This window comes from Molossus molossus, unplaced genomic scaffold (assembly GCF_014108415.1).
Source record: "Molossus molossus isolate mMolMol1 unplaced genomic scaffold, mMolMol1.p scaffold_m16_p_29, whole genome shotgun sequence".
Lineage (NCBI taxonomy): Eukaryota > Metazoa > Chordata > Mammalia > Chiroptera > Molossidae > Molossus > Molossus molossus.
The window spans coordinates 390,610-462,068 of NW_023425365.1; the positions used below are offsets into that span (position 1 = coordinate 390,610).

The window sequence follows — 71,459 nt, forward strand, 5'->3', positions numbered from 1 at the left end:
AGGACATCAGCAGGGTCCTGTCCCTGATCTCAGCTGCCTCCAGGCCCAGCACATCCCACCCCGACACATGACCCAGGGAGTCCATTGCTAGTACTCAAACCAACACCGCTGTGTTCTTTCCAGGACAGACGCACTTCCCCATTTCTGCGCCAATTAATATTGGGATCAGGGGAAAATAACTTAGCTCTTTGCTCCAGGAAATGCTTGCTTGAAAGATAAGATTGTAAACCAACTATTAAAATAGCTTAGTATCAAAATTGTCATCTTATACCTTCTATAGTTGATTTTCAACTTTCTCTCTCTGTAGACTCCTACCCGAGTCCTAAACAGCGCCCAAGCCCACCAGCTCTCCCTTTGAAAAACTCCCTGAAACCCACGCGCATCCCCGAAGCTCTATGACCTCCTCCTCACACTCACCCGGGCACATCTGCCATGGTGGACCCTCCTTCGCTGCAGCAAGCCTGACACAACTAGCTCTGCCTGACCAGCAGGAGTTTGGGGAGTGGTTTTTCTAAGGAATTGGCAGCTGACATCTGAAGACTGGCCCTGTAAGAGATCCCTTCCCTTAACATAACATTACACAGGTATGAGCTTACCCATTTCGATTTCATGAATTTACATATTAAAATAGTTTTAAGCCCTGGCTGGTTGCTCAGTGGTTAGAGCATCAGCCAGCAGACCAATGAGTCACGGGTTTGATTCTGGTCAAGGGTATGTACCTCAGTTGTGGTTCATCCCTGGCCCTGGTCGGGTCATGTGGGAGGCAACCAGTTGATGTGGCTCTAGCACATCAATGTTTCTCTCTGTCTCTCTCTCTCTGTCTCCCTCCCTCCCACTCTGTCTAATGATAAATAGAAAAATAGCCTCGGGTGAGGAATAAACCAACAAATAAATAAATAATAAAATGGTTTTAACATTGATTGTAAACATCACATTACAGCAGTGATTTTCAACCTTTTTTATTGCATGGCACACAAACTAATTACTAAAATTCGGTGGCACACCAAAAATATGTTATATCTTTTGCTGACCTGTCAATGCGTATAATTTTGATTGATTTACAAATAATAATAATAATAATAGTAATTACCTACCCTTTTTGCTCAAACTGACTTTTTAAAAAATCAGGTGCATATACTTGTATATAAGAATTTCTTTGACCAAAATTAATTATGCAATGTGACCAATAAGAGGCAAATGTATTATATAACCTATATATTTATAGTTCAAGACAGGATGTTCACACTGGACAGCTACTGCTGTGTCGGCTGCTGTCATTTGTTAATTGGACAGACTAAGGGAGGAGAAGTCAGTGCCCCTCACTAAATAGTCAGGTACATATTGCATGCTTTAAAATTCTTGGGCCATATGGGTGAAAATCGATGTGTTAGAGTGATCACATGTCCTGTAGTCCCTCGGTTTGTCAAGGCCCTCCCAAGACGTGGAGGCTTAATTGAGAAAGATTTAAAAAAGGGTTGAGTCTTTCAAGTATGCTGGACTCTCTCTATATATTCATGGACCACAGCCAACTGCAGGCCAGTTTTCCCTCTGCAGGGAAATCCATTCTGCTCTATCTCCCTTGGATTGGCTACAGGCTGAGTCATGATGGGCAGGAGACCCAGAAAACTCTACACAGCCTCCTCAGTGTTAGCAGAATGCTCTCCTTAGTAGAAGGCTCGGCCAGGGAAATAGCTTTATAGCAGCATCTTCAGCAAAGAAAAACAAAAAGCTGTTTCTAGTGATCTTCGGTGAGCTGTGAGTGCTGGCATGGGCGTGTGTGAGCTGGTGTGTCTCAGTGTGCACACACACACATGCACACAGGGCCGGAGGAAATAACCAATTTATGAAAGTGTCCTGAAGTTACCAAAGTAGACAGGTGACCATTTAATGGCCACTAAAATGATTACAGCAAGATCATGTTTTTCTTTGACCAACGTGTAATTTGCTTTATTAAAATGATAAATCAATCGCTCATTCTCCCATAATGAAACAGAAATGTTGGCACTTGGAAACTCTTCTAATAATGGAAGACAGATTTAAGACAGCCATGACTTAATGATGGCCTGATACATGCCAAAATCTGCAAATATTCTCTTAAGTCGTCTAAGCCAGCGCTTCTCAAAGTTCATGTCCCTGAGGATCTCGTTAAAATGCAGATTCTGAGTCAGTAGGACTTGGGTGGCATCCAGGAGTTTTTTTTTTTCTTGGGCTGGAATTATACTGTCTCTTGATTATCATGGGAATTCCATGAATCTAAATGTCTTCAAAGTCATAGAACTGTCTACCAGCTGACTCAATTCTGCAAAATTATAAATACCAGGAAGAGAGAAAAAACACAATAGAGCCGAAAACTGCTCAGACTTAAAAGACTAAATAAAGAAACATAACAACCAGATGCTGTGTGAGGTCTTTGATCAGGCCCTACATTAGGAGAAACAAGCATGGGCAACACTAATGGCATGCATGGGAGAAATTTGAGTATGAACTCTACATTGGACAAAGGTGTTGCATCCATGCTGAAGTACCTGAGTGTGACGAGTCTGATGTTTACAGAGGAGAATGTCATTGCTGTACAATTCATGCTGAAATATTTAAGGACAGTGTCTACAACTCATGTCCCAGTGGTTGAGCACAGCACACACATGTGTAGGAGGAAATCAAATGTGGCATAGCATCAGTCCAGTTGAAGGGCACAGGATGTGCCTGTACTATTATTGCAACTGATCAGAAGATTTACAAGTTTTCAAAGTAAAAAATCAGTGTGTTAATTTCCTATGACTGCTCTGTGATGAATTACCACACGTGTATGGGCTTAATAGAATACACATTGATTCTCTTATAGTTCTGGAGGTCAGTTCAAACTAGGTTTAAGGGCTAAAATCAAGGTGTCTGCAGGACTGGTTCTTTCTGGAGACTCTAGGGGAGAGTCTGCCCTTCCCAGCATTCCTTGGTTCTCTGATCTTTCTTCCATCATCAAAGTGTGTCACTCCAGCCTCTGCTATGATCATCACATCTCCATTCTGCTTGTCACCCTCCTGCCTCCCTTTCAAAAGGAGCCTGGTGATGTCACTGGCCCCACCAGGAAAATGCATTCTCACCTCTCATCTTAAGATCCTTAATTTACTCACATCTGTGAAGTCCCTTTTACCATGTAAGGGTCACATAGTCACAGGCTCTGAGAATTAGGACGTGGACATTGAGGTGTGGGGCATTGTCCAGCCTACCATAGTTGGCAAATGAGCTTTAAAGCATATATAACAATATGTGTTGAACAGGATGAAAATCGCAATGCAATAGGTCAAGCTTTGTGGGATGCAGCTAGAGTGGTTCTTAGAGGGAAATGTATAGCATTAAATGCTTATATTAGTAAAAAAAAAGTAAGTCTATAATATATCACATCCTAAACTATTCATAATCATTTGAATTGAATCATATTTGTTCTTATTTGAATAAGAATGTACACTTGGTACTAGTAAGAGCTGATTTTAATCTGTTTCAAACTGTTGAGCTTATATACTTGTTAAATTTTTTGTCATAATAGTTTTTTAATGTTATATACAGATGACATATGCATCCAAAGAGTGCATTCTAAGATACTACTTATTTTACAGTTAAAAAGGACAATTTGAGACTTCTCAGATAGCAAAACGGACCAGAATTGAAACACAGCAGCAACTAAGAGGCCAACATTGAATTATTTAGCTACATCTTGCTTTTGCTGTGACTTTTTAATTTTTAACTATGTATAGATTCACAGGAAGTTGCAGTCATGCTCGGATGTTCCACACATGCTTCAGCCAGCCTCTCCCATCGTCCACAGCCACCGTACAATATCCAAACCGGGCCTGACACTGGCACCACCCATGTCAGTTACTCAGATTTGATGAGATATATGTACTCTGGTGTGTGTGCACACGGCTCTATGCAGTAGGTAGATTCACATGGCCGTCACCACCATCAGGATACTCAACTGAACCACGAGCCCTGGACTCCTTCATTCCACCCTTTATACTCCTGCTCCCTATGCCTATGCCTGACAACTACCAATCTCTTCTCCATCCCTCTGATTATGTCATTTTATGAATGTTCTAAAAAAGGAATTATACAGCATATAATTTTGAGATTGGCTTTCTTCTTCTTTTTTTTTTTCTGGAGTAGATTACCTTTCCTAGTTTATTTAATTATCTTTTTTAAATTAATTAATTTATTTTTTTGTTACAGATGTTTCTCCTTTTTTACCCCAATGGCACCCCTCTCCCCGTCCCAGGCTTTGTTGTCCATGTCTATTGGTTATGCGTACATGCATATAAGTTCTGTGGTTTATCTCTTCCCACCCCACCCCCCTCTTCTAAGGGATGTCAGTCTGTGCCCTACTTCCATGTTTCTGGGTCTACTGTATTCCTCAGACTGTTATGTTCAATATATTCCGTATATATGTGAGATCATGTGTTATTGTCTTTTTCTGCTTTGCTTATTACACTAAGGATAATACTTTCCAGGTCCCTCCATGTCATCTCAAAGGATAAGAGATCTTTCTTTCTTACAGCTGCATAGTACTCCATTGTGTATATGTACCACTGCTTTTTTATTAACTTGTCTACTGATGGACACGTGGGCTGTTTCCAGATCGTAGCTATTGTAAATAGTGCTGCTATGAACATGAGGGTACATATACTCTTCCTGATTGGTGTTTCAGGCTTCTTAGGGTATATTCCTAGAAGCAGGATCACTGGGTCAAATGGAAGTTCAATTTTAATTTTTTTGAGGTAACACCACACTGTTTTCCATAGCGGCTGCACCAGTCTGCATTCCCACCAGCAGTGTATTAGAGTCCCCTTTTCTCCACACCCTCGCCAACACTTGTTGTTTGATGATTTGTTGATGGCGGTCATTCTGACAGGTGTGAGGTGATACCTCATTGTTGTTTTAATTTGCATCTCTCTGATGATTAGTGATGTTGAGCATTTCTTCATATGTCTCTTGACCATTTGTATGTCCTGTTTGGAGAGGTGTCTATTCAACTCCTCTGCCCATTTTTTAATTGGGTTCTTTGTCTTCCTTTTGTTGAGTTGTATGAGTTATTATATATTGGAAATTAACCCCTTATCTGATATATCATTGGCAATGATGTTCTCCCATACAGTGAGTTGCCTTTCCATTTTGATTATTGTTTCTTTTGCTGTGCAGAAGCTTTTTAGTTTGATTTAGTCCCATGTGTTCATTTTTTCCCTTTGTTTCTGTTGCCTTAGGTGATGTATCAGTGAAAATTCTGCTCCGTATGATGTCTGAAATTCTGTTGCCTACATTTTCTTCTAGAATTTTTATGGATTCACAGGTCACATTTAAGTCTTTTATCCATTTTGAGTTTATTTTTGTGTATGGTGTAAGTTGATGGTCTAGTTTCATCTTTTTGCATGTAGCTGTCCAATTTTCCCAACACCATTTATTAAAGAGGCTGTCTTTACTCCACTATATGCTCTTGCCACCTTTGTCAAATATTAATTGAGCATATTGTCTTGGGTCCATTTCTGGGTTTTTAGTTCAGTTCCACTGGTCTATATGCCTGTTCTTGTGCCAGTACCAGGCTGTTTTGATTACAGTCGCTTTGTAGTATAAACTGATATCTGATATTGTGATCCCACCTACTTTGTCCTTCTTTTTCAAGATTGCTGTGGCTATTCGGGAACTTTTTTCGTTCCATATAAACTTTTGAAATATTTGTTCTAGTTCTGGGAAGTATGTCTTTAGTATTTTGATGGGCATTGCATTGAATCTGTAGATTGCTTTGGGTAGTATGGACATTTTAATGATGTTAATTCTTCCAATCCATGAACAAGGTATGTGCTTCCACGTTTTTATATCTTCCTCTATTTCTTTTTTCAATGCCCTGTAGTTTTCTTGAAATACGTCCTTTACTTCTTTGGTTAAGTTTATTGCTAGGTATCTTAATTTTTTTGCCATAATGGTAAATAGGATTGTTTTTCCAGTTTGTCTTTCTGAGAGTTCATCATTGGTGTATAAGAATGCCGTCGATTTCTTGACGTTAATTTTGTATCCTGCTACCTTTCCAAATTCATTTGTTAAGTCTAGTAGATATTTTATGGAGTCTTTAAGGTTTTCTATGTATAATATCATGTAATCTGCAAATAATGACAGTTTCACTTCCTCCTTTCCAATTTGGATCCCTTTTATTTTTTCTTCCTGTTTCATTGCTGGGGCTAAAACTTCCAGTACTATGTTAAATAAGAGTGGAGAAAGTGGACATCCCTGTCTTGTTCCTGTTCTTAATGGAAATGTTTTTAGTTTCTGCCCATTGAGTATGATGTTGGCTGTAGGTCTTTCATATATGACCTTTATTATGTCAAGATATGATCCCTCTATTCCCACATTGCTGAGCGTTTTTATCAGAAATGGATGCTGGATTTTGTCAAAAGCTTATTCAGCATCTATTGATATGATCATGTGGTTTTTATTCTTCATTTTGTGTATGTGGTGTATCACATTTATTGTTTTGTGAATATTGTACCAACCTTGCATCCCTGGAATGAATCCCACTTGGTCATGGTGAATAATTTTTTTTATGTATTGCTGGATTCGATTTGTTAGTATTTTGTTCAGGATTTTGGCGTCTATGTTCATCAGGAATATTGGCCTGTAGTTTTCTTTTTTTGTAGTGTCTTTTTCTGGTTTTGGAATTAGAATTATGCTGGCCTCATAGAACGTGTTTGGAAGTCTTCCTTCTTCTTGAATTTTTTGGAATAGTTTGAGGAGAATGGGTGTTAGTTCTCCTTTGAATGTTCGATAAAACTCCCCCGTGAAGCCATCTGGGCCTGGGCTTTTGTTTGCTGGGAGAGTCTTGATTACCTCTTCAATTTCCTCAGTTGTTATTGGTCTGTTCAAGTTTTCTATCTCTTCCCGATCCAGTTTTGGGAGACTGTGTGTTTCTAGAAATTTGTCCATTTCACTTAGATTGTCGAATTTGTTGCCATATAGTTGTTCATAGTAGCTGTTAACAATCTTTTGTATTTCTGTGGTGTCGGTTGTTACTTCTCCTCTTTCATTTCTGATTTTGTGCATTTGGGTTCTCTCTCTGTGTTTCTTGGTAAGTCTAGCTAAGTGTCCATCAATCTTGTTTATCTTTCGAAAAACCAGCTCTTTGTTTCATTGATCCTTTGAAATGTTTTTTTGGACTCTATGTCTTTTATTTCTGCTCTGATCTTTACTATTTCTTTCCTTCTACTTGCTCTGGGGTTTTCTTTTTCTTTGCTTTCTAATTCTTTAAAATGTGAAGTTAGACAGTCAATTAGAAATTTTTCTTGTTTCTTGAGGTAGGCCTGTAGTGTTATAAACTTCCCTCTCAGAACTGCTTTCATTGCATCCCATAGATTTTGTGTTGTTGTGTGTTCATTTTCATTGGTTTCCAGGAATTTTTTAATTTCTTCCTTGATCTCCTCGGTGACCCTTTCATTGTTTAATAACATGCTATTTAGCCTCCATGTGTTGAAATGTCTTTGCATGTTCTTGTTGCAATTGATTTCTAGTTTCATGCCATTGTGATCTGAGAAGATGCTTGATATGCTTTCAATTTTCTTGAACTTGTAGAGATTTAGTTTGTGTCCTATCATGTGGTCTATCTTTGAGAATGTCCCATGTGCTCTTGAGAAGAATGTGTATTCTGTAGTTTTGGGGTGTAATTCTCTGTAGATATCTATTAAATCCATTTGGTCTAGTGCTTCATTTAGAGTCTCTGTTTCCTTGCTACTTTTTTGTCTAGAGGATGTATCTAGTGCTGTCAACGGGGTGTTGAAGTCCCCTGCTATGATTGTATTGCTGTCAATTTCTCTTTGGAAGTCCTCCAGAAGATTTTTAATATATTTTGGTGCTCCTACATTGGGTGCATATATGTTATCTTCCTGTTGGATAGATCCTTTCAATATTATGTAGTGGCTTTGTTTGTCTCTAGTTATGGCCTTCATTTTAAAATCTATTTTATCAGATATGAGTATTGGTACCCCAGGTTTTTTTTTGCTTTCGGTTCGGTTGGAAGATTTTTCCATCCCTTCACTTTCAACCTATTGAGTCTTTTGTTGTGAGGTGGGTCTCTTGTAAACAACATATAGATGAGTCATGCTTTCTTATCCATCAGCTACTCTGTGTCTTTTTATGGGAGCATTCAATCCATTTACATTTAAGGTGATTATTGATATGTACTTATTTATTGCCATTTTTGTTTAGTGTGGTTCTATTTGTCTTCCCATTTCTCCTGCTAATTACAACAGTCCTTTTAATATTTCTTGCAGTGCTGGTTTGGTGTTAATGTATTCCCTTAGCCTTTTTTTGTCTGGGAAGCTATGTATTTGACCTTCCATTTTGAATGATAGCCTTGCTGGGTATAGTAGTCTTGGATTCAGATCCTTGTTTTTCATGACTTTGATTACTTCATGCTATTCCCTTCTGGTCTGTAGTGTTTCTTTTGAGAAGTCAGCTGAGGACCTTATGGGGTTTCCTTTGTAGGTAACCTGTTGCTTATCTCTTGCTGCTTTTAGGATTTCTCTTTGTCTTAATTTTTGGCAGTTTGATTACTATGTGTCTTGGTGTAGGCCTGTTTGGGTTCTTCTTACTTGGGACTCTCTGTGCTTCTTGAACCTGAATGCCTTCTTCCTTCACCAAATTAGGGAAGTTTTCTGTCACTATTTTTTTGAATATATTCTCTATCCCTTGTTCATTTTCTTCTTCTTCGGGGACTCCTATGATGCGAATATTATTCCATTTCCAGTTGTCCCACAGTTCTCTTAAGCTGTCTTCCTGTTTTTTAATCGTTTTTTCCTTTTGGTTTTCTGATTGGTTGATATTTCTACCCTGTCTTCTAATTCACTGATCCGGTCCTCAGCTTCCTCTACTCTGCTTTTTAAACCTTCCAATGTGTTTTTCATTTCTGATATGTCATTTTTTATCTTTTCTTGATGATTTTTAATTACAATTGGCTTATTTTCAGTGTCTCTATGTCCTTACTCATGCTGTTCAGCTTCCTCAAGATCATGGCTCTGAATTCTAGCTCTGTTAACATGCCTAATTGCTCCACATTGATCTCATCTTCGGTGGAGGTCTCTTGCTCTTTCATTTAGCTTCCGTTTCTGTGTTTCACCATTTTGGCTATCACAGTGGGCTTTGGAGCCTGTTGCGTTTTCCCTGTGGGTGTTGGTGTTCTGCTGTTTGTGGCTCCATCTCCTGGGTTTAGATGAGCGAGGGAGGTCCCATGTTAAACACCACTATCAAGTCTTACTTTTCTGGTTAGAGTTGCTAGCCCAGGAATGGTACTGTTATCATCTAGCTTTTTGCCTGGAGGCTAGCAGTCCAGGTTACTGGAAGAGTTTTCGGCTGTCAGTTGATTGAAAAACTCCCTCAGGTGCTCAGCATAAGGGGATTTGACGAGGGTGGGGCAGATGCTGGTTGTTAATGAGCTTCAATTAGCACTTCAGTGGCCCACAGGGTGGGGTTGGATCTCCGAGGGAGGGGCTGCTGCCTCTCCTCAGAGCCCTGGGAAGGAGCAATGTGGCCACCGTCCTGAGTGGCTGCACTCAGCTAAAGCTCTGAGCGCCCTCCAAACCCCGAGTGTCCCGACACAGTTCCAGTCCAGTCTGCCCTCCCTTTACCGGAGCCCAAGGTGAGTGGCTGTTGCTGTTTCAGCCTCTGTCCCGGCTGCGCTGTGGGGCCGCCTGGGAGTATGACCCGAGGGCGCCGCTTACAGCTGAGGCCGCTGCCGAGCTGCCGACCGTGGGCTCCCAGCCCCGTCTCGCGCCTTCGCGAGCCTACCGGGATGGAGTCAGTGTCCCTCGTTGTATGGTCCTCCAAGCTGCTTTTCTGTTGCTTTTTCCCGTCGATTTGTCTGTGTTATAGTTGTAGTTCCAGTTTGGTCCTGGGAGACGGTCTGTGCAGCTTCGTTCACTCGCTGCCACTTTGGAATCCTCCGAGATTGGCTGTCTTGACTCCATGTAATTTTTATGGTCCCTCCATACTGTTAATGTTTATATCCATAGTTTCTTTTTTTTTTTTTTTTTTTTATAATTTTATTTCTTTTTTTTTTTTAAGTCTAATCATGACTTTTATTTATTTATTTATTTATTTAATCCTCACCCGAGGACATTCTTTCATTTTTTCTTCAGATAGAGTGGGAGGGAGGGAGAGAGAGAAACATCGACGTGAAAGGTACACATCGAGTGGCTGCCACCCACATGACCCAACCAGGGCCGGGGACAAACTGCAACCGAGGTACATGCCCTTAGCGGGAACTGAACCCGGGTCTCTCTGGACCGCAGGCCAATGCTCTAACTGCTGAGCCAAACTGGCCAGGGCTATATCCATAGTTTCTTTATCATCATAGCTGAGAAGTGTTCCCTGGCCTAAACATACCACAGTTTGGGTAACCACTCACCCATGGACGGACATTCGGTAATTCCCTTGGTTGAGCTGTTACAAATAAAGTGGCTATGAATGTTCATGGACACATTTTGGCATAAGAATACATTTTTTCCCAGCCAGTGTGGCTCAGTGCCTGAGTGACGACCCTGCACCAAGAGGTCATGGGTTTGATTCCCGGTCAGGGCACATGCCCAGGTTGTGGGCCTGATCCCCAGTGGGGGGCGTGCAGGAGGCAGCCCGTCGATGTTCTCTCTCATCGGTGTTTCTATCTCTCTCCTTCTCCCTTTCTCTCTCTCTAAAATCAATAAGAAAAAAATATTAAGTAAATAAATAAATAAATAATTTTTTATTTCTCTGGCAGAAATGCCCAACAGAGCAACTGCTGGTTCTTAGGGTACGTCCACTTCATGTTCTTTGCATGTTAAGGGAAACGCTTCTTGTGAAGTGCTGGCACAATCCTTCACGAAGTCACTTCTGCAGGGCCATGCCAACCCAAAGCAGTGGGAACAAAGAGACACCTTGCAAGTTGGCACCTGTGCATGAGCACCCTGAGTACCACCTGTGTCCACAGACCTTCCTGAGAGATTCTCACCTTCCTCTGCAAGGTCTAGAATTATAGGGAATAAGAAAGACAGCAAAGGAGAAAGGACTTTCCTCCTGAAATCGGGGTTCTTGAGAACACCCTTTCAGAAAGGAGACCGAGAAGCCCATCAGGCCTGGACTGCTCAGCCTGAGTAAAATCTCTGGCCAGCCTTCCCTCCTGCTGGTGGCCATAGGTCCATGGAGGGCCCGCTGGTCACTGGCTCCTGGCTCCTAAAACAGGACCAAACTGGAGGTGGTCTGCAGTGGAAAAGCCCGGGTGTCGCAGACACAGGCAAAGGTGTGGGGCTCATCTGCGGTGCTGGGGCCCGGGAAGGAGCTTGGGGACCAATGTCAGGACCGTGGTGCCGCAGCCTCTGCAACGCTCCTGCAAAGCAGATGCTGAACTCTATTTTCGCTTTTCTACTTTTATTCTAAAAGTGAGAATTCTCTTAAGATGTCTTTCCGTTAGCGAAAGCAGGTACTAATTTAGGGATCTCCTAAAAGCAAAGAGGTTTAACATGAGTTTTCCAAAAGCAGGACACATCTGTTTCTATCCCTTTAAATTGGGCCAGGGGTTCACAGGCGATGTGGTCCAGAAGCTGCTGGAACCTCTCAGTCTTCAGTCCCCAGTTCCACCTCGGGCCACAGTCCCCCCGCCCCACCCAAGCCCTCCACTCTCCTTTCTGCTCACAGAGGGTCTCAGACCCCTTCTTTACTTCGGAACCCTTACGGTCTCTAACCTTTGCATCCTCCGCCCCGAGTCTACAAGGCGCCAGGAGTCTCTGATGCTAAGCTCACAAACTTCATTTCCTTCCATTTTCTATTTTTCATTTCCTTCGATTTCCTATTTTTCCTATATGTTGCTGTTCCTTTTACTATTTTTATTTACTACTATAAAATTTTATTTTATTTTATTTTATTTTATTGATTTTAATGAGAGAGAACATTGATTGGCCGCCTCCTGCACGCCCCTCACTGGGGATCCGGCCTACAACCTGGGCATGTGCCCTGACCGGGAATTGAACCAGCGACCTCTTGGTGCAGGGTCGAAGCTCAACCACTGAGCCACATCGGCCGGCAAGGGCAGATCATTTTGATGCATCTATTTACTTGCCCTTGCAGTGCAGGGGGCACCCATATAAAGAACATGGGCACTATTTCTCTGGTTCGTTGTGCTTTGGGGGCTTGTAGAGAAAAACTATGACCAAACACAATATATCCCGAATATAATTCTTCTTTTAATATCTGATTGGTTTCCAGTTTCCATTTTCCGCTCGCCTTGTTGTAGAGCAGCGGTTCTCAACCTGTGGGTCGTGACCCCTCTGGGGGTCAAATGATCCTTTCACAGGGGTCACCTAAGACCATCAGAAAACACATATTTCCAATGGTCTCAGGAACCGAGACAATGCTCCTCTGTCTCCAGGCGGGTCCGCCCACATGCAACACCAGGAACTGTATTAAAGGGTCGCGGTGTTAGGAAGTTTGAGAACCTCTGCTCTAGAGGGAGAAAGAGGCCAAAATGCAGTGATTGTCAGATTTGCTGGGGTTGCCATGGCCGCTAACGATATTCTTGACCCTGTGTAACAAAGCAGACATGCAAACAATTTCAAATGCAGGCTACAATGATATGTCCCTGTGGAACCGGACAACTGGGAGGCTGAGTGTGTCTCTTTTCCTGCAGGTGATCTAGAGTCCCTCTTCTACCTCCAGCGAATCACCATGGCAACAGCTTCGTATATGCAGAATCCACTATCAAGTAGTAGCGAGTCCTCAGTGCTGCTCCAGGTTGGCTGCTCCCATGGCCCCATTAAAACCGGCTATTCCACCTTTCCCTCCTTGGCTGGTGCTTTTATGAGCGGGGATAAAAATACCTCCCCTCCGTGTCCTCACGGGGCTATCTCTGTCTTCAAAAGCGTGCTCAACTGCACCCCCTTCGGCCAGCCTCTCTGATAAGACTATAACCCACCCGGCCGGTGTGGCTCAGTGGCTGAGTGTCGACCCATGCACTGAGAGGTCACAGGTTCAATTCCTGGTCAGGACACATGCCCAGGTTGTGGGCCAAATTCCCAGGGGGGGGGGGGGGCATTCAGGAGGCGGCCCATCGATGTTCTCTCTCATCGATGTTTCTCTCTCTCTCTCTCTCCCCTTTCCTTTCTCTCTCTAAAATCAATAAAGAAAAAAGACTGTAACCCTATATCTTTGTCTAAATCCATAGCCAAGTAGATATGACACAAAACAGAAAATAACTCACAAAAAATAAATGATCAATGTGTACCAAGATGGCAGGTGAGGTTGCTAGGCAGACACCCCCGTCCCCTGGTGGAACATGGTCTCATCTCCCATGCTGAGCAGAGAGGTGTTTGCGTCCTCCTGTGAATGCATGTTCTCAGCAGAAACTGTGAATCTGCTCAGAAGGAGCAGTTTCCCTTTCCCAGCGTCTCCTCGCTGCTTTTGGGTGCAGCCCTCAGCACAGCTGGAGGCCGGAGCAGCCCACGGGAGGAGGAGCCCACCAGCCCTCTATGCCCGCTATTTCCTCCCTACTGGCTCCTTCTCTGTAGGAACATGGACGAGCTCTATTTCCTGGGTCCCTGCCGTGTGAGTGGAAACACGACTCATGCTGGCCAATGAGCTGCGGGCAGAAAGAACTGTCGCCTATACTCCAGAGCAGCCAATTTCCTACCCCCTCGGAGCTGCCTCCCTTGGTCCCGGATGCACGGCTTTCAGGTGTGGCTGCACTCATGTCTGATCCTGGCAGAAGCCTGCCCACGCTCAGGGACAGACGGCAGGCAGCAGGATGAGACACCAGCCTTGCGGTCAAAGGCACTGACCTTATGGGGCTGATTGTTGCAGCCATGGAACACGGCCTACCTGACCAGTGCAGTTCTTCAGACGAAGGCAGACGTACTTCCTGACTGTTCGTGGACACTAAGCAAAGAGCTGATTTAGCCCAGTGGGCAGAGGAGAGGCCAGAAGAGGAAAGTTATTCCCGTCACACTCGATGTTGAGAGCAACTCTAAGTAATAGTAATAGGTCCATGAGATGGGCTGTCAGGGCCTAGACTACAAAGCCTTGTGACCCAGGGGTGCCCCTGAACCCAGTGACCCTTAGCCAGGGGCCTATTTCTTCTGGGGGCGGGGGGAGAATGGGAGGGATCATCTTACCAATACCAGAGCACGGATGATGCATTCTGACAAAAACAAACAAAAAGTAACAGCAGCAAAGAAAGCAGGTGATTCTGAAATGCCACTACATTTCCCCCTCTGCTTTTTTGTGGAGACCCTCAACCAAGATAGAATGAGAAATGGTATGTGGTCATTTGTTTCTCAAGGAATTGAGTCAAGAAATTTGGATGTAAAATTACATGGAAAAGTCATAAACGACACAGCAAAATCAGCTACCGCCACGGGGCTGGCACGCGCCGAGAAGGGCTGGGTTTTCCAGTGGGCCACCCCCTCCGCACACTTCGCACTCAGTCCGGGGAAGCCCTGGAGCCCCAGGCCAGAAGCACCGGGGCGCCCTGATTAAGCCACGCCATCCTTAAACACCACGAACCCTCCGGAGAACTCATCTGCATGTACACACAACCAATGGACAGACAATGCTGGGGACAGGGGAGGGGTGGGGACGAGGGTGTCTAGGGGAGGAAAAGGAGAAACATCTGTAACAAAAAGAAGTTGATAAAAATCGGAGGGAAAAGCAACCATGAAGCACATCTGTGCGCTGGAAGAGCCCGCTCCCCACCCTCACCCAGCACACCCTCGCTCTCGGGGGACAACAGAACTCACCTGAGACGGACATCAAACTCTTACAAGCCAAAGTTTCACCTTTCCAAGTTCTCATGCTCCTGGAAGTTTCTTATTTCAGGCAGTACCCCTGGGACCCACTTTGATGGAAGGTCAAGAGAGGGACAGAGGTGATTGTTGCCAGGGCTGGCAACCACTGGAGGACCGCCTGCTGAGACGTTCGGCCTGGAGCCCTCCCTCCGGGCTTCCACAGCCTTGGGGCCCAGGACGGTGACTTTATCGGTCATTGGCGGGAAAGGAATGGGCCAAACGGCTCCTGGCGCACTGTGAAGGGATGATGTCTGCAGTGACTGGAGAGGGACGTGATGGGCGCCCGGCGCTGGCAGGTGGCGCAGACTGTCCTGAGCCCCGCGCCCGCCTGCGACCGGCCATCAGGCTGCAGCTCGCTGAGGGCGCCACAGGGAGAAACAGTTCCCATTAAACTGATTATGTTCATTTGGGTTTTTTTATTTTAATTTTTTAATTTATTAATTAGTTTTTGTTACAGGTGTTTCTCATTTTTCCCCCACTGACACCCTTCTCCCCTCCCCCCTCCGCCCCATCCCCAGCTTTGTTGTCCATGTTCATTGTTCATGCACACATGCATGTAAGTTCTGTGGTTTATCTCTTTCTCCTCAACTCCCCCCTCCTCTGAGGCTTGTCAGTCTATACCCCACCTCTATGTCTCTGGGTTAGTTCTGTTCAGCAGTTTGTTTAGTTCACTATATTCCCCAAATAAGTGAGATCATGTGGTATTTGTCTTTCTCTGCTTGGCTTGTTTCACTTTGCACTGGTGCAGTCACTGTGGAAAACACTATAGTGTTGTCTCAAAAAGTTAATGCCATTTGACCCAGTGATCCCACTTCTGGGAATATACCCTAAGAAGCTTGAAACACCAATCAGAAAGAATATATGTACCCCCATGTTCATAGCAGCAGTATTTACAATAGCTAAGATCCGGAAACAGCCCAAGTGTCCATCAGTAGACGAATGGATAAAAAAGCTGTGGTACATGTACACAATGGAGTACTATGCAGCTGTAAGAAAGAAAGATCTGTTATCCTTTGAGAGACATGGAGGGACCTGGAGAGTATTATGCTAAGCGAAACATGCTCATTTGATTTTGATGATGGTACAGTTTGACTTGAAATTGCTATAAGATTTTGCTTTTGCTTTAAAGATGCATGAAAACTATAAGGTTAAGAACTTCAACCAATTGCTTTATTTTTACGTATTCCCTAGCATCAGCATACAAATAGGGTAGATCACCACCCAGAGGCCCACAAACCTTTTTTCTTTTCTTTTCTTTTCTTTTCTTTTCTTTTCTTTTCTTTTCTTTTCTTTTCCTTTCTTTTCTTTTCTTTTCTTTTCTTTTCTTTTCCTTTTTTGCTTTGAGAGAGAGAGGCAGGGAGAGGGAGAGAGAGAAACACCAATGACATTGGGTCACCTGGATCTAGCCCTTCCTGAAAGCCCTTATTTCTGGTTGCATATGAACGAACAGCGTATTTTCCTCTCTCTCTTCCTCTCCCTTTCTAGCCCTCTTTCTTCCTCTCTCTCTCTAAACATCATTAAAGAAAAAAAATTTAAAAAAAGAAAAGAGCGGAGAGTGTGAAGGAAACCCTGAGACGGCACCTGGAAGGCAAAGGGATCGAGTCCTGCCTCTCCGGTGTCTCCAGTCCAGGTATCTGACCGGTAGAAAGCGCGGCCTTCCAATCGGGAAACGAGAAGAGACGGAGAGCCCCTCAGGACCGAAGTCAGACGAGGGGTCAGCCGTCCCGCTCACCCCGCCCGCGTACAGCTCTCACGGATGGAGACATCCCCACTGTTGTCCACGTGGCGACACCGTGACAAGTCGTTCCCCTCTGTGGACTTGTTTAGTTCCCAAGGACACCCTAACGTTGTCAGGTGTCGCTCCCGGTGCAAGTCAGGACAGCGGGGACCCATCCGCCCGCCACAGCGCTGGCCACACCAGCCACGAGCCCGCTCGAAACTCCCCACAGAGTTCCCTGTTCTAAGTGTGATTGTAGAAATCTCAATTAAGAGTCTTCAATTAAATAACTGATCCAGGTAATTTAATTTCCTGGCTTAATTGAGCACTAACCAAAAAAACTTTTCCATTAAAGCATGTTTTCCCGAAGTATGTAAGACACTTTCCTGACTAGTGAACCCATTTAAATGGTCTGATGATTAACTCGCTGATGTGCCCCGGCTGACGGCTCTGGAAATCACTTCTCAGCATTTAATAGCACACCCACCACGGAAGTTTCGTTTTTTTCCAATCTTCTACTAATTAAGACTGAAAAGAACATCTCTAGGCATACGTTTTTGTTTCTTCTTCTTTTATAGTTCAAATTAGTTTCAGATATGCCTAAAGTGAAATGTTTGGTCAACTGGGTTATAATGTGTTTTATAGTTCTTTTTTTTTTAATGTTTTTTTTTTCTTTATTGATTTTAGAGAGAGAGGAAGAAAGAAGGAGAGAGAGATAAAAACATTCATGAGAGAACATACATTGGCTGATTGGCTGCTTCCTGCATGCCCCCCACTGGGGATGGGCCCACAACCTGGGCGTGTGCCCTGACCGGGAATCAAACCGGCGACCTCTTGGTGCAGGGGCGATGCTCAGCCATGGAGCCACACCGGCCGGGCATTTTATTGCTCTTTTAATGCCTCCCAAACTGTCTCCTAGATGCCATGCCAGCTCTCACCACATCACGGGCAGCACTCGGCATCACTACATTTTAGAATAGTTTGCCGAGTGTAATTGCTCACGATGAATTTTACCATAAACTGGGAACCGATGAGCTGGGAGCCCCATGAGGACGGTGGCAGTAGCTGGGTGACAGTGAACCAGAGAGGAAGGGAGCACCGGGGACGAGTGTCCGGGGAGGAGAGGATGAGCGGCCTCGTCCGTGGGAAGTGAGGGGTACTGGCGAGTGCTGAGCAGCCGCTCTCCAGAGGAGGAAGCAAGCCCGATGGGCAGTGTGTCCAGGGGTACCTGCCACTTCCACAGCCAGCTTCAACCCGCTTCCCCAGGCTCGGGAGAACGGGCCCCCATGGCCCTGTGACCCAGCAGGGCTGGCCCAGCACACCGCTGCCAACGAGGGGCCAGGGGACACCGGAAGGGTGGTGAGGAGAGGTCCCTTGGCATAGGTGTGCCACCACCATCCCCCACGCCGCTGCATAAGACTTGCTGCCAGAGGATCTGGACACTTACAGGGACCACAAACACAGCATGGGGTGCTTGAATGCCCTGTGTGGTCAAGAGATACACATGCCCTTGACCACGGGACCAATCACAGACCCCCCAGGGAAATTTTCTACCCATTTAGGGGAGCCGTGTCCCCAGGAGCCCCCACCTCCCCTCGTCTCTCCACAAGGTCTGAACAGACAACAGATGCCTTGAACTGTCCTATTTCATTGCATAGTCAGTATCTCTTATTAGTCATCTCTTTCTGCCAAATCGGAAAACCCTACCTCAACATAACAGTAACTTGTGAGGGGCAGGAAGTAGTTCATTACTCTGGAAGACGGTTCTGAGGTTGAAAACGGACCGAGAAATGAGCAGCTACTTCGCAGTGGAAGCTGTTCCAGCGCCTCGTCTGATTGGCTAACTCCGAGGCCAAAGGTTAGTTTCCACGGACAGCTCGCAGCGAATGGAATCTCGGTCTCGTCGCTGATTTCCCTTGCCTTTAGAGAGTGGTTTTTCATGTTCTTTCTTGGTACTTGGATATACTTTTAAATTATTGATACGATGACCTTTGTTTTTCTAACAAATTTAGAAAAACATGAACTATCTGGAATGTGTTGATAATTGAGTCAATAAATGATGATCCCTAGTATCCTGAGGACCGAAGATGTCATATTAAAACACGTGAGGCAGATGTCTGCCTCTCCGGGTCACCAATGACATGTGATACACGGGGTGGGCAAAGGGCTGTTTTCGTTAAGAAAAGGCAGTGGACTGGGAAGGTGACGAAGCCCAGTTCAGAGCTGGGGAAACAGGAAGGAGGGAGGTCCTGCCGTCTGGAGCGGGCAGAGCTGCTGCCTCGGGTCACGGCCGCTGCGAGTGAACAGCTGGGACCCCTGGCCCTCACTCACGGCGTCCAGGGCGACAGCAAGTCCGCAGAGCCGGGGACGGCTCATGTGCTCTGCCGCAGTTGGGCCGGGTGAGGATGGCCGATCCAGACAGTGTGGGGCTCAGACCCATGCCCAGTGAGGCCGCCCCCCACTTAGAGCTGGTGAACCCCTGTTGGTGGCACGGTGGTGGCAGCTCTATTACATTTCCTCTGCATGCCAGTACTGGGGGGTGCTGGGCATAGAGGGGCCCGGGACCCTCGACACCAATTCCACCCCCTGGCTGCCTGGGAAACATTCCTTAAAGGGGAACTCCACTTAATAAGCCAGCTCCAGGGGACTGGGCAGCTGGCAGGCATTCCCAACTAAGCCTGGCGAACAGCAACTGTTCTCAAAGTTGATTCCACATTTCAGTGACCTGGGAACTTTTAAACAGCCTGAAGCCAAAGCCATATTCTAGACCCACGAAGTCACGACTTCCACGCTGGGACCTGGTATGGGTGGGTTCCAAGACTGCACTGAGTGTTTCCAGTGGGCAGAGTGGGAGCACTAGTGGGTTTCGGCCTTCCTGCTCAAGGCACGGTCGACGGCCCACGGTGTGGCAGCGCCGGGGAGCCCACCAGCAATGCAGACTTCCAGGCACCACTGGCCCTCGACTCGGGCTCTGCTGACGCACAAGGCCCTCGAGAGCTCTATTTGCACGTTGAGCCGAATACGTAGCAAACAGGATGCCCCTAATGGTACCTAATGGGGCCTGGTGACTGACATCATCTCCCTGAGTGGAGAATGGCGTGGCCATCATGACCCGGGGGAGGACGCACGCGAAGACCAAGGCCGGGAACGCTGTTCAAGGGGCGTCGCGAGCCTGAGAGTGTCTGGCCGACCCCCGCATCTGCACAGATCACCACGCACTCCGCCTGACTTCCCACACACCACCCACGCGCCCGAGGTTTTCTGTTTCATGAGCGACCAGACAGCAGGGAGCGCTGTGTGCTGGTCATCACCGCGGTCCCCAGGGCTGAGCACACTGCGATGTTAACAGTCTCACCGGCAGCACAGAGGGCTCAGGAGCTGCCCGTCAAGGGCCCCGGAACAAGGTTGCTTTGCTTACCGTCGATTTGTTTCTCCTGTATTACCAGATGTCAGCTTAATGTTAGTCAGCGTAGAGAAGGGGTGAGGGCCAAGGGCATGAAGCAGAAACGATACCAGGAACAGTGCCGGGGCTTCTGCACCCCCCTCCCTACGGGTCTGGCCCTTGTGGGGAGCTGGCGCTCCTATTTTGGCCCAGCCTGGAGCACCTGTCAGACCAGTGGCAGGAACCAGCTGGGAACGAACACACCCAGTCTCACCAGCTGCTGTGGCCAATCCCAGACTCTCACGGAGCCGGGTCGTCCCCTCTGGGGTCCATAATCACAGAGCAGCAGCTGCGGGGAACTAGGTCACGACCACCAGAGACATCACCACCTTCCAGCCAGGGAGTCAGAACTAAAGCTTTATTTCAATGTGTCATTATTTTCAGAACATCACGGGCAACTAGAAACTTGGATGCAAGGAGGATTGTTATAACTGCAGAGTAAGTAAAATGTGATAAATAATGGAATTATAACAAATACACTTTAATGTAAATCTACACAGACGTCCCACACATCCAAAAGTCATGCTCTATCAGTGCTGTGCCCACAGCTGTCCCGTGGGGTACTGAGTTCCCGGACGGCGCTCCAGGGGTGTCCACGGGTCCCACGAGCCACGGAGACTTCCCGATAGCTGATGTAAAAGCAACACATTACGTATCTTGAAAAAAAGGATCACAGAGCAACTTTTAAAAGGTTTAATATATTTTTTGGTCGTACAAAGAATGAGCAGTCCTGAACTATTTCAGACAGGGAAACCAGCATACCAGCCACGGCTACGTACAAATTGCGTCAAGCTTCAGAAGTGCAGCAAGACACACTACAGATGTGATTGGAAATAGCAGTTTTGGTCTGAGGAACAATCCGATGTTGCCCTTGTATCGGTCTTACTGTACTGGACATGCCCATGGCTTGTCACTGGATGGAGGACAGGCAGGGACAGAAGGGAACTCATGGAGTCCCAGGCTTATTTCCAGAGTGCCATCTTTAAATCAATATTTTGAGTCTTTTAACTAGTGGTGCTGGGTCAGAAATGACTGTCCCTATGCAACGTGGGGTGCATCCCAGGAATCGCAGCTACACATTTGGGATGGGGCCACCTACATGCTAACACATCGGATTCAGTGGCACCGACTCCTCAGCCCCAATCAACAGGGAGACTGCTCCCTTCATGGAAGATGATCTCCGAACAAAGACCCATGACGGAAGCACCCCCAGCCTTCCTGGAGACACACAGGCAAACACAGAGGGAGGAAATGGGGCCTGATGAGATCAGATGTCCAGTAATTACATGTTTCTCATACTGATGATGCGCTAAACATGTGAAAACATAGCCACTGGCCAGAGAGGGCAAAGCGATTCTGATGTGAATCAGCTGAAATGGGAGAGCTCACCCCAGAAGCCCTGTGACATCACAGCCTGTGGGAAATACCCTCTGTGCTGCTAGCAAAGTACCCCCTGAGACCTCCAAACCCCACATTGGCCACGAGGTCCTGCTTCCTTTTCCACTGAACCCATAGCCAAATTAAAAATGGATAACATTTCTCTGAGAACAGAAACAGAAAAAGGTTGAGACAAGTTGAAAGACAGATATCCTAGAACATCCACCAACGAGATGCCACTCGAAGGCCGTGGGACAGCCACCCGGACAGAACCAGCTGGCAGGAGGGCGCATCCCCGAGGGCTGGCAGGGGCCTGGCCAGGGCTCTGGGCTCCCGGTGGACACCCAGGCAGCTCCACACCCTCCCTTCTCGGGTTTTGTTCTAGGAGGCCATGGGTGGGAGACCACAGAGCCCACGGTTCTCAGGCCCCTTACACGCACTGAACACGTCCCAAGGGTGCAATCTTAGAAGGGTGAGGGCACGAGCCATTGGCAAGGAGCAGTCACCAGAAAGGGGTGGCTGAGGGTTTATCTCCTGGGAGCAGGGGCTGCCCAGGCGCTGCTGCCTCAGCCCTGCTCAGGAGGGGCAGGTGCAGAGAGAGCGCCCCCAAAGGGGAGTGTGCCATCCTCCCCCACTTGGCACCTCTGCCCGGGCTGCTGCTGCTGCCCCACATCCAGGACGCTCCCTGCGCCCACCTGGCAGCAGCCCTGAACCTCCTCATCTGTCTGCCAGGCCGGCCACAGACACTGCTGCAAGGAAGGTTCTGGACTGGGCCGGCCTGGGCTGTGCTTACTGCAACCAACAGGAGAACACACGGGATGTCAGTGGGAATTCCCAGGACGCAGAGCCCAGCCGGACTCCAGGACGCAGAGCGGTGAAGACCGGGCGGCTCTGCCCGGCCTGCCATCTCCAGCAACCGCCCGTCTCCACGCCGGCAGGCAGGGCCCGGCGGCGGCTGTAATTCGGTTTGCAGGAGTCAGGCCCACAGATCATTAGGAGGGAAGGATCAGCTTCCAGAGACAACACGGCATCGAACAGCTCTTAGGAGACGTGTAAGATAATCTACTGTTACTTGAAGACCATTTGCAGGAACAGAGTGTTACAGATCGGTGGTGGAAAAGACAGTGAAAACTTCTGTTTCAAAATATTAAGGTGCAAAGTGTGTCCGGGTCTGTGTCACTTACAGTGACTGTGCTTTGGCCTTCACTCGGCCTTGGTCGCTGTTACCCAGCTGGATGGAGATCCAGTTGTTTACAGGAAGAAAACCACCTTGGAAGAGAACAGATGTCTAAACACAGCTACTTTGTTACTTGTTTTTAAAATCGGAAGCCAGGAGGAAGTTGCACCCTCTGTGGGGTCAAGGAAGGCAACGTCACGGGTAAAACCTCTAAGTGCCGCGGGTGTCCCTAAGGTCACAATATCCTCAGTCACTGCAGGTTCCCAGCGCACACGCTCCAGGCGATCTCGTCCATCCTGGGCGTGAGCAGAAACACTCTAATCGATGACTGGCACCAGCCTGCTAGGCCTCGGGCGGTGAGGACACACCCCAGGGAGCCAAGGCCCACAGGCCAGCTGGGTTTGGGGAGTGAACATCCTCCCCGGGAGGAGGCGGTGGCGTTCCGTTTTAATCCAGCTAAAGAACAACGAAATGAAGCGACTTCGGCCTGGTCTTCTCCCCTCCCCCAAGGAGGGCACAGGCTTGTGAGCAGAGGGAAAAGCCTGGTCAGTGTTGGCACCTGCGGCTCCAGGGAACCTGCAGGGGACAGGGCCTCCGTGGGCGCACACCCCCGAGTGGCACGGCGTGCCCTCGCTCCCTGCCAGGCCCCGCTGTCAGTTCTCATTCTAACTGGCGGAAGGATTCCCTGATTCTGGAGAGGGGCTGAAGGTTGGTGGCTGAAATGCCTTCTTAAGGACAACAGGGCACGTCTCAGTCAAAATGCAGTAGGTTAGAGGGCATCGTACATGCTACCCTGACGACAGCGGGTTCCACGCGGAGGGGGAGGGGCAGGGGACGGACGGGACGAGGAGGGCGGTCACATGACCACGCACTTGCCCTTGAGCTTCTCCTTCCGCTTCTGCTGCTTGCTCTTCTTGCCGTCGATCTGCAGGCTGACGGTCCTGCGCTTCTCCAGGTTGAGCAGCTCCTGGAAGAGCTCCTTCACGTTGTGGTTGAGCTTGGCCGAGGTCTCCATGAAGGCGCACTTCCACTTGCGGGCCAGCGCCTCCGCCTCGCTGCTCTCCACCTCCCGGTTCGGGCTCTCGTCGCACTTGTTCCCCACCAGCATGATGGGGATGCTCTCCACGTCCCCCTTGATCTCGCAGATCTGCTCGTAGATGGGCTTGAGCTCTTCCAAGGACTGCCGGCTGGTGATGGAGTACACCAGGATGAAGGCATGGCCTTTGGAGATGGACAGCCTCTGCATGGCGGGGAACTGGTGGCTGCCCGTGGTGTCCGTGATCTGCAGGGTGCAGATGCTCTTGTCACAGCTGATGACCTGCCGGTAGGTGTCCTCCACCGTGGGGATGTAGCTCTCCCGGAAGGTGCCCTTCACGAACCTCAGGACGAGGGAGCTCTTGCCAACGCCACCCGCCCCGAACACGGCCACCCGGTAATCATTGCTCTGTTCCGGCATGGTGCTCGGGGCTCCAGCGACCAACCAGGGGGCACCTAGAAAGGAACCGGATGTTTGAGAGAATTACTAGCAAGCATCTCTTGGATCGCTTTACCCTCTTTAGATGGACCCTCTTTAGATGGACCCTCTTTAGATGGACCCTCTTTAGATGGACCCTCTTTAGATGGCTAAAACATGGAAGTGATACAGTCTGCTGCCACCCTCCCAACATTCACATTCAATTTCAAAGATTCTTCTGTTCTAAATCCAGTATGTATAGTGAATCCTCAGTTTCCAATGCAGCAGGCTATCTCCTCGGGGGCCAGCTGGGCCAGTCCGTCCCTCCTTGTGGGACCATGACCCTGAGCCTCTTCACTCACACATGTACCATCTACTGGAGGAAAGATGCCTACTCAGCCCAAGGGGGCAACATGAAGGGAAGCTGAGGGAGAGACAGCATTAACCGCAGGGAACGTGCACACACCCACGATCAGCTCATTGGCCGTTTCACCTGGAGTTCTGCAACACCCAACACTTTACCCAGAATATGTGGTTTGTTTTTTATGAGTGGTGGGACGGGGAACAATGAGGAGAAGGCTGTTGATATTTAGTCACTGTCCTTATTATCATAGTATCATGAAGTCCTCACCACCTGTCAGAATTGGTGTCATTTTCCCTTTTGTGCAATGAAGCAACTGGAAATAGAAGGAATTTGGGAAGGCAACGCCCATGCCCGGCAAAGCCAGTGAGCGGTGAGGCTGAAATGCAAACCCAAGTGTGACAGGCACCTCGCCCACCTGCAGACTGCTGGGCAGAGGGTGGGTCACAGGGGAGTGGCATGGGACGGGCACCTCGCCCACCTGCAGACTGCTGGGCAGAGGGTGGGTCACAGGGGAGTAGCATGGGACGGGCACCTCGCCCACCTGCAGACTGCTGGGCAGAGGGTGGGTCACAGGGGAGTGGGCACCACTCTGGCTGTCGGTGGTAAACTGTCTCTACAAGCAGCAAGAGTTGACAATGAATAAAAAATCTCAGAGAGTCCTTTCATTCAACAAAATTTTAATGGGTATAGCCCTGGCAGGTTTTCTCAGTGGTTAGAGCATCAGCCCGCAAACCAGAGAGACCCGGGTTTGGTTCCCGCTAAGGGCACGTGCCTCAGTTGAAGTTTGTCCCCGGCCCCGGTTGGGGAGGTGTGGTTGGCAGTCACTTGATGTGTCTCTCTCACATCAATGTTTCTCTCTCTCGTTCTCCCTCTCTCCCTCCTGCTCTATCTGAAGATAAATATAAAAATGTCCTCAGGTGAGGATAAAAAAATTTTTTAACGGGTATGGGTGCTTTATTTTTATGAATCATAAGGAGTCAAGCATTACAAAGAGAGTATTATAAACTACTATTTACAACCATTAAAATAGGGTAGAACAGGGTCTGTCTTCATCACAAACATCACCCCAATTCAGGCCCAAATGTACTTTCCTCCATACCGATTATGCAATATATTTCATCCTACCCCTTCTTTGGTAAAAAGGTCATAAAACACACACATACACAAAAGTGGAAAATTAAGCAACATTTACATTTCATTTTAGCTGAAGTCTACAAATTATGTGATAATATGAAAGAGGAAACCCATTTTCTCCAGGCAATCACTGTGATGACTTTCACTTTTCGAATTTCAGAGTAACCGTGGATTGATAATATAAGGAATTGCTCCACAACATCATTTGCAGAGGCCAGAACAAAATATTAAACATGATGTCCGGCCAGTATTGCTCAGCGGTTGAGCGTCGACCCTGCACCAAGAGGTCACTTGTTCGATTCCCGGTCAGGGCACATGCCCAGGTTGTGCGCCCGATCCCCAGTGGGGGGCATGCAGGAGGCAGCTCATTGATGTTCTCTCTCATCAATGTTTCTATCTCTCCCTCTCCCTTCCTCTCTCTCTCTCTCAAAAAATAAAATAGCTTCCAGTGTTATAAAATGTGTGTGTGTGTGTGTGTGTGTGTGTGTGTATTATACGAAACATGATTGGCCATGGCGGGGAGTGGCTGTGGCCAGTGAAGGGACATCAGACAAAGACAAGGAACTGGCATCCTGTGTGCACACCTCCAAATCTGCTCCAACACTCAGCTGTCCTCCTGCACACTTTGCATTCCCAAACCTACCAAGACGCTGAAGAAGCATCGACAGCTAACAGAAGGGTGTCAGGAAGTGCATGGTACAGAGGAAGAGCGCGAGAAAGCCTGCTGAGGAGCTCCACGCATCTAGGAAGCGTCCATGAGCTCACCATGCCCGTTCAGGAGCACAGCGCTGTGAGACATTGTTGTCTCTAAAAACCCGGTGGCCTGTGGAATCTGCTATGAAACTTCTCTCTGCTCCTCAGAATGAGGTGCACTTTGTGCTCAGAAGTATTGTGGGTTCTTTTTTTTTAGGTTTCTTTCTTTTTATAAAATTATTTTTATTAATTTATTTTTGTTATTGATGTTTCTCCTTTTTCCCCCATCGACACCTTCCTCCTCATCCCCCCGCCCTGTCCCCAGCATTGCTGTCTATGTCCATAGTTATGCACACATGCATATAAGATCTGTGGTTTATCTCTTCCCTCCCTGCCCCATTCCCCTCTACTGAGATTTGTCTCTTCTGTGTCTCTGGGTCTATTTTGTTCATCTGTTTGGTTTGTTCATTATATTCCACAAATAAGTGAGATCATGTGATATTTGTCTTTCTCTGATTGGCTTGTTTCACTTAACATAATACTCTCCAGGTCCCTCCATGTTGTCTCAAAGAGTAAGAGATCTTTCTTTCTTATTGCTGCATGGTACTCCATTGTGTATATGTACCACAGCTTTTTTATCCATTTGTCTACTGATGGACACTTGGGCTGCTTCCAGATCTTAGCTATTGTACATAGGGCTGCTATGAACATGGGGGTACATATATTTTTTCTGATTGGTGTTTCAGGCTTCTTAGGCTATATTCCTAGAAGTGGGATCACTGTGTCAAATGGCAGTTCCATTTTTAACTTTTTGAGGTAACACCATAGTGTTTCCCATAGTGGCTGCACTTTAGCTCCAGACTGCAGGGTCAGCATTTAGCCGGAAGAGAACATATCTTAGCAAGCTCTGTACCCAAAATCTCCTGGTATGCAGCTCACACTCATTCCACGTTTGATGAACATTTGGTCAATGTAAAATGTTTCCTTTATTGAACTGGCAACCAACATATAGAAAACAACAATCAAACATAAAAAAGAAGAATTTGTAGCTACTTTAATTCATTTATCCAAGAAATACCTGTTGAACTTTCTCTAAATGCCAGGCCCTTGGCTCCAGGTCAGCCAACAGCTATGCAGAGGACAGAACTAAGGCTCTGCTCTCATAGAATTTGGGGTCAAGTGGAGCAGACAGACATTGGAAAGATAACATCACAAAGGTTTAATAAATTACATCACAGTGGTGGCTGCAAAAGAGAGCTTTAAAGGAGCCTATCCAGCCTGGGAGGCACAACAGCTTCCCTGCGGAGCTGGCCTGGGAGGGGGAGCCTGGATGATGCGCCAGAGACTGACAGGTGACAGGTACACGGTCACTGAATTTATGAGAGCAGTCTGGGGCAATCACTCCATACCAATCTTCAACTTTCTAACAGTTTTTCCCCAAACTATATTCTTCCACCTCAGATTCATTCATTTTATAAGCATTTGTTAAAGAAAAAAAACAAAACAAAAAAAACCTCCAAATAATGTGCAAACTTGGTATCTACCCAATAGAAGCTCACAGCATTAGAAGACAAACATAGGAAAGGATACATTGTATCCCATTTGGTAGGTGCTACAGGCAGGGGAAGAACCTGGTGGGTATCTCATTCTCTCTGGAGCCCTCAGGAAAGATTTTGCAGAGGGCTAGGTGAACCTAGTGAAGCAATGAAAGGCACATATGTTGGTCAGAAAAAAGAACCTCATGAAACAAGAGTAGAATTAGAACCAATATTCAGGCCATGGTAGAACCATCCATATATAAATAGCACTCTAATAAGTAAATGAAAAAACAAGAAGAAGGCATGGAGCATGAGAGGAGAAGATCAAATGCCAAATCTGACATATACCAATAAGAGAACTCGGCATGTTATTTCCTTAAATGTTCTGCACTAGAGTTGCCCAAGCTAGAAAATGAGAGTAATAACACCACATTCTGCACAGAGCTTCTGTGGGATTCAGTGAGACAGTACACGATCAAGCACCTAGCGCTGTTGCCAGGGCTAAGGTCTCCGGCTATTTTCAGGAAGGACCAGACAGTAAAGGGAGTCACAGAGGAGCAGTAAGGAGAGTGGGGAAAACTGGAGAGATGATGAAAAAATGTCAAAGATAGATGTAAAAGATATTGAAGGTGTGCAGCTAAAGCAGTATATAAAGGGAAATTATAGCTACAAACACCTACATTACATGAGAACTAAGATCTCAAATCAGTAATGTAATCTTCCACCTTATTAGAGAAAAAGAGCAAACGAAACCCAAAGAAAGAAAAAATATTAGATTATACTGAAAATAAAATAATGAATATAAACACAGTAAGGATGAATCAATAAAACCAAAGAGTTGTTCTTTAAAAATATCAACAAAATTAACAACCATTTGTTAAACTGACAGAAAAAAAAGGTGGAAAGACTCAAATTACTAAAATGAGGAATGAAAGAGGAGACATTACTACTAACCTCACAGAAATAAAAAAGATTATAAGAGACTCCTATGACCAATGGTATGCCAACAAGTTATATGACTAAGGTGAAACAGATACAAACTACCAAAGCTGACTCAGAAAGAAATAAAAATGTAAACAGTCCTATAACAGGCAAAGATATTAGATATTAAATTAGTAATCAAAAAAACTATCCACAAAGAAAAGCCCAGGTCCACATGGCTTCCCTGGTAAAATCCAGCAAATATTTAAAGAAGAATTAATATCAATTCTTCACAAATTCTTAAAAAAAAAAAGAAATAAGAGAAAATGCTTCTCTCTCTTTCTGAATCCAGTGGTGCCCTGATACCAACACCAAAGATATCACAAGAAAACTATAGACTAGGATCTCTTATAGATGTGAAGATTCTCAGCAAAACACTAGCAAATGGAATTTATTAATGTATAGAACAAATTATACATCATAAGCAATATTAGGAATCCAAAGTTAGTTTAACATTCAAAAATTAATACAACACACCTTATCAATAAACTCCTATCAAAAAACAATAATTTTAGTAGATACAAAAAAAAGACTAAATTCAGCAACCATTCATGAAAACAAACAAAAAACCTTAAACCAGGAATAAAAGAGAACTTTCTCAATCAAATAAAGGGTTTATAATTTAAAACCCAGAACTAAAATAATACATAATGGTAAGAAACAATATTCTCTCCCTATGATTAGAAAAAAGGTAAGTGTCCACTCTTACCATTTCTTTCTCTTTTTTTTTTATTGAATTGTGATTATAATTTAACACTTGTTTAGACATAACCAGTCCTTCTTCCAGAACCAAATAAAGCACCAGTCAGAATCACAGAAAAGTAAGCACAATTAAGAATTTGTTTTTACATGGACAACAAAGCTGGGGACAGGGCCGGGGGTGGGGGGGATCAGTGGGGGGGAAAGGAGAAACATCTGTAACAAAAATAAATGAATTAATTTAAAAAAGCATTTGTTTTTGTCTTTTTTAGAGAGAAAAGGGTTTAAAAAACAGAAAGTTGCAAAAATAATTAAATGTAATGTTGTTATATCCTAATTGTTTAGGTGTGTTCTATAAATTCCAGATAAGTAAAATAATATAAAAATATATTTTCACTCTTTACAGAATAAAGAGAAAACCATGTTAATTACTCAATACTCTTGGATTCTCTTTACTCCTCCCACATATGAACTCACAAATATAAAACCTGATGCGCATTCATGTATATTCTGAAGTACAATCTCCAACAGACAAATATTTCTACATTTTGTGTGCAAAGTAGACACACACGCTCCACGGACAATAATCAATAAACACCAGTTGTTTTTAAGAAAAATGCTGTCGTAAAAATGTACTGCAGTACATATTGGTAGCAATTATGTACTTCTCAAAGTAATAACAGCTTTCAGACACAAATCTTCCAAACACTGTCTTTGAAGAGCTGTGAAGGGACTTGTCTCCAGTCTGAAGAGCACTTTGTCAGTAACCTTCTCAAGAACCAAGCCAGGTGAGAAATGCCTTTCTTTTTTCCTCCATGTGGTCAGCTGTACTCTTAGCGAAGGCATGATAGGGCGAGAAGATGCATTTCACACACCTTTAACACAGGTCTGTGACTTGTCAACTACAGACGCCACCTCTGATGTGGATGGTTTCGTTCAACCCATGTTCTTCTACCAACTTTAAAAAAAACGTGTTGTTTTTTTTTCTTTTATTTACTTAAGAGAGAGAGGAAGTGAGAGGGAGAGATAGAAACATCGATGAGAGAGAACATCAACTAGCCGCCTCCTGCACGCCCCCCACTGGGGGTGGGCCCACAACCTGGGCATGTGCCCTGACTGGGAATCAAACCAGTGACCTCCCGGTGTGTGGGTCGACGCTCAACCAGTGAGCCACTCCAGCTGAGCCATTTTACAATGTTCTAATACCCTCTACATTTACTGGAAGGGTCTGGTTTCCTCCCAACATTTTATGCAATGATTCTACCCATGCTTCTGGCTTTGAATATCTGTTTCTTTTGTGTTGAAAACTAAAAGCACTAACCCGTCTTCAACATTGTTCCAGGGCATACACCTACAACCTACTGCCTAAGTCCGCCAAAGCCACGTTGGTGTGAGAATGTTACAGTGCTGGTGGAATGTTACAGTGCCACTGTTGGAATATCCGGTCCTGCTCCCCTAAAGGCCTGCAGTTGATTCGATGTTGCCGAAATAGCATCTCCCTCCCGAGAGCGCTGGAGCAGAAAGCCGCTTGCTATATTTAGCAGCTGCTGGACTGGGCAGGAGCCTGGGCCGGTGAATGAAGAGAACACCTAGAGCAGTTTGCTGCTGCTGCTGGGTGTCAGATCCTCCACAGCCCAGTCCAGCTCCCAAAGCAGTACCTAAACCAGTACCAGTTCCAGACATTGTGCCCAAACCAGTGCTGCATCCAAAACCTTTGCTCTGGGTGCCACCGAGGTGCCCTTAGTGCCAGTGTTCCCTGGCGCACAAAAGCTAAATGCAGAGCCTGCCGTTGCAGACGCTGCCCACACCCTCTGAGGGCACCCATGGGGGCTGCGGGCTGCAGTGGTGCCCAAGGGAGACCCACGTTCAAAGGCCATGTCGCAGGAGCAAGGGACCAAGAAGCTGCTCCCCGGATACTCGGCACACTCCCTCACCGTTTCCAGTCAACAGTCTACTGGAGGTTTCAGCCTGGAGAATAAGGCAAGAAAATGAAATAAAAAGGTATCTATTTCTGTACAGAAGAGGGAAGAAATAAAACTATCTTTTTGGCCCTGGCTGGTTTGGCTCAGAGTGTCGCACTGTGGACCAGAGAGGCCCAGGTTCGGTTCCCACAAAAGGCATGTAACTTGGTTGCAGTTTGTCCCAGGCCCCGGTTGGGATTGTGTGGGTGGCAGCCACTCGATATGTATCTCTCACATTGACATTTCTCTCTGTCTTTCTTCCTCCCTCTCTCCCTCTATCTGAAGATAAATGCAAAATTGTCCTCCGGTGAGGATTGAAAAAAAAAACAACAAAAAACTATCTTTTTGTAGATGACATGACCTTATCTACAGAAAATCCTATAAAAATTAAAACAAATAACCTACTTCAGGAAAGTTTTAGAAGACAATGTCCATATAAAAATCAACTGTTACCTGGCCGGTTTGGCTCAGCAGTTAGAGCATCGGCCTGCGGTCCAGAGAGACCCGGGTTCAGTTCCCGCTAAGGGCACGTACCTCCGTTGCAGTTTGTCCCTGGCCCTGGGTGGGTCGGGTCGTGTGGATGGCAACCACTTGATGTGATCCTTTCATGTCAATGTTTCTCTCTTTCTCTCTCTCTCTCTCTCTCTCTCTCTCTCTCTCTCTCTCTCTCTCTCTCCCTCTCTCTACCTCCCACTCTATCTGAACAAAAAATAGAAAAATGTCCTTGAGTGAGGCCAAAAATAAATCAACTGTGTTTATATGCATGTCCACTGAACAATCTGAAAATGAAACCAAGTCACTTGATGTCCTTTCATTATATTGATGAAATGTTGTAGGAGCTTAGTTCTTATTTAGGTCAATCAGCCTACGGTCACATAGTTTTGTTATACATCATTTTGCTACAGCTTCGAGAAACTACTGACAACATGAAATGAGGACTTCCTGTATTCCCCAAACCACCTACTAATTCAATGCAATCTCTTTAAAGTCCAAACTGCTTTAAAAAATTAACAAACTGAACCCAGCATTTATATGAAACTCTAAGAGGCCCAGAACAGTCAAACAATGTGGTATAACAACAACAAAATGTTGGAGAACACGTACTTCTGGATTTCAAACTCATCACGAGGCTACAATATTGAAGACAATGTTTTGTTGGCACAGGATGGACTTATACATAAATGAAAACATCCAGAATCCAGAAATAAATGACCACATCTATAGCCAAGGGATTTTGACAAAGATGCCAAGAAAATGCAATACAGACAGAACAGTCTCTTCAACAAATGATGCCGGAACAATGGGATTCACACACACAAAAGAATGAAATTGGATCCCTTCCTCACACCCTATAAAGACATTCACTCAGAATGGAGCAAAGGTCTAAATGTAAGACAGGAAACTATAAAACTCTTAGAAGAATCTATAGGCATACATTTTTATTATCTTTGATTTGGCAATGTTTTATTAAGTGTGACAACAAAAGCATAAGCAATAAGATTTTTTAAAAATAGGTCAATTTGACTTTATCAAAATTAAAATCTTCAGTGCATCAAAGGGCATTACTAAGAAAGTGAAAAGACAACCCACAGAATAGAACATTTTTGCCAATCATATATCTGAAAAGGATTAATTCTATATAAGACTATATAAAGGACCCCTATATATGTAATATTAACAAAAAAACTATTTTAAAAATGGGCAAAGGATTTGAATACACTTTTCTCCAAAAAAGCCATACAAATGGTCACTAAGCACATGAAATCATAAAATCAAAATCACTATAAAATACCACTTCACACCCATTAGAGGGCTATGATAAAAAAAAAAAAACAAAAAAAAACAGAAACCAGAAAATATAGATGCTGGCAGGATGTGGAGAAACTGGAACTCTCGTGCTTTGCTGAGTGTAAATGGCATACCTGGCTCTAAAACCCCCTACCACTTCTTCAGGAAGGCGAGCACAGCCCCGGCCAGTGTGGCTCAGTTGGTTGATCGCCGAACCATGCATTGAAAATCTGCTGGTTTGATTCCCAGTCAGAGCACATGTCCAGGTTGTGGGTTTGATCCCCTGCAGGGCACATACAGGAGGCAACCAATCGATGTTTCTCTCTCACATCAATGTCTCTTCCTCTCTCCCTCTCCCTCCTCTCTCTCTAAAGTCAATGAAAAAAAATATATATTTTTTAAAAAAGTAAACATAAAACAACCACATTACCCGTAATTTCTCTTCTAAGCAAATTCCCATGAGAAATAAAAACATAGTCACACACAAAAACTGTATAAGAATGTCCCTGGTAACATTATTCATAAAAGCCAAAACATGGAAGCAGTACAAACATCCAGCAGCTAATACGTGGCAAGTAAAACATGGTCCCTCCGTGCAATGAGCCACAGTCAGCAATAAAGACACATGAGATACTGCCGCTATAGCACAGTGAGCCAAGTGAAGGATGTCAGGAACCGAAGACCACCCACACTGTCTGGCTGTACTTACAAGAGATGCACAGAAGTGTAAATCTATAAAGACAGAAAATATATTTGTGGCTGCCTAGGGATGATGCTGGGGGGGGGGGCATTTGGTGGGGGCGTTCAGGGTTTTTCTTGAGTGATGCAAGTATTCAAAGACTGATGGGGTGATCATTGCATAGCCCTGTGGATATGCTAGAAACTACTGAATTGGATGAGTTATATTTCAATGAAGTTGTTATTTAAAAAAACAAAAACAAAAAAAACAGGCCTGGTCAGTGTGGCTCACTGGTTGAGTGTCAACCCCTGCACCAAGAGGTTGCTGGTTCAATCCCCAGTCAGGGTACATGCCCAGGTTGTGGGCCCGATCCCCAGTGGGGAGCATGCAGGAGGCAGCCCATTGATGTTCTCTCTCACGGATGTTTCTATCTCTCTCTCCCTCTCCCTTTCTCTCTTTCTCAAATCAACAAAGAAAAACAAAATTTTTAAAAAATAAAATAAAAATAAAAATAAACAGAAGACATTGGGAGGGGCAGGAATGGACTGTGTCTGATGTCATCATCTGCTGGTCTGAAACGACTCACAGCTCTGAAGGAAAAGGTCCAGAGACCCGGGTGTGAGACTGTTGCAGCTCACAGCCTCGGCCTGGTTCCCCACAGCCACGCAATGCAGACAGCCCGTGCTCCAGCAGAGGTGACAAGTGAGCAGTGGGAGACTCGTGCTGTCCAGTCAGCACACTGAGTGAATGCAGACGCATGCGAGGAGCGGTGGGGTCTGACGGCCGAGAGGCCCGGCACCCTGGGCCGGCCAAGTGCTCGACCTGCCGCCCGCCTGCATATGGGTGGTGGCTACAAAGCTGTAAATGCTGGTAAAAGGTGATGGTCAGCCTATTCTGAATACTTTTATTCTTTTAAAATTATGGAAGGGAGCCCGCTGGTGTGGCTCAGTGGATGGAGCGTCGTCCCATGGACGGAGAGGTCCCAGTTAGACTCCTGGTCAGAGCACGCCTGGGTTGCAGGCTCCGTGCCAAGTAGGGGGCGTGCAGGAGGCCGCTGATCAATGTTTCTCTCTCACATGATGTTTCCATCTCTCTCTCTCTTTTCCTTCCTCTCTCGCTAAAAAAATCAATTAAAAAAATGTTCTTTAAAATTATGGAAATGAAATACCAAAATTTTAAAGAAGTAACTGAAAATTGGGAACTCCGATAGAATTCATTCTCAGATCCCAGGTTAAAACTCTTGTTGTTAGCTATCAGGTATGATAGAATTGGAAGGCAGGCTTTTCACTGGGAGGCTGGCAACATTGTAGCCATGGGGTAGGTGGAAAAGGGGGCCGGCGGAATGTGCGAGAGCTGAAGTCTTTTCGCCCTGGGCTGGAGCCATGGGAACTGAGGGGATGGCTAGAGACCAGAGTGTAGATTTCTCCCTGAAGATATTCGGGGATTAAGGAAAGGAGAAGGGGTCCTCGCTATAGGGCAGGAGTTAAAGGAACCAAACAGATTACCTGCCGAGGTCTGGGAAGGCTGTCCCCTGGGGCAAATCGGGAAGAAAGCAGGAGTCACCGGGACCAGGATCACGCCACAGGGTGGTCTTCCAGGAGAGAAGCGAGTGTGGGCAAAGCACAGGGCACCTGTGCAAGCCAACCCAAACCACGCCTGCCGTCTCCGCTGAAAACTGTGAGACAAACACATGACAAAAGGCATGATGCATGCATTTGTTTTGAAAAAGATTACGGAATCCTCTTTCCTTCACACCCGGGCCCTTTCCTTCCACAGCCTCCATCTCTCTTTCCAGAAATAACCACTGTCAAAAAGAAATGAAACTCAGTTGTCACGTGCTGGTGTTCACCTTTATAACTTTAAACATTCATTGCTTAAATAATAGATATGAACGTCTATTATTTTTTTGCAACTACCGTTGACATGCAATATTAGTTTTCTTTAAATATTTTTTCATTATTGAATTTAGAGAGAGAGGAAGGGAGAGGGGGAGAGAGAGAGAAACATTGATGAGAGAGAACATCGACTGGCCGCCTCCTGCACGCCCCCCACTGGGGATCGGGCCCACAACCTGGGCATGTGCTCTGACCAGGAATCAAACCGGTGACCTCTTGAGCCACACCAGCCAGGAGAGATTTGCTTCTTAGTGGGAAACATCTCCTGATCAAAAAGAAGAGTTTGAACTATATGGTTCACCTTTTTCCAAAGAAGCGGAACCCTGTGTCAGGGACGTGGTCTCACAGGGCTGTGGAGACCCTGGCCAGGCCAGTGGGAAGCAGCTGCCACACCTGCACCAGCTGACGAGGCAGGAGGGCGTCTGAGAACTCATTGCAAGACTCTTAACATCTGCACAGAGGAAACACGTGGGGAGAAACAGGCCTTCTTGGGACAGAAGGGGTAGAATACATTATCCTTCAAGAGTTGCACTATCCAGAGGCAAATAGGCCCACAGCTTAAGCACAGAAATAAGAGTCACGATGTTTGTCTGCAGCCACACACCTGCACACTTACACATGAGTAAGACAGTGCATTTTAAGTTATGTGCGTTTTGCCACAGTAAAAACACGTGCTGGTATGTAAACATCTTTAGCAACAACAGAACCATGACCCCAAGGCTGCGATCACCCAGCACACACAGTCAGCACCCACGTTATACAGCACGAGGGTGTCATCTGATCTGACAAAGCCAAAAGTGTCAAATTTCCCAAGATCAATTAAAATGAGCACCTACTTCCTGAACTGAATTTTGTGCTCTATTGAAGGTGATGCGAAGCGTGTCAGCCGGAGCAGTAAAACAAACCTGCAGACTGCGTTGTCCAACGTGGCAGTCGCTCGGCCCCGGAAATGCAGCTGGACTTGATGAAGTCGCCCTGCACTGAATGCTGAACACTTAGTTCAAAGAATGTGTCCAAATTGTGTCTATCAGCAGACAAGCGGATAGAGAGGCTGTGCTACATTCGCACAATGCAACACCACTCTGCTATGGAAACAAGACAGTGTTTCATGCTGAGTGAAAGAAGCCAGTCAGAGAAAGACAAGTGCCACAGGATCTCACTTATTTGGGGAATATAATGAACAAAATAAGCTGATGAGCCAAAAAGACCCAGAGACACAGAAGTAGGGTTCAGACGGACAGACCTCAGGGCAGGGGGGAGGAGGAGATAAACCAAAGCACTATATCCCCTATACGTAACCAATGGACATAGACAACAATGCGGGGGGGGGGGTCAGAAGGAGGGTGTCTGGGGGTGGGGGAGGAGAAACATCTGTAACAAAAGTAAATTAATAAAAATTGCAACAAAAGAAAACACACACACGCAAAAAAAGAAAGACCATGTTACCCTTTGCAACAGCATGGAGGGACCTGGAGAATATTGCGCTGAGTGAAATAAGCCAGTCAGAGAAAGACAAGTACCACATGACCTCACTGCTCTGTAGAATTTAATGAAGTAACTGAACTACCAAGCAAAATAGAGACAGACTCATAGACATGAATAACTCATAGACTGCTCTGGGGGGGCGGGTGTTGGGAGGGTAGGTAGAGGGGTTAAGTAAAAAAATGAGAGAGAGAGAACTCATGGACATGGACAGTAGTGTGGTGACTGTGGGGGGCAGGGGGTAGGTGGAAGAGGGCATCTCAGGGATAAATGGTGATTAAAAAATAAAATAAAAATGCAAAAAGAATATTAAGTATTTCATTTGCAGTTTTGATATTGATTACAAGTTGAAATGATAATATACATAATCACTGGGTAAAGTAAAAAATTTAAATTAACTTTACCTGTGTCTTGTCACTTTTTATTTATTTATTTTTTATTTTTGCATTTATATTCAGATAGAGTGGGAGGGAGAGAGAGAGGAAGAGAGAGAGAGAGAAACATCAATGTGAGAGAGATACATCGACTGGCCGCCACCCACATGACCCCAACTGGGGCTGGGGACGAACTGCAACCGAGGTACGTGCCCTTAGCGGGAACCGAACCCAGGTCTCTCTGGCCTGCGGGCCGATGCTCTGCTGAGTCAAATCGGCCAATGCATGTGTCTTGTCATTTTTTAAAATGCCATCCCTAGGAAACGCAAAGTTACACACATGACGAACATGTGTATTTACTGGTCTACACTGCTCTAGAACATAGAAACCACCCTCCAGCTTCCTTCGGCAAAGTTTAACCACACAGCACACATAACCTAGTATATTACAGAATGTAAATGAATGTGACTTTTCGTAAAACTTAACATCCTCTTCTCATTGACAGTGAAAGGCACCACAAGCCACTGCGAAAAGACTTATTTTTCTGCTGTGAAAGAACACGACACCACAAAACAATGGATGGCGACATGCCGTCCTCTGAGTCCTCGGGGAACAGAGAAGAAAGCCGAAGTTTGAGTAGGGTGGTATGGGACGTTTCACAGGGAGCCCCGGGCTACCAGCTCGAAGGGACAGACGCACTCGGGGCCTCCGCGCTGCCGCTGGCTGGAATCAGCCTCGCCCCGCAGGAGCCTGGGCCCCGGACTCTCAGCATCTTTGCCTTTTCCTCCCCTGTTCCCTGAGAAGGAATCCCTGAAGGAGGGGTCCCTCACCGGCCCCTCACCGCATTCAACCCAAACACGTCACAAACGGCCGACACCCGGACCGACGGCCTCTGCTGCCCAAGCGCATTTCTGAGGCAGCCAAGGAAAAGTGTACCGGGAAGATGAGTGACTCTTTAAAGAGCCATTAGTACGTTTTTGAAAAATCTACCTGTGTGTAACCACTCGGGATGGCAAGGTCAATGGGAACAAAGGTTACAAAGGGTGTGTGGTACCATCACAGACAACCGGAGGAGAGGGGATCCGGGGCGTCCTTCATCAGTCCGCGGGAACAGCAAAGGAGCCATAGCCCAAAACAGGCAGGTACTGGGTAGCACGCGTTTGGATGACGTTTTCTTTGTTTTTCATGTATAGAAGAGCATTCATGAGATAGAGTCTTTACGATATTTTATATGGAGAGAAGGAGCAAACGCAAAAATATTTTCTGCCACATGCTGGGTCACCAGTTACCTTGCGACAAAGAAAACGTAAATGCTGTGGACCCAAAGGGCTCAAATTGCATGTTTTTCATGTATAAAAATGCTACTGCTCTAAACCCACTACCGTTTTCTGTGTGGCAGGAGGCTTTTCCTAGTGTGCTATGTAGCAGGTGTTTTTCAAACCTAAGTACCCTTCCTCCAGCCCTGTAATATAAAGGTGGCGTTTAAGTATGAGCTGGGCCTGGCCGTGTGGCTCAGTGGTTGAGCATCGACCCTGCACCAAGAGGTCACTGGTTTGATTCCCAGTCAGGGCACATGCCCAGGTTGTGGGTCCGATCTTCAATGGGGAGCATGCAGAGGCGGCCAGTCTATGTTCTCTCTCATCGATCTCTATCTCTCTCTCCCTCTCCCTTCTTCTCTCTCTAAAATAAATAAAGAAAATAAATTAAATATAAGTTGGGGATACAGTACCTGCTTTGCAAAAAAAAAAAAAGAGATGTATAGAAATGCTTCCACCAATACATGATTTTGCCAAAAGCAATGCAAATGTGTCCCTAAAAAGTTTTCCTGGTCTTAAAAACTTGAAGACCAGTTCTCTCAGGAAGTCCAAGTTCTCCCAAATGGAGGCCTACCATGGGTGTAGGTGCATTTTGTGAAACACATCAATGCAACCTTTCAGTTACATTTCATGAAAGCACATGGATGAACCTTTCAGTTACATTTAGTGAAACACATCAATGCAACACCTGTCAGTTACATCGAGCCCACGGAGCCGACGAAGCGAGAGAGGCCAGAGAAGCACCGCCTGGAAGTCGCCGTCCGAACAAACATGTGAGTTGGCGGCGTGAACTCGGGCGCTGGGGGAAGAAGTCCCAGGCCGGCTGACGGAAGCACAGGAGCATATACAGATTCCAGACACTGAGTTCTAGGACGGTGGACGAGTGCAGGAAGGAAGGAAGGTCGATGCGGCCGGAGAAGCGATGGGTAGGGGACGGCGCTGGGGGGGTGCAGAGGCAGCTTTCCCGGGAGACAGCCAAGAGGCCACTGAGGGTGTTGGGTAGAGAAGTGGCATGCTGGCCCTGCTGCAGTGGGACCTCCTGAGGCCTCTGATGGACAAGAGCGGAAGCATGAGCCCTGGGGAGAGGTGCTGGCAGGGGACAGGGTGAATGTCACCGCTCCCAATGAGCTCACCAGGAAGACAGCCTCCCACCTCCGCCCGTGTAATGCTTCCCCTTCTGCTAAATTCACCCTCCCGGGGGTGGCATCTGGTTCCAGGACGTCGGGTACCAACCACATGCTAATCCCTGCCAGGCAGGCCCGGGCCAGGCCTCTCCCGCACCACGGGCTGGCAGGCCCCTCTTCCTGGACACTACCCCTCGCAGGCCTTGGCGACGACCCAAAGACAACATGTGCAGAACCGAACTCCCCATGGGGCCCGGAGCTGCTCCCCTTCTCTGCCTCAGGCAACCTCTTCCTTCCAGCCCACACTCGCGTGGTCCTCCCCACCCCTCTGGTTTCCTGTGTCTCAGGTCAACCCAGCAGCCAAGTGTGTGAGTGGTACCTTCGAAGCATGTCCACACCTGACCACGAATCACCTCCCCCACTGTTCCCATGCTTCCCAAGAGACTGTCACCTCTTACCAGGACCACTGCAGTGGCCTCCTAAGTGGTCAGTTTGTCTCAGGCCTTGAGCCCCTCCAGTGAGCTCCCCACTCAGGTACCGGATCACACCATCTCCGTGGGAACCCTCCTCTGCCACCCTCTCCCTGAGAACAGCAGCTCAAGGCTCTGCCCCCTCCTGCACCCTCACCTCCTACGTTTTCTCCCCTCTCCTACTCCATGCCAGCCACACTGGTCCCCTCAGGGCCACCTGGACACACCTGGCATGCTCTCCTGCCTCGGAGCCTTTGCACCGGCTGTCCCCTCCACCGGTCTCTCTCTTCCTCCCTGCCCCCCGGGCCTCTGTTCAGCCATCGCTTCTCAGTGAGAACTTCCCTGACCCCGCACCTGACTTACATCCCACCCTGGCAGTGCGTGACCTCATCCTGCTTTCTTTATCCCGTAGCACAAATGCCTTCCTGACATACCATAGATTTTACACTTGAAAAATGTGTGATAATCCTGGTGGGTGATGAGCTCCCTGAGGGCTTTGTATCCGTTCTGTTCACTACTGTCTCCCCAAAGCTTGAATGCAGGAGAGTCTGCTCTTAACCGGGAGTGAGCAGCCCGGGGAGGCCAGGCCGAGTGAGCTGCGTGATCAGAGGCAGCAGGCAGCATCTCCACTTGGCCGTGCACCTGTGGTCCCATCTGCACGTCACTGGGCTGAGTGGGATCTCTGATGTTGCTTCCATCCTGCAACAAGGACCAGAGTGGACCACACCACCATCTCAATGACAGGGCAGTGCTACTGCTGGGGAGGCCCCACCTCGGCCCTCGGCTGTGTGAGCACTAACAACACCGGACCAAGACCACCTGCAGGCCGCTGCGGCACCGAAGGTCAGAATGCACAGGTGGGAGTCCCTGAGGTCGGGATGCACAGGGGGGAGTCCCTGAGGTCGGGATGCACAGGGGGGAGTCCCTGAGGTCGGGATGCACAGGTGGAGTCCCTGAGGTCGGATGCACAGGTGGGAGTCCCTGAGGTCGGGATGCACAGGGGGGAGTCCCTGAGGTCGGATGCACAGGTGGGAGTCCCTGAGGTCGGAATGCACAGGTGGGGTCCCTGAGGTCGGATGCACAGGTGGGAGTCCCTGAGGTCGGGATGCACAGGTGGGGTCCCTGAGGTTGGGATGCACAGGGGGGAGTCCCTGAGGTCGGATGCACAGGTGGGAGTCCCTGAGGTCGGGATGCACAGGTGGTGGTCCCTGAGGTCGGGATGCACAGGGGGGAGTCCCTGAGGTCGGATGCACAGGAGGGAGTCCCTGAGGTCGGATGCACAGGTGGGAGTCCCTGAGGTTGGGATGCACAGGGGGGAGTCCCTGAGGTCGGGATGCACAGGGGGGAGTCCCTGAGGTCGGATGCACAGGTGGGAGTCCCTGAGGTTGGGATGCACAGGGGGGAGTCCCTGAGGTCGGGATGCACAGGGGGGAGTCCCTGAGGTCGGATGCACAGGTGGGAGTCCCTGAGGTTGGGATGCACGGGGGGGAGTCCCTGAGGTCAGATGCACGGGGTGGGGTCCCTGAGGTCGGGATGCACAGGTGGGAGTCCCTGAGGTCGGGATGCACAGGTGGGAGTCCCTGAGGTCGGGGTGCACAGGGGGGAGTCCCTGAGGTCGGGATGCACAGGTGGGAGTCCCTGAGGTCGGGGTGCACAGGGGGGAGTCCCTGAGGTCGGGATGCACAGGGGGGAGTCCCTGAGGTCGGGATGCACAGGTGGGAGTCCCTGAGGTCGGGGTGCACAGGGGGGAGTCCCTGAGGTCGGGATGCACAGGGGGGAGTCCCTGAGGTCGGGATGCACAGGTGGGAGTCCCTGAGGTCGGGATGCACAGGGGGGAGTCCCTGAGGTCGGGATGCACAGGGGGGAGTCCCTGAGGTCGGATGCACAGGTGGGAGTCCCTGAGGTTGGGATGCACAGGGGGGAGTCCCTGAGGTCGGGATGCACAGGGGGGAGTCCCTGAGGTCGGATGCACAGGTGGGAGTCCCTGAGGTTGGGATGCACGGGGGGGAGTCCCTGAGGTCAGATGCACGGGGTGGGGTCCCTGAGGTCGGGATGCACAGGTGGGAGTCCCTGAGGTCGGGATGCACAGGTGGGAGTCCCTGAGGTCGGGGTGCACAGGGGGGAGTCCCTGAGGTCGGGATGCACAGGTGGGAGTCCCTGAGGTCGGGGTGCACAGGGGGGAGTCCCTGAGGTCGGGATGCACAGGGGGGAGTCCCTGAGGTCGGGATGCACAGGTGGGAGTCCCTGAGGTCGGGGTGCACAGGGGGGAGTCCCTGAGGTCGGAATGCACAGGTGGGGTTCCTGAGGTCGGGATGCACAGGTGGGAGTCTCTGAGGTCGGAATGCACAGGTGGGGTCCCTGAGGTCGGGGTGCACAGGGGGGAGTCCCTGAGGTCGGGATGCACGGGGGGGAGTCCCTGAGGTCAGATGCACGGGGTGGGGTCCCTGAGGTCGGGATGCACAGGTGGGAGTCCCTGAGGTCGGGATGCACAGGTGGGGTCCCTGAGGTCGGGATGCACAGGTGGGGTCCCTGAGGTCGGGATGCACAGGTGGGGTCCCTGAGGTCGGGATGCACAGGAGGGAGTCCCTGAGGTCAGAATGCACAGGTGGGGTCCCTGAGGTCGGGATGCACAGGTGGGGTCCCTGAGGTCGGGATGCACAGGTGGGGTCCCTGAGGTCGGGATGCACAGGTGGGGTCCGTGAGGTCGGGATGCACAGGAGGGAGTCCCTGAGGTCGGGATGCACAGGAGGGAGTCCCTGAGGTCGGGATGCACAGGGGGGAGTCCCTGAGGTCGGGATGCACAGGAGGGAGTCCCTGAGGTCGGGATGCACAGGTGGGGTCCCTGAGGTCGGGATGCACAGGTGGGGTCCCTGAGGTCGGGATGCACAGGTGGGGTCCCTGAGGTCGGAATGCACAGGAGGGAGTCCCTGAGGTCGGGATGCACAGGAGGGAGTCCCTGAGGTCGGGATGCACAGGTGGGAGTCCCTGAGGTCGGGATGCACAGGAGGGAGTCCCTGAGGTCGGGATGCACAGGTGGGAGTCCCTGAGGTCGGGATGCACAGGTGGGGTCCCTGAGGTCGGGATGCACAGGAGGGAGTCCCTGAGGTCGGAATGCACAGGAGGGAGTCCCTGAGGTCGGGATGCACAGGAGGGAGTCCCTGAGGTCGGAATGCACAGGAGGGAGTCCCTGAGGTCGGGATGCACAGGTGGGGTCCCTGAGGTCGGGATGCACAGGAGGGAGTCCCTGAGGTCGGAATGCACAGGAGGGAGTCCCTGAGGTCGGGATGCACAGGTGGGAGTCCCTGAGGTCGGGATGCACAGGAGGGAGTCCCTGAGGTCGGAATGCACAGGAGGGAGTCCCTGAGGTCGGGATGCACAGGAGGGAGTCCCTGAGGTCAGAATGCACAGGAGGGAGTCCCTGAGGTCGGGATGCACAGGAGGGAGTCCCTGAGGTCGGAATGCACAGGAGGGAGTCCCTGAGGTCGGGATGCACAGGTGGGGTCCCTGAGGTCGGGATGCACAGGAGGGAGTCCCTGAGGTCGGAATGCACAGGAGGGAGTCCCTGAGGTCGGGATGCACAGGTGGGGTCCCTGAGGTCGGGATGCACAGGAGGGAGTCCCTGAGGTCAGAATGCACAGGTGGGGTCCCTGAGGTCGGGATGCACAGGTGGGGTCCCTGAGGTCGGGATGCACAGGTGGGAGTCCCTGAGGTCGGGATGCACAGGGGGGGTCCCTGAGGTCGGGATGCACAGGGGGGAGTCCTTGAGGTCGGGATGCACAGGTGGGGTCCCTGAGGTCGGGATGCACAGGGGGGAGTCCCTGAGGTCGGGATGCACAGGTGGAGTCCCTGAGGTCGGGATGCACAGGGGGGAGTCCCTGAGGTCGGATGCACAGGGGGGAGTCCCTGAGGTCGGGATGCACAGGTGGAGTCCCTGAGGTCGGGATGCACAGGTGGAGTCCCTGAGGTCGGGATGCACAGGGGGGAGTCCCTGAGGTCGGATGCACAGGGGGGAGTCCCTGAGGTCGGGATGCACAGGTGGAGTCCCTGAGGTCGGGATGCACAGGAGGGAGTCCCTGAGGTCGGGATGCACAGGGGGGAGTCCCTGAGGTCGGATGCACAGGTGGGAGTCCCTGAGGTCGGGATGCACAGGAGGGAGTCCCTGAGGTCGGGATGCACAGGTGGGAGTCCCTGAGGTCGGGATGCACAGGAGGGAGTCCCTGAGGTCGGGATGCACAGGGGGGAGTCCCTGAGGTCGGGATGCACAGGAGGGAGTCCCTGAGGTCGGATGCACAGGTGGGAGTCCCTGAGGTCGGGATGCACAGGAGGGAGTCCCTGAGGTCGGGATGCACAGGAGGGAGTCCCTGAGGTCGGGATGCACAGGGGGGAGTCCCTGAGGTCGGATGCACAGGTGGGAGTCCCTGAGGTCGGGATGCACAGGAGGGAGTCCCTGAGGTCGGGATGCACAGGAGGGAGTCCCTGAGGTCGGGATGCACAGGAGGGAGTCCCTGAGGTCGGGATGCACAGGAGGGAGTCCCTGAGGTCGGGATGCACAGGTGGAGTCCCTGAGGTCGGGATGCACAGGGGGGAGTCCCTGAGGTCGGGATGCACAGGTGGGAGTCCTTGAGGTCGGGATGCACAGGAGGGAGTCCCTGAGGTCGGAATGCACAGGTGGAGTCCCTGAGGTCGGGATGCACAGGAGGGAGTCCCTGAGGTCGGGATGCACAGGAGGGAGTCCCTGAGGTCAGAATGCACAGGTGGGAGTCCCTGAGGTCGGGATGCACAGGTGGAGTCCCTGAGGTCGGGATGCACAGGAGGGAGTCCCTGAGGTCGGGATGCACAGGAGGGAGTCCCTGAGGTCGGGATGCACAGGGGGGAGTCCCTGAGGTCGGAATGCACAGGTGGAGTCCCTGAGGTCGGGATGCACAGGAGGGAGTCCCTGAGGTCGGGATGCACAGGGTGGAGTCCCTGAGGTCGGGATGCACAGGGGGGAGTCCCTGAGGTCGGAATGCACAGGTGGAGTCCCTGAGGTCGGGATGCACAGGAGGGAGTCCCTGAGGTCGGGATGCACAGGAGGGAGTCCCTGAGGTCAGAATGCACAGGTGGGAGTCCCTGAGGTCGGGATGCACAGGTGGAGTCCCTGAGGTCGGGATGCACAGGTGGAGTCCCTGAGGTCAGAATGCACAGGTGGGAGTCCCTGAGGTCGGGATGCACAGGTGGGGTCCCTGAGGTCGGGATGCACAGGTGGGGTCCCTGAGGTCGGGATGCACAGGTGGGAGTCCCTGAGGTCGGGATGCACAGGTGGGGTCCCTGAGGTCGGGATGCACAGGTGGGAGTCTGAGATCAGATTGCACAGGTGGGAGTCCCTGAGGTCAGAATGCACAGGTGGGGTCCCTGAGGTCGGGATGCACAGGTGGGAGTCTGAGATCAGATTGCACAGGTGGGAGTCAGCAGTGTTGAGGGGGACTGAAGCCCCGTTTATGAATCCGACAGCTGTGGGAACGAGACAGCCGAGGACTCAAACATGGAATGTGTGGAAGGCAGGAAATCTGTAATATTTAAAAGCTGGGGTGATCATGGGGGAGAAGCAACTCTACTGAAGTGCTCTGTATGAGGACTTCCAAGTGTAGTGTGGGCTCACCCACGTGAACTAGTGCCAAGAAGTGAAGTAGAGAGACCTGGACAGCATTCGGGTTGGGAGGCAATGAAGGTCGCTAGGGGAGAACCTAGCAGCAGACATCCTGATGGCAGCAGGCGGAGCTATGTAGCAGGAAGTTGAGGCGTGAGCAGGAGATGCAGAATTTGATACAGGAGCCTAGACAGTTTCTTAGACTCTGGTTGTGAGTTGGAGGAAATGTTATGGATTGGTGGCCGAGTGGTACCCCATTCTGAATCTTTAAAGGGCTCCTTTTAATTAATGTTACAATACAGAGACGTGAACATGTATACACGTGAGCGGGAAGATAACAACTGAACATATTCACAGGATAGAATGTCAGGTCTGGGAGAGGCTCAAAGAGAAGGTAAGCGGCATGCTGCGGAGGCAGGGCGCCTGGGCAGAGGGATGCTCCATGGTCCCTGTGGAAGGAGCAGTTTCTGGTGCTGAAAGATCCCCTGTGACTGTGGGGGTGGCGCTTAAGAGGAGTGGAGCGAACACTCAAAAAAATGACATTTGCATCCAGAGTAAGAAAGGAGACTGAGCTGGGGCCAAGGCCTCCGACGAGCAGCAGCGACGATCCAGGAGGCCAGAGGCCGGGGGCGTGAGAAAGGCGAGGGCATGTAACCAGAAGCTGCGGACGGGTCACCAGTGAAAATGCACATGTGTCTACGCGAGGGTCACTGGGCAGGCCAGCAGAACAATCCGTAAAAGGCTGTCGCTGCCTGATGCATCTGGAATCCAGTCCCAGAGCACATCAGCCAGCCCGAGGACACCGTCTTCAGCAGGCTCCCGTCAAGGCTGGGACCGCCAGTGTCATTACCCAGACGAAGAGCTCAGGATGAGAATGACAAACATATCCAGCAGGGGAGAGTCCAACAGCCTCCAAAGCCCGCGGATTCGGCTGTAGAGTCAGGACAGCTGTGGGGGTGAGCTCAGCCAGGACCGGAGGGAAGAGCGATGGTGAGGAAGGAGCAGGGTTTGACCAGGTACCAAACGGCAGTCCCGTGAGCTGGCTCAGAGAGAACCATGTGAGCAGAACTCGCCGTTCCGAGCTGAACTGGTGGCTCTGCGCTGGGGGCTCAGAGAGGCTGACGCTGGGGCCAGCGTCCCGTCCGGAGCAGAGAGCAAGGAGGAAACCGCAGGCCCGTGCCAGGGGTGAAGGGGACGATACAGCGAGAGAGGGACCACCAATGCTGTGGAATCCTGACGGCCCACAGGGCTGAGAGGCACCACATAAGCCTGACCTTCCGAGCACCTCTGATTTGGGTATCAGTAGCCCCATTTTACAGATGAGAAAACAGAGACTCGAGGTGGATCAAGCAACAACATGCTGCTCAGTAAGAAGGGGCAGAGCCTGCATTTCAGCTCAGGTTTGGCAAAGCCAGTGGGGACACGAGCCACTCCACATGCACTGAACAGGACTCCAAAATGATGAGGGCATTTCTGCACACGTCACAGATACTGCCACGTGGACTTCAAAGCGGTCTCGTACTTATTTTTTAAATGTAAGAATTAGACTCTAGTACACTGCTGGTGGGCATGCAAACTGATGCAGCCACTATGGAAAACAATATGGTGTTACCTCAAAAAATTAAAAATGGAACTGCCATTTGACACAGTGATCCCACTTCTAGGAATATACCCTAAGAAGCCTGAAACACCAATCAGAAAGAATATATGGACCCCCATGTTTGTAGCAGCACTATTTACAATAGCTAAGATCTGGGAACAGCCCAAGTGTCCATCAGTAGACGAATGGATAAAAAAGCTGTGGTACATGTACACAATGGAGTACTATGCAGCTGTAAGAAAGAAAGATCTCTCATCCTTTGAGACAACATGGAGAGACCGGGAGAGTGTTATGCTAAGTGAAATAAGCCAGTCAGAGAAAGACAAATATCACAAGATCTCACTTATTTGTGGAATATAATGAACCAGGTGGGCTGATGAATGAAATAGACCCAGAGACACAGAAAGGGGTATGGTTCAGACTGACAGACCTCAGAGGCGGGGGAGTGCGGGGGGCGGGGGGATGGATGAGATGAACCAAAGAACTCATATGCATGTGTGCGTAACCAATGAACATAGACAACAATGCTAGGGGACGACGTGGTGGGGACTGGATGGGGAGGAGGGTGTCTGGGGGGGGGGAGAAACATCTGTAATAAAAAATAAATTAATAAAAGTTGAAAAAAAAAAAACAGTGGTATCAGGCAGCTAGTAATGGATGGCTGCCGAAGTTTTCCGATTCATCAAAAAGTCACAGACGCCTTTGCAAAGGCCCACGTCAGGAGCCGGGCCTGAACCCGCACTCCGAGAGGGTAGCATCGCACGCGTGCAGGAAAGCACGGCCACACTTCTGCCATGGCATATTTCCCCAGCACTGCAGCTTACCCGAGGCCGGGCAAGGCGTCCTCACCAGGCTGAGCAGCACCGGGCTGGGGGCGGAGTGGACCTCTGCTTCTGCTGTCTTGGCCCGTCTGGGAGAGGACAGAGAACGCTCAGGACCCCACCCGCCTACCCTCCGGTAACACCAAGCCTCCCAGTTCCTAACGAGTACAGATTTCTAATTAGCACAGCTTCAAGCGAGCACTCTCTACATTTAAGGTCTAAGAGGCACTGGCTGTCTTCAGACTGTAGGACACGACCCTGGACCCCAAACCTGGCTTGTGTTTCTGTAATGGAAATAGAAAGTTTTCATTGGACTCTGGAGTTGACCTAAGGGATGGAGATGGACACTCTTCTGAGAGACAAGCCCCAGAATGGCCACGAAAGATTGGAAAGAGGACATGAAGATGACCAGTGGAAGGAAACATCAACAATGCTCCCTATCCGGTTCCAAAGCGTTAACTGGATCAAGCTCACTTTGTCACATTGATTCACAGCGGCAACTAACATGATCTCTGTGCCGGGAATAGACGAGAGCACAGATCGGGTGGAGAAGGATGGGTGGGTGAGCCTTTCACACGTGAGTGATGGGAGAGTGGACGCGGGAGTCAGCAAAACGGTTCCTCGTCAGTGAGGGGCAGACCTCAGGAGAGAGCTAACTCAAGGGGGGGGGGGGGGCTGCTGTCGGCAGTGTTCCTGCAGACCTGTCCACACTGTGCCACCCAGAGCCTTGTGACAGTTGCCCAGGACTCCCTGAGAGGCCCTTACCAACCAGTTTCTTTTCCCCTGCTCAATGAACAGCCTTAAACCTAAGTACCTCATCTCCTTCTTTTGAGATGATGTGTAGAATAAACTCTTACAAGTGAAACCGCTGGATCAAAGGGTATGTCATTTTAAAGATGGTAGAGATAGCCAGATACGCTCCAAAACGACCACGTTCGCCCCCAAAGGTGCATGAGGGTGCTAGCTCCCACGCCCTGCCCAGTCCAGGATGCCAGCAAACTCAAATCCTCTCCCGTGGAACCAGGAGTCTGTTCCTCATTGCCGATCTAATTGCATTTATTCAGCCTGTATGACACTGAGCATCTTCTCTGGTAAAAGCAACTGTATTTGTATCTTTGAGACCTGCGCGTTCTTGCTATCTGCTCCGCCGTCTGTGAGTGTGCAAGGGGGACGGTTACCCGTCCTAAAGGCAGGGACTCGGAAATGCCCGGCCCCAGCCAGTCTCTGCGCTACGGGCAGCAGCTGGGTTCGACCAGCACGGCAGGTGATTCCACTCCTCACAAGCTGGGACCCACTTCAACTGATTCGACTTCCAGTGAAACACGCTGCGAACATTTCTTCCCAGCTGTCGTTTGTCTTGGAATGTTGTTGTTTTTATTGTCTTTTCTGGGATTTAACATTTCTACGGAGCCAAATTTAACCAAGTTTTCCTGCTGAGTATCCCAGTTTGGGATTATCCTTAGAAAGTTCTTTCCTACTGAGATTATTAAAATGTCTCCTGTATTTACGTCTTCATTTTTTTTTTTTTTCTCACTCGAGGACATTTTTGCATTTATCTTCAGATAGAGCAGGAGGGGACAGAGAAACATCGACATGAAAGGGACACATCAAGTGGTTGCCACCTGCACGATCCCAACCGGGGCTGGGGACAAACTGCAACCGAGGTACATGCCCTTAGCAGGAACCGAACCCGGGTCTCTCTGGTTTGCAGGCCGACGCTCTAACCACTGAGCAACTGGCCAGGGCTCATAGCTTCATTCTTTACACGGAAATATTTGCTACAATAATCTATTCTGCATATTAAATTGTTGGTATATTTAAAATAATTTAAACTTTGAAAAGAATGCGAGAACCAGAAAAAGAGAGGCAGTGTCATCTGCAAATCTACTTGCCATAATAAATAAATATATAGCCCAGCCTGGCTGGTGTGGCTCAGTGGTTGAGCGTGACCCACACACCAAGAGGTCACCAGTTCGATTCCTGGTCAGGACACATGCCCTGGTTGTGGGCCCGATCCCCAGTGGGGGGTGTGCAGGAGGCAGCCCATCGATGTTCTCTCTCATCCATGTTTCTATCTCTCCCTCTCCCTTCCTCTCTAATATCAATAAAAAATTATTTATATATATAAAAACACTTCATTGTCATGATTCCTGGGAAATTTAGGTTCTTTTCACAATCTCGGTCACCCAGTCACTTCTAGCATTCAGCTGTCCCTACCTCCTCTGCTTGCGAACACTCCCCAGACCTCACTAACGCGGGAGGTCAGGCTCACCTTCTGTGGTCCCTCCCATTCATTCTGTGGTCAAGAATGAAGACCAGAGAGCGCACAATCCTTCTTTAAGTGTGAGGGACGTTTTTGCAGGCAAGGAGGCCACGGACGCCCCACTGACCTCGCACATGAGTGTGCCACGGTGAGAGGGGGCGCCGGCCAGTGGAGTTGAGAAGATGAGGCCGAGTTTATACAGAAAAAACACACCGCAGGGCTGGATGCTCGATGAACCAGAGCTGAGAAATGGCTGCGGCACATCCTCCTTAGCTCAGTGTCACCCGAAGATAGACTCCCAAACCGGAAGGCACCGAGGTGCTCCCGTAAAACAGCAGGACTGCAGAGATGGTACGTGAACCCAGCTTCCCCTCCAAGGGCTCCTCAGTCTCCGCTCTGGGGAGCACCTGGACCCAGTTTCAAAAGTTAAGGGGGTAGAAGAGAGAGAAAGAGGACTCTGTGTGTGTGTGCGTGTGAATGTATGCCTAGTAGAAAGTTCTGTGTTCTCTTTCTCAAAAAACAATCACTGTCCAGCATTAACTAGCTTTAGAAAGACACTGCAGAAACTGCTTCCAGACAACATGCTAGTCTCCTTCACCCCCGTCCTGGTTTCCAGGGCAGAAGGCCGGGATGGCCATGGCTGCAGCCGCTCCAGCGTGCACTGAGCCTGCAGGCTGTCCGGGGCCTGGGTGCGGAAACTGACATCTTTGCAAGGTCATTCGTTCCTGTGTTTGAAGAAGTCGGTACTCATGGGTCAATCAGCAAGCATTAACATTTCACCGAACTTTATCTAATGGTGTGAAATGCACAGATAACAACATCGAAAATGCAAAAACAGCCCTGGCCGGTTTGGCTCAGCGGTTAGAGCGTCGGCCTGCGGTCCTGAGAGACCCGGGTTCGGTTCCCGCTAAGGGCATGTACCTCGGTTGCAGTTTGTCCCCGGCCCTGGTCGGTTGTGCGGGTGGCAACCACTCGATGTGTCCCTTCACATCGATGTTTCTCTCTCTCTCTCTGTTCCTCTCTCTCCCTCCCACTCTACCTGAACAAAAAATGGAAAAATGTCCTCGGCTGAGGATAAAAAAAAAAAAAAAGAAAAGAAAATGCAAAAACATGCTGACCAGGGAAGGATAACACCGAAAGCTCGGCCAAGCCTGCTCCGTCACCCAGTAAACATCAGCACACTGGCTGTTGGTTGACTTCCAGGGGGGTTGCAGCTGGGTGCCTAGGTAAGGACTACAGACAGGGACACTAACGCTCTCCAGTGGGATGTGGGGTTTCACTGCTGCCATCGTGGTCAGGGACCGGACTGAAATAAACCAGTCCCACGGCGCAATGGCCATGTGCACCATGAGGCTGCCCTGCGTCAGCTCCGGCAGACCTCCGGCTGCATGGGGTTCAGTCCACGCGTCTGCCCACTGGTCGTCCTGTAAAATCAGGGGGTGTTTTGATCCAATCCTCTTGTTTCACTGATAAGGAACTAAATAATAGGCTCAGGAGTACAAAACTAGAGGTCTCCTAGCAATGTGAAATCATCAGTATATTTATTTGTGATAGTGTTTAATTGGCTTAATGTAATGGCTCTTAATATTTCTGCTTTTAGATTGCTTTATCAAAAGGTTAAAAATCCGCACTCATCAGTGCATTAGCCACATTGGCTCCTGAGCTCTTGAAACATGGCTAATCCAAATGGAGATATTCTAGAAGACTTGGCATGAAAAAAATAATGTATATATATCTTCTTGGTATTTTGTATTGATTATAACTTTACAGAGTCATTTTTGATATACTGGGTTAGAGAAAAGATATTAAAATGAGTTTTACTTGTTCAGTTTTCCTTGTCTAAAGTGGCTGCTAGAATATTTTGCATTATGCATGCTGCTCACCCATTTCATTTCTCTCAGATGGGACTGATTTAGGGGGAAGCACTTAACTGCACCAGCAGAGAGCTACAGGAAGGCTCTGCTCCTGGGCTGGCCAGTGGCAAGAGCAAAGGAGGAGAGAACGAGAGGGCATTTGTTCCGACTCTTTACCTGGTCCATAACGGAGAGACTTGCAAGCCGCCACATAATACAAGAAAACCTAAAACATTATTTGAAAGCAATTAAACAGTTAAGTTAACCCTTATAGGCGTGTGCATGTGTAAAATTTACCTTGTTAAAGAACATTGGGAACTGTGACAACATGACAACCATCACCTTCCCTTTTAGAGAAAAGCAGCTCTTTTCCTAGAAAAATCATAACCCAAAACAACTGACGTCCTAGAAATCAGTTCGGCTTTTAAAGAGACATCTGCCCATTGTATATACCCATACCAGATAGATAGATAGATAGATAGATAGGAGACCAGGGAGAAAGAGAGATGAATGCTAGACACATAGATGGATGGATGGAGGATCCAGTCCATCTTATAAATGGGAACAGGGCACAGTAGTTATTTGAATTGAAAGTTACATGTTGGCACGAAACCTTTTTTTTAACTTAAAACAGCCGGCAAGCCACCATCTTACCCCAGACAACCAAATGCCCCTCTTTGCAAAAAGAAATTCTTTATAGTGCAAAAATTTACTGCATTTATCTTGGGGGGGAAATGATGCTTTCTGTCTCAATCAATAGGTTAATTTACAATGTACTAATATATCCACTATGGCCACAGAATTAGAAGAATGAACAATGTTTTGATGATCACAGATGCACTCTCTTTTTAATGAGAGAAGCTCCATTATTTCTCAATTTAATGTTTCAATAAGACTTGCAGGTGTCAGAATGGAGATAGTGTCCACCCGTGGAACAATGTATTTCCGGTGTGATTGATGGGGCATGCACACAAGACATCAGTGAGAAGTCTGCTCTTCTCATGGGGATGCGGCATCATGGAGTGCTGAGAAATCAAGACTGCTGGGCGCCAGCTGGGAAGGATGCCACAACTTGGCATTTAATTTAGCTGTTTTCTGCATTTTTTTCCTTAGGAATAACTCTATCAACGCTCTAGCAAGAAAAGATTCTGGAAGCGTCTACAATAACCATCACATATAATTGCCATTTGGAGAGGTAACTGAGGAGTGAACCGCACCGCTGTGACCACACAGACAGCAAACCCTCCCTCTCTCCGCTCTGTCCCCTGTTCTCCAGGACCACGGCCCTACTGCCACACCAAACGCTGTGTGTCGGCTGGGATGACCGTGCTTCCTTGCCTATGTCTTCTATTTCTGTAGGATGTGGGTTCATGCTATGCCTCAGCCACAGGATCTCCTGTGCTTCCGGAGATAGAATTGTTGCCTATTTGCAATTTCAGACAACAACCCAAGGCATAGTATCATTCCCCCAACAAATGTGTTCAATTTAGTCTCATTTTAATCTCCCCTTTCCTCCCCATCCACCTCTTCAAGTCCAAATACCACCAGCAAAAAATCGCCTTTGGCTGAACGCTGTGCAATGCTTGGTCCTTCACTGTGAGCTAGAAAATCTTCCTGAAAAGGGTATTTCAAAAGTTTTTAGCCCAAAGCAGAAAGGACTTCCTGTGCTAACTCCAGCTGCTCCCATGGAACACGGCTGTTTACAAGGTAACAGACAAACGTAGAGCACATTCCTAAGGCAGGCAGGCTGCACAGTGAGCAGACACGGATCTCACCAGGACATGCATCTCACCATTCACCGGATGGAAGCCATGATCCACGGAGCTCCCCGTGTAAAAGTCTCCCAGACCCCACAGAGCATGCACTGGAGTTTTAAATGGGAAAAACAGTGTTTCTCCTGGGAGGACTCAGCCCTCCGCACAGCCAGAGCCAGCAAGGCTGTGCAGGCCAGCCTGGGAGCTGGGAGCTGGGAGCTGGGAGCAGTCATTGCTATCCTATGGGGTCCGCGGTCTAACACCGAAAGATGGGGTGCAGCACCTTTCCTGTCTTCTGCTCTTATAACGAGGCAAGAAGGAACACATGCCGCTGTCATGAAACCGCTTCTTCAAAAGAGAATCACAGCATTAACCAAGGCTCAGCCAAGCCCGGGAAGGGCTGTGGTCTGGCAGGAAAACAAGCCGAAGGAACAGCAGCCTCGAACGTGCTTTGCATTTTTCTCACTTCGGACCCCCTCTTTTCAGGACTTTGATAAATCCACTAAATCATCTTCTCCATGACCAGAAACCTCTGAACCATAGAATTTTCTAAAACACTAACTTCTGTTTTGGAAGAAATCCCAATATCATGTTTTTGAAAAGGAACTTGTCTTAGGGTATCAGACGCTCCCCTCCCTGCCGAGGACACTGAAAGGCAGCATCTTGCCGCCGGCCGAGTGTTTTTGTGCTGACTCGCCCTCCCAGAGAGCGGCAGTTCCTTTGGGGGCTGGCAGACCCGACTGCCAAGCCCTCGGTGCCCCGCGGCCACAGCGAAGCCCAGCCAAGGAAGGGAAAGCGGTTACCTGAGGAAGAACAGCTGCCGGGGCTTCTTCCCAGCTCGCCTGGCACAGCCCGGGCAGCACAGGCGGTGCGGGGCCGGCTCCTCCCGGACGCGGGCGGGGCGCGCTCTCCCTCCCGCGGCCGTGACGATGCTGTCAGCTGCCACCCGCCCGCGCCTGCTCGCCAGCCCGCGTGCCCGCCGCGTCCCCCACCCCGCACACCTGCGCCCGGGAGCGCCCGCACCCCGGGCACCCCGTCTGCCCGCGCACCTGCGCCCCCGTGCGCCCCTCACCCTCACACCTGCGCCCCGGGGCACCCCGCGTTGCCCGCGCACCTACGCCCCCATGAACCCCCGTCCCACACCCGCACACCTGCGCCCCCGTGCGGCCCGAGCCGCCCCCAGCCCCGCGCCCCCGGGCGCCCCGCGCACCCCGCGCACCTGCGCTCCCGTGCGGCCCGAGCCGCCCCCAGCCCCGCGCACCTGCGCCGCCCAGCAGCGTGGCCCGGCGCGGTCACGGCCGCCCGGAGTCCCCGGCCTTCCTCGCCTCCCGCGCCGGCGGTGACTCCCGCTGCCCAGCGCCCGCTGCAGCGGGTCCCGCGGAAATGGCGCCGGCGCGCCCCGGGAGCCTCGGGGCGCCACCTACCGCCTGCTCCCGGCACAGACGGCGGCGCTGGCTCTGAGATTCGGGCTCTAAACCCTGTCACGGGCGGCGTGGTCGTCCGCGGCGGCGGCGGCGGCGAGCAGCCCCGACCACGGAGCTCTCACCGCGCCCAGACGCTGCGCCCGGAGCCGCTCACTCCGAAGGCGGGGCCGTGCCCGCCGGCGCGGTGCGGGAGCGCGTCCTTCCGCTTCATCCTGGTCCCCAGGCTGTCACCTTCCACCGACTGTTCGCACTGTCGTGCCAAGGAAACCGCGGGCTTATCTTCTGACACTGATAAACAGTTTTGTCAGAGGCGTACTGGTTGAAAACAGGTGAATCAGCAGGAAATAAGATTTATGACTATTTCGTGCTGGCATTTAAAAACGTGTGACGTTGACCCATCCATGTCAACTCTGGGTTTGGGGACGATTTCTTCTTCCTGTTAGGACTTACTTTTTTAATATAACCAAATTTTCAAAGAGTTGAATATTAATATTTTCTTGATTTTAAATTAGATTTAGCTGCTAGAAGCCCGTTTACCTGTTCTGAAACTGGGTTTGGATTTCTGTATCATTTCAAACAGCATTGTCCTTAGATGTCCATTTCCAAAGTAAATGCCTACCCTGTTAGTCACAGGAAATATTTGTCTTTAAAATCTTACTCAAGCATTAGAATTACAATCAAGTACGTGTGTTTTGCTCACTCGTTCAGCCTAATACTGACCTTGAAACTGTGGCCATTTGGAATACAGAAAATAGACACCACTTTGGCCAGTCTTTCAAGGCCACCAGCAGGAAATCAACCTCAATTGCACTGGTTCCGGAGAGCAGGGTAGACACTCTCTGCCCGTCTCCTCTTCACGTCAGGCGGAGGGTGGCCCTTGGCAAAGCTGTCCCGGAGCAGGGTTCCTGTAGCTCATGGGCGGTTCTGGGCTCTGTCTGCCGCCATCTCTGGAACCTGAAAGGACCCTCCAGACTAACAAATCAGGATGTTGTCTTCCATGACAACCCAAAATGTAGCTTATCTAGTTAAAGGAAAAGATCAAGGTTGAGGACTAAACAGAGAAGGGTGAAAATATTTAAACAGCTAAAACTACTGAAGGCAAAAAAGCCAGTTCAAGAATGCGGTGAAGGCCTGGAAGGCGGGTCGGAGCAGGGCGGAGGGTCCATGGGGAAAAGGGGGCCATCGGTAATACTCTCGACAATAAAGACGATCTTTTTTTAAAGCCAGTTCTAGCCCAGATCTAGTAGGGAGCAAGACTGGAGCTGGTGAAGGGTGCCGGTTGGATTCTGCAAATTCTGCATTGCAGAAGAATCCGCATTTTGCCACATATAATTACTATTTGTTCTAGAAAGTGGAGCATGGGCCCCAGAGGCCCCATTTAAACAGAAGCAATACACTTAAAATGGTCTCTCTGTCACCTCCCACCCCAAGCCCTGACTTTTCATCAGCCAGGGGAGCAGATTGCTCCCAGCACCTCGGTCTCAGATTGAACAGGATCCCTAGGGTCTCACCTGTTGGAGATGAGAAGCTCTAAGCCAGTGTCCTTCAAACTCTACTCTGTCCCAGAATCACCTGGAGGGCTTGTTGAACACGGCCAGCTGGGCCTCCACCCACATTCTCTTATTCAGCAGGGCTGCAGCTGGGTCCCAAACTGGGTAAAGCTGACCAGTCCCATGGCCGAGCTACGCTGCTTGGAGCAGGCTCACACCGAGCTTGGCCACCTGTAGTGCGGAGACTGATAACTAGTTGTAATGTACTCAGGGAGGAGAAATACAACATCCTTCTATTTTCTAAAGCAAATTGAAACTGGCTCCGTCAATCCAGCACCCCTCATTTGGAGAAAGTCGTGTCCTTCTCATAGGCCCATACATGTCCCGAGGCCTTTTGGGGAGACCATAAAAGGGGCGTCTTCAGCTGCGTTCTCACTTTGCTCTCATGACCTAAGATTCTGAACGCTTATACGACTTGGCCTCTATGCACATCAGAAACAGGACCCCATCAGGGTGGGCACAATCACCCTCCTTTCTCCCCTCAAGACGGTGTACTGTCTGAGGGTCAGAGGACCCTTTGTGCAAAGAACTTTCTTGGAACAGCTGCAGCCCCATCCAGGTTCCCAGCTGGGTTCCTGGGCACCTGCTGAACCCCAGCCCCACTCTCGCCCTCTGCTGGTCACCTTTGAATATTACACAACTGCATCACCAAGCTTCAGCCCTGCTCCTCCCGAGGCCAGCATGGTCCATGTGAGAACTGGCAGCTTCATTTGGAACCTGGTTCCACAGATTCAGAGAGTAGCAAATACCACCAGGGAGAGACAGAGCCAACTTCTAACCTCAAGGGCAGGAGCTGAGAGATAAGGCAGGAGAGACCCTAGTCGGCTGCTCAGCAAGCGGACATACAATGAAAAGACATCTGTTAGACTGTCCTTAGGTCTCACAGCCTCCCTTGCATCCTCCTTTCTCTGAGGCAGTAGCTTGGGGAACCAGCATTTCAGCCTCACCTGGAGAGTTGTTAGAAATGCACATGTCAACCTCCCCCTGGGGGGACCCAGCAATCTGTGTTTTAGCCAACAATCTAGGGGATGCTAATGATTCATAGTAGAGCTTAAAACCCACTGCAGTAAAGTTTGTTTTTGAAAATATGTTTTTTAACAAATGCATGTCAACATATCTCCTTGAAAATCAGCGCAAGGCTATTTCATCCTGATAGAATGTGCTCAAGGGAGTGGTGAAGCCCGTCTAGATTTTATCACCTGCGGGTGGGGTGCAGGACTGTCGTGCCCAGAGACACCCCTTCCCCAGCAATCATGTCAGCAGTCAGGACGTCCACTTGCAGGACTGGCCATGACCCTCTTCTTCTCGCCTCTACCTTCTCCCCCACGGAGTCACTCCAGTCCAATTCCTGGGGGCACCAGACCCTCCAAACTAAGATCTCGACCCTGAAATGCTAGCTTTTCTCATCTACCTGGAGAAAGGAAAGCCCAGGCCCAAGAATAGAAGGGCTTCCCACAAAATGGAAGAAGAAAATGCTCTTTTTCATTGGCTTCTCTTCACGAGGCCCCAGAATGAGGGCTTGGAAGTCTGGCCAGCTCCTCAGAGATGCCCCACGTGGAGAGCCGGCACCGGGCCAGGCGCCACAGGCCCTCCGGAGGGCAGTTCCCAGGACAGGTGCCCGCCGAGAGCCTCCACCAGCAGCGTGCCAGCCACTGGCATGAGGCACAGCCCCGAGCAAGCCTGGTGTGTAGTGTGCCGGCACCCACTCCAGCAGCCAAGAGTGGCATCGATTTGACGTGAATGAAGCATCTCAGGCAAGTCTTCTGGCAGAGAACCAAGGTGATTGTTATTCCACAGATTCTGCATTTTTATTATCCCCTCAGGTCTGTCCACTGCACGACCTACCTTTACGTCTAAGGAGGTTCTGCATCTCTTCCCCCCCCCCCCATGCATGTGTACCCCAGGAAGGACGGGGCACCATGCTCTCTACTTGATTCCCATCTTTTTGGATTACTGGCGCTACACAGATGCTAAAGCTGACATCTGTTTTCTGTAATCTGAGACATTTTTGATCCCTGTCTTATCTAAGGTTGACCTAGTTCTCTTGCTCTGCTCCATTAAAATATTGACAGACACAGACAGATGCTCATATCCACAGAATGCAACTCCAGAAGCTCTCACGCCCTGCACATCCCTGGGCCTGCCCACTCCCCCAGCATCCTGTGGGGCCCTGCCTCGCATCAAGTCCCTCCGCGCCCGCCGAGCGCTCTGCGGAAGACCCTGCCGCCCTGCGCCCTGCCCGAAAGCTGGCTCTTCTGCGGTCCTCACTTCTCCTGTCGCAGCTAATGCAGACTTTCCTCTCCTGCCCTCAGCTCCTTGAGCTCAGTGCATTGACCCTCCTGAGACCTGACTTCCTCTCTGGCTGCAAAGCCCTGCCTCTGGGATTGTGCCCCCGCTGCCTCTGTCTCGCCGTCTTTGGAGTCATCTTCCATCCTTTGGGTCTGGAGGTCTTCTCCACCTGCGTAGACTGCCTCCTGAAATACTCACGCCAGGTCTCTCTTTCGTTCCCACGGTCTCCTTGTGCCCAGCGCCGTTTTCTCTCTTCCACACTGATGACCACATCCTGTTCCCTTCCTCGTGACAGACTGCAGGACAGCCAGACATCCCCAGCCACACACCCCCAGCAAGCCAGGGTCTCCCCCGTGCTGTCACCTTCCTCCCCCACCATCACTTCTCCCTTTCCTATCTGCATCATAGGTAGCAAACACAGGTTCCCTGTCTCTCTCACTCCTGTCCTCCGAGGAATAAAAATATTGAAGGCACAGCATCAGCTGGTGCCAGCTTCTGAGCGGCCTCCCCTGGTCCGCGCCGGTGACCTCCAGGCTGCACCCCAAGCAGAGCTGGTGCCAGCTTCTGAGCGGCCTCCCTTGGTCCGTGCAGGTGACCTCCAGGCTGCACCCCAAAGCAGAGCTGGTGCCAGCTTCTGAGCGGCCTCCCTTGGTCCGTGCAGGTGACCTCCAGGCTGCACCCCAAAGCAGAGCTGGTGCCAGCTTCTGAGCGGCCTCCCCTGGTCCGTGCTGGTGACCTCCAGGCTGCACCCCAAAGCAGAGCTGGTGCCGAGCTTCTGAGCGGCCTCCCCTGGTCCATGCAGGTGACCTCCAGGCCGCGCCCCCAGCAGCCGTGGGAGCGGAGCTGCGGTGTCCTGGAGGGGGCGCCCGAGAGCGTTCGGAATCCCGCCTCACCTGGAGGTTGTCTCTCTCACAGGCGTCAGGGGCTGGCGGTTCCCTACGTCTCCGGTTCATCACTTGCCCTCTTCCCTGTGCTCACAGGTGTCAGCCATACCAGCCTCTTTGCAATTCTCAACGTGCACCAGTCTCGCTCCCACTGTGGCTGCTGCGCGTGCCCAGCCAGCCGCTGTCCTCCCACGGCTTCCTTCCCCCAGACCCACTCCCAGATGCCAGGTCCCCCGAGCCCGCCTGGCCCGCCTGTTTAAAGTTGAGTGACATCCTGCTACGGGATGAATTGTGTCTCCTCCAAAAGAATATGTGAAGACTATCACCCAGCCAGGCCGGTGTGGCTCCGTGGTTGAGCATCGACCCTGCACCAAGAGGTCGCCAGTTCGATTCCCGGTCAGGGCACATGCCCAGGTTGTGGGCCTGATCCCCAGTGGGGGCGTGCAGGAGGCGGCCCATCGATGTTCTCTCTCATTGATGTTTCTATCTCTCTCTCCCTTTCCCTTCCTTGCTCTCTAAAAATAAAGAAAAAAAAAACATTTTAATTCTTTTCTAGTCTTCTTTTCAAAATAGACCTGTTTGTAAACTCACGTCACTCTCTTCATTTCTGAAAAGCTTTTTTTATGTGCTTTTTAAGGTTGATTCTGTGCTTTTCAATCCCATCCTCTGTCCTTCAAGAGAGGTATGGTCCCAATGCACCACTCAGTATAACTTTAAATATAGATATCACTGACAATAACAGTCTACGGGCCTTAATGCCCTGTGATCTTCAGCTCACGCTAGGCAGCTGTTCAAACCCTGCGCGTGGAGAGGCGCAGGCAGAACCGAGGCTCTGGCTTCATTTCTTGTGCTTTACCCTTTCCCCGAACCGTGCAAAAGTCTGACTTCACTTTGAAAGCAAAAAATCCACAGAGACCTTCAGTCCACCATGCATCCTTGCTGCAACCCCCGAGCCCAGGCTCCCGCCCAGAGCCACGGAGCAGGGGTGCTCTGCAGGGGCCTCCTCCACCAGCCTCCCGTCTGCGTGTGGGAGAGAACAGAGCAAGTCCCATTTGTGAGCATTAGCCAAGTTTTGCGAGAGAAGACAGTCATTTATTATTCAAGGACAGTGACTTCTTTAAGGTCATTTCCACACACCACATGTACCCTTTGCTGTGTGAACAGGGAGCAGGCTGCACACTATTCCCAAGTACCTTCTCAAACGAGAAACCAACTGGGGTTCGGTTCGGGGACTCTGAGCCTGACCGCCGGTGACTCTCCGCAGACTCTGCTGGGCACAAGGGTGACATCTGGGCACAGCAGGGCCCCAGCGCTCCTACTATGGGGACGGTGGTGACACACTGCCTGGGGTTCCAGCAAGGTCTGGCTGGGTGGCAAACAGCAGAGGTGGGCCCCTCGGATTCAGCAAACGGCAGCACCCACCAGCGGGATCACAGGCTTGTTCCCAAATATTCGCCTCAGGAGAATGCGGCTGGAGGGAGGACGCTTGGACTTGAACTTGGCGATAGTTCAGCTGTGGCGGCGCCGTCCCCTCCCGGGGCTGCTGGGAGTGGGGAGGAGGCAGAAGCATCAGGAGACGCCCTGTGGTGCGAGGATGCTGCCAAACCCTCAGGAGCGAAGGACATCAGGCGTGTTCTTCTTTGCCAGTTGGTCCCATCGTTTACCTTCTCTGGGGCTTCATTTCCTGGGTTTACACGAGATGATTTCTATGTTCTCTTTTAGTTTTAAAGTTAGGTTTTTTGGGTTTTTTCCCAGAACAGTGGATTTGTTTCCTTGAAAGGAGAACACATTATATAAGCAGAAAAGACCAGGAAAGGTCGTGACACGTTGGAGAAGGGCCCTCCCCTGAGCGTTGGCCGCTGTCTGCATAGCCTCATCTCTGAGATGTGACATTCTACCCCAACATCACCAACTCACCCCAATTCTTTTTTTTTTAAATTAGTTTTGGGGCAGTAATAGAATTATGCACTTGAAACCTCTACCCATTTGGGAGTTTTGAATGACGTGAAATATCAGGCCTCCTTTCAACTCCACGTGGCAGAGTAGGCTGTCTGTTTTTTGTTTATAAAAACCTTACTGCATCAGTAAGATTTCTTCAGACGTAGAACCGATAAGATGTGTGTGTGTGTGTGTGTGTGTTACTGCCATGAGCTACATAACGACATTGCCATCTATGACAGAATGCACACAGTGGTGGTCCCATGAGATTATCATGGAGCTAAAACCTGCCTGTCCCCTGGTGACACTGGCACCATCACAGCACATCACCCATGTGTGTGGGCTGACCCAGGTGTCAACAGACCCTGCACCACAGTCGAGTGAAACAGCACTTACAATTATGTGAAGTCATGACCCTGGATAATGCTAGAAAACACTTGGTACTGGTTTATGTGCTTACTATTCTATACTTTTTATTCTTATTTAAAATTGCTTTTTCCTTTATTGATTTCAGAGCTAGAGGAAGGAAGAGGGAGAGAGAGATAGAAACATCAATGAGAAAGAACATCGATGGGCCGCCTCCTGCATGCCCCCCACTGGGCATGTGTCCTGACCGGGAATTGTACCAGCAACCTCTTGGTGCTGAGCCACACTGGCCGGGCTTATTCTTATTTTAGAATGTATTCTTTCTATACACGTAAGAAAATAAGTTTGCTGTAAAGTAGTATGCCTTGTTTCACCTCATACACCCCGTTACCACGTCCTGTGATCGCGTCATTTCCTCCGGGCTTGCTTGTCCTCAGGCAGTGTGGTCCATGGTGCCGCTGGGCACAGCCCACTGCTGATGCCCCGGAGAGCCTGTCGGGGGGCTGACTGCAGGCGGGATGGAAAGTGATGGGTGACCAGCGGAGTGTCCGAGGTTCCTGCTCGCCCGCCAGGCGTCCACCGGGCTGCAATCTTGAGGAACAAGAACGAGTGATGGAAGCTGTTCAAGGATCTGCTCCACTGAAGCCACAAGACTGACGAAGATTCTAGAAGGCCTGGGTCAGCAAGGAGAGACTTCCCGGGGCCTGGACGGAGGACCAGACAAGGAGAGACTTCCCGGGGCCTGGATGGAGGACCAGACGAGGAGAGACTTCCCGGGGCCTGGACGGAGGACCGGACGAGGAGAGACTTCCCGGGGCCTGGACGGAGGACCAGACAAGGAGAGACTTCCCGGGGCCTGGATGGAGGACCAGACGAGGAGAGACTTCCCGGGGCCTGGACGGAGGACCGGACAAGGAGAGACTTCCCGGGGCCTGGACGGAGGACCGGACGAGGAGAGACTTCCCGGGGCCTGGACGGAGGACCGGACGAGGAGAGACTTCCCGGGGCCTGGACGGAGGACCGGACGAGGAGAGACTTCCCGGGGCCTGGACGGAGGACCGGACGAGGAGAGACTTCCCGGGGCCTGGACGGAGGACCGGACGAGGAGAGACTTCCCGGGGCCTGGACGGAGGACCGGACGAGGAGAGACTTCCCGGGGCCTGGACGGAGGACCGGACGAGGAGAGACTTCCCGGGGCCTGGACGGAGGACCGGACGAGGAGAGGCTTCCCGGGGCCTGGATGGGAGACTGGACGAGGAGTGTGGCCTCCCAGCACCATGACGCCCACAGCCACGGGGAGGGTTGCGGTGCTGGAGGAACAGGCCAGCCTGACGGGGATGCTGCCGTGACTGCTGGCGCTGGGTGGAGTGAACTCAAGAATCGCTCTTCACCCCATAATGTGAATGTGAGGGCGAGTGTACGGAGGCTGGTGTGAGGGCAGCTGAAGACGTTCTGGAGGCTCCAGAGAAGCTGGCTGTGGAGAGACTGAGCTGCCGAGGAAACATTCGATGTGGGTGAACCCTCCCTATTCTGGGGACAGAGCCTGGAGGGACTCGCGTCCATCAGGAGCCAGGTCGGCGCAGGTTCCAAGGCCCTGGTGAGCAGTCACGGCCGTGCTGGGCCGCGTCCCAGGCCCACGTGGAGACGGGGTGCCGTGGCAGAGAACCCAGGGCCTGGGGCGTCCCGGAGGCCCTCCCTGCCAGGAGCCGCAGGGGCAGCCGCCCTGAGGACCCGCCCTGCCAGGTGCCTCCCGATCGCTGTGCCCGCGAAGTGGACAAGCTGTCTGGAGGGGCCGCTGTCCAGGACCTTCGTCCTGGCTGTGCCGCGCTGAAGAGGCGCCGATGCGGTTCCGGAGGGACCATCCCGTCCGTGACCACGTCCAGGACCTCGCGTGACATGGGGCGATGTCACCACGGAGTCGATGATGTCATCCAGAAGAAGACCCTGAAGGGCTGCGTCCGTGACTTCAGAGCACTTGCCAAGGCTGCGAAGGCTGCACAGTCAGCACGCGGTGGTCGGATGGTGAACGACCCGCCCTGGTGGGCTGAGGACCCCGAGGAGTCCTGCGGGGTTGTGGGGACTGACCGTGGGAGTGTTGGGACCGGCGCGGGACACAGCTGGAGAGAGGCCAGAGGAAAGGGCGCTGCGGGGGAGGGGAGAAGAAAGCCCCCCAAGGAATCCAGTGACGAGTTTAGCAGAAGCTTTTGCAGACCTCACCACGCTCCTTAGACGGTTCGAATCATAAACCCCAACACCGAAAGGTTTTCATGGACGGAGAAATGTTCACGGTTCGTTATCTGCCCGTAACCAAATCCACGATTAAAAAAGAGGTGAACCGAGCAGACCACCCTCCTCCAGCAGAGGGCAGAGGCTCAGCAGGTCCTTCGGGGGGAGCCCCGGGAGAAGACGCGCTGCCATCGGCGACGGCGGCCCCGTGGGTGCTCCTGTCCCAGACACCTTCCGTGGGACAGGATGGAGGGAAGACGGGGTACGTGACCCTGGCCCTGTGGAGCCTCGGCTAGTGTGTGTGTCCTGGTTTTTAACAAAAAAGGCTTAAAAATTAAAAAATAAAATAAAACAAAAAAGTAATTTTTAAACAGAAAAAAGCTTACAGAATTGGGATTTAAAGAACGTATTTTTGCACAGGTGTGCAACATGTTTGTATGTAAGCTCAGTGTTATGACAAGAGTCAAAAAGTTAAGAAAGTTAGGATACAATGAAAAAGTCCCAGTAAGCAAAGGCTAATTTATTACCGAAGGGAGGGAAATACTTTTTATAAATGTAGGCTAACCTGGGTGTACAGTGTTTGTAACGTGTACTGTAGTGCACACATGTCCACTCACCACTCACCACCCACCCGGAGCAACGCCACTCATGATACGTGCAGCATTTTTTACCTTTTATATCATACATTTACTGTTCCTTGTATGTATTTAGCTATGTTCGGACACACAGACGCGTCCCACGCTGCTCCAGGCGCCAGCGGTACTCAGTGCAGCAGGGCGCCGTGCGGCCGGTATCCCGGCGCATAGGCTAGACCCACAGCCTGGGTGCACGTGGGCGACCCCGCCCAGGTCTGTGCAGCGTCCTCTGTGATGTCTGCACGTGACCAAATGGCCTGAGGGTGCATTCCTCAATGCCCAGCTCTGTTCTTCTTTTAAATAATTTTTCTTTATTGATTTTAGAGAGAGAGAAAGTGAGACGGAGAGATAGAAACATTGATGAGAGATAACATCAATTGGCCGCCTCCTGCACTGGGGATCTGGTCCACAACCTGGGCATGTGCCCTGACCGGGAATGGAACTGGCGACCTCTTGGTGCAGGGTCGACGCTCAGCCACTGAGCTGCACTGGCCGGACAGTAAGTGCCCTCTTCATCGAGGGTTAGCCTGCTCTCTGCAGGCTGTCTGCTGGTCAGAGAGGTCCGTCCACACAGGGAAAGGGCCCTGCTCCGCTCAGGCTATCAGACTCAAAAGTTTGTCTCACCCAGAAATAGCCTCACCGTAACCCTAACCAGCCATCTGGGTGTTGTGTGGCCTAGTCAAGTGGACACACGAAATGAACTTCACACCCACCAAAGGTCAGTAAGGAAAGAAAAAGGGAGAGTGGGGAGGATCCGAGGGCCATCAAGGCTTTGTGTGCAGGACGGGACAGGGCCTGGGTGGCCAAGGGCGACCGGACCTTTGGAAGAGAGCCCGGGAGCAGGAGGAGGCGTCTGTCTCGGTGACTCCCGGGGTCAAGGGGTGTCACGGACGCGTGTGGAGAGAGGCAGCTTCCTCTGCGTCGAGGTGGAGCCGTGAACAACCCCGGGATACGAGCAAAGACGTGATCGCTGCAGAAGCGCAGTGATCCCCTGGCGGGCACTGCAATCGGACAGCAGCCAGACAACCTCCTCCTGGCCAGGACTCAGCACCGCGGGGCCACCTGCTCTGCGGTCCTCGCGAAGCCCACGAAGCGCAGCCTGGCGGGTGACGCTTGCCACAGCCCTGGAGCTGTGGCAGCTCCCTGTCCACAGGGCAGCTGAGGAAGGCCAGGGAAAGCCACAGGAAGCACCTACTGACCCGCCATCGATTGCATGAATAATAAATGCGGTGTCTTCAGGACAAAGCCCAGCGGAGAGCCCGGGGCAGCACACACTGGAAATGCCGCGTGTTGTTTGTTCTCCAAAGAGGTAAAACACAATCGCTGTCACCTCGACCCAAGGTGACATTAACCCTAGACACTCTGGTACCTCAAAGAGTAAGATCTGTAGTGACAAGTTCGATGTGGGGGCTTCAGGCCCTGGTATAAGAGGAAGAGAAAAACTCAATGCCTTGTCGCATTCTGGTAAGCGTCCGCTCCTCTTCCTGTCTGCCGTGGGGTGGCAGCAGCCAGGACACGTCAGCCGTCTTCCGTGCTCACGTCGGCTCAGCCCCCTTTGCTCCCTGCCCTTTGCCACAGGGGTCATGTCTGCGTCTGCACCCAGGCTCTCGGCTCCCCTCGGCCTCCCCCCACAGGATCCTCGTCCCTCGGAGCTCTGTCCCAGAACGCCATTCGTGACCACACCGCCCTGGTGTGCTAGGCGGTCCTTACCCCTCCGCCACCACCCAGGGCGGTCCACTGGCCCAGACGCCACTCCTTCAGACCACAGCCTCCTGGACACCGCGGGGCCAGGGATATGCCTCTATGACCTGTGTCCTTCACCCCCATCTACCTCCCTGTCAGACTGCACCCCAGCCCAGGCCACAGCACGCACTTTGTGTCAGCAGAACTGGGTGCTCCGCGGCGTGGCCGGCCTGTGGGTGGCCCGACCCTCTATGACGTGAACGCCCCAGGTGCTCTTCTCTGCTCCCCCAGGTCTGCCTGCTGGGAGAAGCCACTCCCCTGCATGTGGTGTCCGTAGTTGTCTGTCTTCTCTTTCCTTGAACCATGTTAGCACTCCCAGATGAGGGGTCCACTCCCCGTTTCCCGCACTGTGTGAGTGCCGCCCTGCGTGGATTCTCCGGCCGCTCCCTCTCCCGCCACCGTACGCGTGAGGTCCGTCTGCAGCAGCACGTGCACAACTCGCTCTTGTTTCCTAGTACTGTTCCTCTCCTAATATTTATTTATTTTTTAAATGTTTTTATTTGATGTTTACAGAGAGAGGAAGGGAGAGGGAGAGAGAGATAGAAACATCGATGAGAGGGAACGTGGATTGGCCGCCTCCTGCACGCCCCCCACTGGGGATCGAGCCCACAACCTGGGCATGTGCCCTGACCGGGAATCAAACCTGGACCTCTCAGTCCATGGGACGACACTCAGTCCACTGAGCCACACTGGCCAGGTCTCTCCTAATATTTAGATTGTTTCTATTTATTGTTAATTTTTACTATTTTGAAGAATGACTATACAAACTTAAAAAAAATTTTTTAATGTTTTTATTGACTTTTTAGAGAGAGGTAGAAACATCAATGTGAGAGAGAAACATGGATCAGCTGCCTCCTGCATGCCCCCCCCACTGGGGATCGAGTCCAAAACCAGGGCATGTGCCCTGACCAGAAATGCAACCGGGACCTCTCAGTCCATGGGATGATGCTCAATCCACTGAGCCACACAGGCTGGTCTACCCTATATCTTTGGATTGGAGCATTTAAGCCATGTACATTTAAAGTGATTATGTATAGGTACATAGTTATTGCCATTTTCTTTATATTTTTGTGGGGTGTTTTTCTTTCTTCTTAAATAAGTCTGGTTAACATTTTTTTGTAATACTGGTTTGGTGGTGAAGAACTCTTTGAGCTTTTTTTTTTTTTGCCTGGGAAGCTCTTTATATCAGCTTTAATATTAAATGACAGCCTTGCTGGATAAAGTAGTCTTGGTTATAGGTTCTTGCTTTTCATCACCTTAAATATTTCGTGCCACTCCCTTCTGGCCTGAACTGGCCTGAACTGTTCTATTTAGAAATCAGCTGACAGGCTTAAGAAAGCTCCCTTGTGGGTAACTAACTGTGTTTCTCTGGGTGCTTTTAAGATTCTCTCCTTGTCTTTAAACTTCGCCATTTTAATGTGATGTTTCTTGGTATGAGCCTCTCTGGGTTCATCTTGTTTTGGGTTCATCTTGTTCATCTCAATTATTTCATTCTTTTTTTTTTCTTCCTGTTATCTGATTGGGTACTTTCTGCCACCTTGTCTTCCAAATCACAAATTTAATCCTCTGCTTCATCTGACCTTCTGTTGTTTTATTCTAGTGTGTTCTTCATTTCCGTTATTGTATTCTTCATTACTGACTGGTTTCTTTTTTGTTTGTTTGTTTTTGCTTCCTTTTTTATGCTTATTATCTCTCTGTTGAGATTCTCACTGAGTTCGTCTAGTTTTTTTTTTTAAGTTTTGTGAGTATCCTTATAACTAGTCTTTTTTTTTTTTTTTATCCTCACCCGAGGACATTTTTCCATTTTTTGTACAGATAGAGTGGGAGGGAGAGAGAGGAAGGGAGAGAGAGAGAGAAACATCGACGTGAAGGGACACATCGAGTGGCTGCCACCCGCACGACCAACCAGGGCCGGGGACAAAGTGCAACCGAAGTACGTGCCCTTAGCGGGAACCGAACCCGGGTCTCTCCGGACCGCAGGCCAACGCTCTAACCGCTGAGCCAAACTGGCCAGGGCATAACTAGTCTTTTGAACTTTATATCTGGTACATTGCTTACTCCTGTTTCATTTGTTCTTTTTTCTGGAGTTTTCTCCTGTTATTTCATTTGGGGCACACCCCCCCATTTTGTCTGCCTCTCTGTGTTTGTTTCAGGATATCAGGTGGATCTGCTATGTCTCCCCGTCTTGGCAGGGTGGCCTCATGCTTACTCAGCAGGTGTCCTGTGCTGCGCCTGGGTGCACCTGGGAGGGGCCGAGCTGTGCACTGAGGTTGGCTGCCACCAGTATTGGGCCTGAAGAAGGTCCGCAAAAAGCCCAAGGCAGACTGAGACCCACTGCTACCTGCTAGCGGCCCATAGGGCCCGGCCCCTGGAAGAGCTTCAGGAAATACACAAGTCGGGTTAGGCAGGTTCACAGGAAATCACCAGGTAAGGGCAAAGGCATTGCGCCAGCTAATACAGATCTGAATTCGGCACCAGTGCTGGATCTGAGACCACTCAGCAAAGCCTCAGGGTACACCAAGGCCAGCTGTCATCTGACTGCAGCCCACAGACCTTTGTGTTGGGGAGAACCATCAGGGGGACCCAGTAGAGAGCATCCGCTGTGGTACCTGTACACAATGGAATATCACTTGGCTATAAAAGAGAAGGACATCTTTCTTTTTGCAACACCGTGGATATGGACCTAGAAATGACTGGGCCAAGTGAACTAGCCAGTGAGAGAAAGACAGATACCACATGATCTTACTTATATGTGGAATCTAGTGAAGTAAACTGATGAACAAAATAGGAACAGAGGCGTGGGTGCATGGATACAGACTGGCAGCTGTCGGAGGGGAGGGCGAGGTCTGGATGGAAGGAGGTGAAGAGATTAGCAATACACATATGCACAGCCCACAGACACAGGGGCGGGACCGGGCAGGAGAGCAAAGGGGGGAATGAGGATATCTGTAGTACTATTAGCAATAAAATAAAGTTAAAAATTGAATATAGTTGAATGAATCTTTTCCTCTAAGTATTTTTCTTTCTTTCTGTGTCTTTTCAATGGAAATTCTACAATATTCTGCCATTCTATATTTTCTTGTGAGCAACTGAAAATTTTGTATTTTACTTGGCAATCCTTATGGAACTTATTTTTATATATTTTTATGGAGCTGTCATTGGGACCCAAACGCACTCCCCCCCACCCAAAATAAGCAATTGTCCTTATACTGTGTGTTCTTTGTAGGGCCCCTCATTTATCAGGAGTCCGTGCAGGTTGGTGGGACTACTTCTCGACTCCATTTCATATCAAGTGAAATTGTTATTTCCTAAACCAAAATATCTGTACTAATTAGTATAACATTATTATGTTGTCAATTATTCATTATATAGATCATTATATTATTAATTATTATTAATATAGTTCTAACATCTAGCAGGGAAAAGGAACCCTTGCATGTTCATTATTTTTCCCAAATCGGACACTCCCACACTTGGTTTTTTCTTATCCATCTCAGAACCGGTCTTTTCTGCCCATTAAAGTAGCCAGAATTCGGTGGACTGAATTTACAGTTGAATTTTGGGACAAATCAACTTCTGATCGTGAGGCTTTATACCTTTGACTGTGGTATATTTATTGCTCAAGTGATTTAGATCTTCTGAAAGGTCTTTCTTATTAATAAAGTTTAATAATATCTTCTGTAAAAGTTTCTCATTACTACTGTAAATAGCAACTTTTTAAAAATTAAATTTCAAGCAGTTGCTTGTGTATAGGACTACATTCAATCTGTATTTACTGAGTTTTGTATTGAGACAATTTGGGGCCAGGGACAAACTGCAACTGAGGTACATGCCCTTACAGGAACTGAACCCTGGTCTCTCTGGTCTGCGGGCTGACACTCTAACCGCTGAGCCAAACTGTCTAGGGCTAAACTCTCCTTTAATTCAGATATGTCTGCAGATTCTTTTGATGTTTCTATGTTTACAGCCTCCACACCTCTAACTAAATA

General features: G+C 49.7%; 1 protein-coding gene across 3 annotated transcripts; it reads right to left on the minus strand.

Moving 5' to 3' along the window:
• Positions 1 to 20,381: 20,381 nt before the first annotated feature.
• Positions 20,382 to 55,702, minus strand: DIRAS2 (DIRAS family GTPase 2). 3 transcript variants are annotated; one of them, XM_036278516.1, is made up of 3 exons: positions 55,677 to 55,702; positions 35,343 to 35,512; positions 20,382 to 24,038 (listed from the first exon to the last, which is right to left on the minus strand). In XM_036278516.1, the coding sequence occupies exon 3, from the start codon at positions 24,001 to 24,003 to the stop codon at positions 23,404 to 23,406; it is 600 nt and encodes a 199-aa protein (XP_036134409.1). In that variant the 5' UTR covers positions 24,004 to 24,038; positions 35,343 to 35,512; positions 55,677 to 55,702; the 3' UTR covers positions 20,382 to 23,403. The 3 variants fall into 3 exon arrangements, with proteins under 3 accessions (XP_036134409.1, XP_036134408.1, XP_036134410.1); XM_036278515.1 differs by lacking the exon at positions 55,677 to 55,702 and adding an exon at positions 55,219 to 55,288; XM_036278517.1 differs by lacking the exons at positions 35,343 to 35,512; positions 55,677 to 55,702 and adding an exon at positions 55,219 to 55,283.
• Positions 55,703 to 71,459: the final 15,757 nt, after the last annotated feature.

Bases quoted from the DNA above. Each gene is read 5' to 3' on its own strand.
- DIRAS2 (XM_036278516.1), bottom strand. From the start codon at position 24,003: ATGCCGGAACAGAGCAATGATTACCGGGTGGCCGTGTTCGGGGCGGGT.